Here is a 72,089-nt window from a genome sequence, read left to right on the forward strand (position 1 = left end):
AAGCAATATCATGCATCATCTTAGGAAAATCCTAAAAACATGATAATGCTTAGTTCAATAAACACAATGCATGCATATTCAACATCATCATCTCATGCATATAGATCATGGAGGGATCTAGGAGTTATTCATTTCATACATCTCTCCTAGTATTCCATTAATAAACATAAATAAAAAGAAAGGATTAAATCGATGCGTATGGATCGCACGCCGTTCGTCATCAAGTGTAAGCCAACAACCGCGCCAAGCGAGCGCACATCAACTCCGTTGTTGGTAATCAAGACGAATAAAGGGGAAGGTCCGACACCATTAAGGATCACAGTTCCAAAGCCTTTCCCTTGCAAATCAAATAAGGCTGTGCCGTGGATATACGACATCCACTCTTCTGCCGACAGCGATACCTCCAACATCGCTGGACTTGGGGGCATGACTAGGAGTGGCAGGATCTACACTCCCGAAGATCTTCATGATAAAGCCCCCAAGAATAAAGAAAAAGAAGAAAAGAAAACCGAGGAAAAAGAATCCGAGGAGGAGACAGACGAGCTGTTAAAGTTTATCCGACAGAGCGAGTATTCCATCATGGATCAACTTCATAAGACGCCAGCAAAGATTACTCTGTTGTCGTTGATCCTATGCTCCGAACCGCATCGGCAAGCTCTGTTGAAAGTCTTGAACGAGGCATACGTGTCGCACACTATCTCCCAAGACAAGTTTGAGGGGATTGTTAGTCATATCACGGCTAATGATCACCTCACCTTCATCGATGAAGAAATCCCCACCGAGGGATCAAACCACAACAAGCCCTTGCACATCTCTATAAAGTGCAAGGAGTATCACATCGCTAAAAGTCTTGGTAGATAATGGATCTTCCTTGAACGTGATGCCAAAAAGAACTCTCGAGCAAGTGGCAATCAAGGGAGTCCAAATGCGCCCGAGCAACATGATCGTTCGAGCTTTTGACGGATCTAAAAGAGAAGTAGTGGGAGAAATCAATCTTCCAATCCAAGTTGGACCCACTATCTTCAACGTCGAATTTCAAGTGATGGATATCACTCCCGCATACAGCTGTCTCCTCGGCCGACCTTGGATTCATGATGCGAAAGCTATTCCTTCTACGCTCCACCAGAAAGTCAAGTTCATAGTGGGTGACAAACTGGTGACCGAACAAGCTAAAGATGACATACTCATCAGCAAGCCATCCAACATACTTTATGTGGATGCAGCAGAGGAAGCTTTAGAAACCGCCTTCCAAGCATTGGAAATCGCCAATGTTGAAACGTTTCCCCGAGAAATGAAGAAGGTAGCTCATACGCTCACAAAGAACGGATACTTGCCAAGACAAGAATTAGGCAAGGACTCCCAAGGAATCCCGGAGCTGCCCATTATCAAAGACAATCCGGGGAAACAAGGGTTAAGATACAACCCTAACAAAGATCAAAGGACGAAGAGGAACCAAGAACCTTCTCGACGTTCTTTAAGCCAGATCTTTAGGAAGGCTGGTTCACAAACGTCAAGACCAGCTGTTGTCATCAAGTGTCCTTCTCCTTCCGATAGGGATGTATAGACTCAGTGACTATTAGAGATCACTCCTCGGGGACAGCCCGACCCCCGAGCCTCGATAGGGCACATGTTTCCATTATGATTATAATAAAATCATTCTTCATTAATTCTTTATTGCTTCTTTTCTCGCTTGCAATAAAATTCTAGACCACATTATTTTAACCCTGTTTGAATAAACATGAATGAGGTTAAAATCATCTTAATAATAATAAACCCACATCATTTTTATGTGGAAGTGTGTGTGTCAACTTGGAGCACCTTTTCTTGGCCTCAATAAGTGCCATCATGGATAAAGAAATCCTAAAGAGCAAAAGACCCGCTAGGAATCCCACAAAAGGGTGACCTAGGCAAAAGTTAGGGTTACAAAATAAGACCAAAAGACCCGCTAGGAATCCCACAAAAGGGTGACCTAGGCAAAAATTAGGGTTACAAAAATAATGAATAAAAATAAAAGCCCGCTAAGACACCACAAATGGGTGTTTTAGGCAAAAGTAGGAGCCATCAAAAAAGAAAAAAACAGAATAAATCCATGATGGTACCATCAATTGAATTCAACAAAGGGGCTCAAGAAAAGCTATCCAAGTTGTCAAAGCACAATCATTAATAACAAAGATGTGCTTAACCTCATAAGTGTTTAATCGAACAAGCCTAAACACATAAGCCTACCTTGGCCACCCATTCTTACAAAATCCATTTTTCAAAAATAAAATAATCCCCTCTAAAACACAAACTTTTGAAAATATATATCCTTTCCTTCTTTTCTCTCTTGTCCCAACGATTTTTGAATAATCTAGTGGAAACATGGAGATATAGTGGTCAATAGGAGGGTTGACACATCTTCTAAAGAAAGGGAAGAATCATTTGGTTGATGACACCAAAATCAAATATGCATCATTCCTCGGTAACAGAAATCGGCAGAGCACAGTCCGTCTGGAGGAATGGCAAAATCCAAACACAAAAACGCATCGGTTAATTCTTTTGAAAAAAAGAATCAAATAGAATTAGGTGCATCATACTGCATACATGCATACAGATGATAGGTGTACTGGAAGATCACTTATTCTCTGTTTATTGAAAAAACAAAAAAAAATATAATAAATAATATAAATTTCAGAAAAAACAATGCGCCTGTACCATGTTCAGTACACCCGTACTAAAATCAGGGTTATGAACAAAATTTTAACTCAACATAGGCGTACTGAAATGGATGCGGCCGTATTGGCCATAAAGAAATTTTCAAAGACCTCGTCATGAGGCAACTACATAAATTAGAAAAAATAGGAAAAATTGCTTGTGTATGACAGCAGCAAACAAAATGCAAAGATTCAGAAAATCAACAGCGTCATACAAAATAACTGAGCCTGGAGAGGCTTGCCGAAAGAATACTCTCAGAATAATTGAGCCTGGAGAGGCTTGCCGAAAGAATACTCTCAAAATAACTGAGCCTGGAGAGGCTTGCCGAAAGAATACTCTCTCAGAATAACTGAGCCTGGAGAGGCTTGCCTAAATAATACTCCCGCAGAATAATTGAGCCTGGAGAGGCTTGCCGAAATAATACTCCTTCAGAATAATTGAGCCTGGAGAGGCTCGCCGAAATAATACTCTTTCATCATAACTAAAGCCTGGAGAGGCTTGCAGAAATAATACTCTCAGAATAATTGAGCCTGGAGAGGCTCGCCGAAATAATACTCGTACAGAATAATTGAGCCTGGAGAGGCTCGCCGAAATAATACTCCTACAAAATAACTGAGCCTGGAGAGGCTTGCCGAAATAATACTCTCTCATAATAACTGAATTTAATTTCTTTAGCACTTTTAATTTCTGTACAGCAAAAGCCAAAAACATAAAAAAGGCAAAATACAGAAAAAGCCAAATCAGAAGAAAAGGCAAAATACAGAAAAAGCCGAAAATAAAAAAGGCAAGGATATAGAAAATCCAACAAACAATTTGTACCGAATAACTAAGCCTGGAGAGGCTTACCAAAATAATACTCCACATCCTCCACAGTATGCAGAATAACTGAGCCTGGAGAGGCTCGCAGAAATAATACTCCCCAGAGGGAACCTCAGCTCAAGCTCACGGGAAAATCCCCAGCGAGAGCTATCAAAGCAAGATCGACGCAATCCCCAATGGAAGTGCGATCATCCAAACAGTATATACAAGTCAAAGGACTTAACACTTCCTCAGTGGAAGATAGCTCTCCGACTCAAAGCGCTGAGCGAGGCTAAGCCTGTAGAGGCTTCCTAAATAATACTCTGGGATACAATAAGATCCCCAAATCCCCAATCGCCTACTCAAGAGGCATCCCTGCAAAAAGGAGAAGAAAATCAAAAATATCAATAAGTATTCCCCAAGTGGAATCCGGCTCTTAGCCAAACATCGAACGTCAAGCCGATACGCCTAACAGAAGAGGCTAATCAAAATCAACGACGAAATCCCCCAGCGGATAACAGCCTACACAGAGGCAACAAAATCCAAAAATCAAAAAGAGATACCCGAATAAGGATGAACCGGGATACTCCACCAACGTCAAAGGACGTCAGCCAAACATAAGGCATCGCTCAATTCAAGAAGAGCATCTGTGTCTACACCCCAAGGAAACAGAAATTCCTCAATGGGTACCAACAACGCAATGCAAGTTGGGGCACAGGAACCTATGAATGACTGCACATCCCCTAGACGGATCCCTGCGTTATCCAGCCCTCAGTGGCACCAAAATCAAAATCAAACCGTCAAAGCAGCATCGTGGACTGTGGAGACAAAAATCATCTCAAATCCCTGGAGAGGGCAAACTCACATTGCCAATGTCGTCAAGAACACGGAGGCAGACCCTGGAGAGGGCAAACTCACCCTGGAGAGGGCAAGACTCACGCACAAGTCTGGAGAGGCGACGACTAATACTCACCCCGGAGAGGGCAAACTCACCCTGGAGAGGGCAAACTCACCCTGGAGAGGGCAAGACTCACGCACAAGTCTGGAGAGGCGACGACTAATACTCACCCTGGAGAGGGCAAACTCACCCTGGAGAGGGCAAGACTCACGCACAAGTCTGGAGAGGCGACGACTAATACTCACCCCGGAGAGGGCAAACTCACCCTAGAGAGGGCAAACTCACCCTGGAGAGGGCAAGACTCACGCACAAGTCTGGAGAGGCGACGACTAATACTCACCCTGGAGAGGGCAAACTCACCCTGGAGAGGGCAAGACTCACGCACAAGTCTGGAGAGGCGACGACTAATACTCACCCCGGAGAGGGCAAACTCACCCCGGAGAGGGCAAACTCACCCTGGAGAGGGCAAACTCACCCTGGAGAGGGCAAGACTCACGCACAAGTCTGGAGAGGCGACGATTAATACTCACCCCGGAGAGGGCAAACTCACCCTGGAGAGGGCAAACTCACCCTGGAGAGGGCAAGACTCACGAGGCGACGATTAATACTCACCCTGGAGAGGGCAAGACTCACGCTACCAAAGTGACTAGAAGCGCGGAGGTATGCACCAACCTGGAGAGGCTACTCAACAATTTTCCCACCTGAAGACACTACAAGTCGGAAGGATGGCACATCACCCGGACAATTGGGTCAACTCCTTTACTTGTCAGCCGGTACACCAAAAGACCGTTTGACTAAGTAAAGGGGGGGCAGCTGTAGACCCCTAAAATTGTCCGGGTCGGAAATAAAGCTTGAAGACTCTCGAAGACTGAAGAAGGATCAGCCAGAAGGACTTCCAGAAGGCCCAAGGAGGGTTCTCTATAGGTCTAAGAGGTCTTAGGATAGCTAAAAATAGAAAATAGGAGGAATTGGGACCAATACGGGCTGCTTGGGGACCAGTACGGCCTGTATTGAAGTTTTGAACTTCAATACGGCCGTACTGGACTCAATACGGCCGTATTGAAGATTTGTGAACTTCAATACGGCCGTATTGAGTTCAATACGGCCGTATTGAAGAACAAATTCTCAATACGGGCCGTATTGACCCCAGCGCCCGTATTGCTCCTATTTCCTATAAATATGGCGTCATTTGACGTCAATACACACTTTTCAACCATTTCTTGACTCTCTTATTGAGGTTCTGGGGTTTTTGAGCAGTGCTCTGCCTTAGGAACCTCTCTGGGAGTCGATCCGACGAAGTTCTGGAATTCCGAGCACTTAGCTTGGAGATTCGAACCTAGTCGAAGGGAAATCCTCCGGATTTCCATAGTTAAAAGTTTTTAGGAAGGAGCGAGCGAGCTTGTAGAGCGAGGGAACGCCAAAAGCTTCCCAGTTTTACTCAATATATAAAAGCGCGCTTCAAGAGGTTTCTTCTTAAATCCTTCCTTTTACTGCTTTCTGTGTGTTTAATTTAAGCACCATGTAGATATTTAAAATAATAATCGTTCATAAATAAAAAGGGGTAATTTAGTAATTTTACGCTATTATTTTAGAAATAATCTGTCATAGGGAACCCGAAAGGGGCGCTGTGGGGTGCTAACACCTTCCCCACGCGTAACCGACTCCCTTACCCAACTCTGGTTGTAATGGCCGAAGTTGATTTATAAAATCAATTGCCTTATCCCTTTTTCCAATGTTTTGAGTAAAACATTGGTGGCGACTCCACGAACCCTCCTTTTGCGAAAACCACTAATCCATGGAGGGTCCCGCTTGGGATTAATATGGATTGGTGAGACATTTAATAAATAAATTGGATAAGATCGACAAGGTCTCAGTTTGAGAACAAGTCGTTCTAATAATCCAATACATTTTCAAAACTAAAATAAAAAGCGAGCTCGACCGTCTTCGCGAATGCCGAGGCCCGTTTGGGCCGGTGGCGACATTTAGTAGGAGGTTCCGAGTGAACTTGATTGTGTTGCTCATGGTAGATATTGACATAATCTTAGGGATAGATTGGTTATCTGCCCATCACATCCTTATAGATTATGCTCGAAGTGAGTTGGTATTTCCTTAGTTGGAGTTGAGTGCTTGATTTTATTTGTCATTTTGAGTGTTGAGACGGAGAGGTTCATCATTGGGATTAAGATTGTTAGTGAGTTTCCTGAGGTTTCCTAGATGATGTGTTGGGATTGCCACCTATGCATGATGTTGAGTTTAGCATTAATCTGGTACTAGGTGCAGGACCAGTGTCAGTGGCTCCTTATAGGATGGCTCCAGCTGAGTTGGTAGAGCTGAAGAGACAGATCGAGAATTTGTTGGAGAAACAAATGGTGAGGCCAAATGTTTCTCCTTGGGGTGCCCTGGTACTATTAGTAAAGAAGGATGGTGGGGCCCATTGGTGTGTTGATTATCGGCAGTTGACGATAAGGAATAAGTATCCACTTTCGAGGATTGATGATTTGATGGATTAGTTGAGGGGAGCTTCAGTGTTTTCAAAGATTGATTTGAGATCCAGATACCATCAGATCAGGGTAAAAGAGAGTGGCATATCGAAGACTACTTTCAAGACTAGGTATGGTCACTATGAGAACGTAGTGATGCGTTTCGGTGTCACTAATGCTCCAATAGTGTTCATGGATTACATGAACAGGATTTTCAGGTCATTCTTGGACAGGTTTGTGGTGGTCTTCATTGATGATATATTGGTGTATTCTAGATTTTTGGAGGATCACCGTGAGCATCTGAGGTTGGTTTTAGAGGTGCTGAGGGAGAGGTAGTTGTGTGTCAAGCTGTCCAAGTGTGAGTTTTGGTTGTCTAAGGTGAGGTTTTTGGGGCATGTGATATAGGGGATTACAGTGGATCCAACCAAGGTGTAGGCTGTGATTCAGTGGGAGCGTCCGAGGACTAATACAAAGATTAGGAGTTTTGTTGGTTAGCGGGTTACTATCAGAGATTCATAGAGGGTTTATCTCGAATAGTAATTCCTTTGACTTAACTGACTCGGAAGGATCAACCTTTTGTTTGGATGGACGCTTGTGAGTAGAGTTTTCAGGAATTGAAGGGGTGATTCACTACTTCTCCGGTTTCGGTGTTACCTGACACTGGTAAGTATTTTGAAGTGTTCTGTGATGCTTCTCACCAGGGGTTAGGCGGTGTGTTAATGCAGGGAGGGAGAGTAGTGACATATGTTTCAAGGCAACTTAAGACTCATGAGAGGAATTATCCTACTCATGATTTGGAGCTTGTAGCTATGGTGTTTGCCTTGAAGTCGTGGAGACACTATCTGTATGGTGCGAGATTTATTGTATTCAGTGATCACAAGAGTTTAAAGTACATGTTTGATCAGTTCACACATTCTTTTTACAACGAGCCAGTTAATATAATATTTCAATCGGTCAAAACACTCCAAATATTACCCAAAACACGAATCCATCATCAATTTTACATATAATGCCTCAAAATTTATCCAAAGATCATATCCCTAATTTCACTTCATAAAGTTTTCCATAGGAACCTACAGAGCACTCTAATTCATATCAAAACTTGTCTATTTTTGAAATTAATCACATATTCACATTCAGCAACCATCAAGGAACATAATAGAAAATCGAAACATGAAAGGTATGACTATCTTAGAAAATTTCCCCGATGAACCTCCTATAATAATCATCTAACCCAAGAAAACTCTTAATCCTCACTAACTGACTTAAGTATCTCCCACTTAATCATAGCTTCTACCTTAGATAAATCTACGTTATACCTCCACTAGAAATTACAGGATCTAGAAAACTCACTTCATACAACCAAAAATCATACTTAGATAACTTAACATAAAGATATATCCTCACCCTCGACTTATCTCATTTTAGGGTCAATCTTATTAAACACACAACATTCACTAATTGACCCATAAGGTTATCTATCCTCATATAATCATACTTGCACCTCAAATCATGTTAAAATACTCGTTTAAACTTTCATATATATCCTTCCCAAGCATATATATGAATCAATCACTATTTTACACAATATAGCATGTACATGAACCAATTTTACCACATAGCATCGTACAACCTTTCACAACCTTTCAGTACACATGATAACACCTTAGGACATCATAGAAAAATTAGTTTTTATCATTGCATTGCCTAATAAATCAAAAACAACATGATTATACATCTCCCTTCAACAATTGTCAAAGAAAATAACACACAGAGAGTTGTACTCATCCAACTAAGCTCAAACCTATCTCAAAAGAAAGCTAAGAGAATAAGCTACAAATCTTATGAAGACATGAGATTCTAAAAAGATCATCTTCTTAGCTAAAAATTTCAAAAACTGTAGCAGATATATTTAATGCTTAGAGCTAGACCTTTGTTCACTAGCTAAAACAACCATAATTAAAGTTCTAGACCCCCATTTTACATTATTCCAATTCCATTGGAAAGATAACATCCAAGGCTACAACTTTCATGAATGCCACAAAACTAATTCTATCACTAAAGCACTCATACTGGCACAACAAAACTGTAGTAAAAATATCCTCTACACCAAATAGCAATAGTGTACTAATGTTCAAGGCCATGAAAATGCCTTAACCTTTCCAACTCACTCCTTTCCACCTCAAACTCATATCCAAACTTTCCATTAAAATCCTAAACCAAAACAACTATCTATTCAACACAAAAGACTTAGAAACTGAAATAAAATTCACATGCTACCTAAACCACAAAAGGTTAACATGTAAGCACCAAAACTCAAGGAAATTACCAACATTTCAGTCTCTCATCAAAAATACCAAAACTCTAATTCTCAATATACAACCTCCTTGGATTCAATCGCTACAGCTATAGATTTCAGAAACTCCATCAACCATAAACTCTTAATACCTTTAAAAAATCAATGTCTCAACCAAATCCAAGGTCTCAATTGTTTCTAGTTGATTAGCACAATACTTTGTCCATTAATAGTTGCACATATGCTCGCAACATAAGTGATACCACCCAACCACTACTTCTTACATAAAAAAAATAAGTATCAAAACAAATAAGCAATCATGAGAATGAAGAAAGTAATCATAAATAGCATCAACTAAGCTATATCATGTCTACTAGCCATATTTTGAGAAGAGAAACACCCAATTAAGAACAACAGCAACAACACAAAGAAAACATCATCACAAATCACCAAAGTACATAAGCAAAACATTGTCATAGTACTTAACAGAATCATGATAAACATATAACACACATGTTTGATTTGAATCAACCTGGCTCTGATACCATTACATGTGATACCCTCTACCCGAAATACATAATTACACAATAAATAGAAATTAAAATCTTTTAGAAATAAAACCAGAATCTCAATTATCGTAAGTAGAGGATTCACATTCTTAATTCATAAACAATAAATCCAAAAACAAAATTACAAAAGAAGGAAACTGAGATTTTCAAAATAGTTCAATGGAAACAACTTCCTAAACTAGTCCTAACTAAGCCCCAATGTCACATATCCTATCAGAGCATGTCCACTGAAGCCTAAGCCTTGTCATCAACATCTTGAAGTTGATGATCATCTGCAACACAAGGACAACATACATAGAATAAATAGGGGAGTGAGAAACGTCTCACTCGGGTTCAGGTGTAGAAATACAGGTCAGATAGTAACACATACAAGAACCATAACAAGCTCAATCCATACACAAACATTATCACATACACATACACTCACCATGCAATGATGCCATGGACTCGACTCATAAATACATGTATGTGGTGCCATGCGGAATTTACACGGATATCATCACTAGCATGCTGATACAACAATACCTACGGCACAGATATCACCAGTGGCCTATGGAACACCTAGAATTTCACATGGATACACTAGTATGTGGCTTGAACGACACACTTGGAATAACTCATTACACTGGCATGCGGCCTAAGCGGCATTAGATATGCACATGATGCATGTCACACATTCACTGCTCATTGACTCAACATTTCACTTATCATAGATTCTCATATCTCATATCACGTTATCTCATACTATCATGTCATAGGTCACACATTCACTTTTCACATTTTCACATCATGTTTACATAGTCTCATACAAGGAACTTCTCATAGCCATATACATTAGAATAACACATAAGCTATACCAAGAAATTATCCAACATCATACACATTCAATTTGCAATTCATAACATACGAAGCATAAAGGTCATAGACCCAACTTCATGATTTCACACTTTTTTACAACCAGTCGGTTAATATAATATTTTAGTCGGTCAAAACACTCCAAATATTTCCCAAAACATGAATTCATCATCAATTTTACATATAATGCCTCAAAATTCATCCAAAGATCATATTTCTAATTTCACTTCATAGGGTTTCCCACAAGAACCCACAAAACACTCTAATTTATATCAAAACTTGTCTATTTTCAAAATTAATTACATATTTACATTCAACAACCATCAAAGAACACAATAGAAAACTCAAACACGAAAACAGAAAACATTCGAAAAGTGTCTGTTTCTAAAATCATGAATCAGGCAAGGGATTGGGACCAATCTCGCTACCAAACATATCCATTATTGAAATTGGGGTTAATTTTGTTACCCAACACATATTCCCGCATCCTGAGTAAGGTTTCTAACTCCCCCTTACCTGGATGAGCAGAAGATGAAGCACATGCAGTCTCTGGTTGACCTCCTTCTCCTGACTCTCCTTGGTCTTCAGAAGCGTAAGCGAGAATGAGGGTCAGAAGTGAATACTTAAAAATGATTTGTAACTTATGATAACTTCCTTAACCCTTTTTTCCCAATTAATAAAATAAATAATAATAATTAATCTTTTACCTACACGTCCTTCCTTCTCTTTCTCATAAAATAATTAATATAATACAATATATATATATATAATTAAACATATTCCTTTCTTTAATCAAATAACATGAACATAATAATAAAATACACTTTATAAAATAACTCCTATTTCACTAATTAAAATAATAATTATAAATCAAGCTTTATAATAAATAGAGCTCATATAGATAATTAAACATATTCCTTTCTTTAATCAAATAACATGAACATAATAATAAAATACACTTTATAAAATAACTCCTATTTCACTGATTAAAATAATAATTATAAATTAAACTTTATAATAAAATAGAGCTCATATAAATAATTAAATAATACCAAAATTCTTTAATAAATACATTTAAAATATTAAAATAATTATATAACATAATATTAATATAATTTTATGAAAATCGGAAAGTTACATTTTAAGTATAGGCTTCCTAGGAACATAATTATCTCTCATCGTTCGAAATGGAAATATATAAGAATGAAGTTATTAGCTATCCGCAATGTGTTTTAGTTGTGAGCTTGTTCCTAAATTTGTGCATCTTTCTTGCCATTGTATTTTGGAGGGGTAAACAACCGATGTTTATTCAATAAGCTCTTTTCTTGTGAGGATTTATATCAAGAAACTTATTAACAGAAACTAAAAAGAGCTCATGGGAGTCATAAGCTAAAGTGAGGTCTGTTAAGTTTTTCCAAACACCCCTCCGATTTTTGTTTATCTGGATACTTGCATAACTAACATCCTTGGTTTTCACTTTGTTTACCATAAACAGGTTGGTTATACTGTAACTATCATTTCATCTCTTAACTCTTTTTCTTTGCATTTTTCACCTCTGGACTCTCACTGGAGATTGTACAATATTATTTGAATATTTAAAGGTTAGTTAAATAAGTTACTCATTCATATTTCTTATACAATTGACTTTTTATTTTGCAGGGCTGGTAAAGATCATTGATGAATCAGTAAGTGTAAATGTTAAGAGTAAGAAGGAATGCTAAAAAAAAAAAAAAAAAAAAAGCAAGGCGTAGCAGTGGTAGGGACTGTCGATGGGGTTTGTCGGTTTCCACAAGGGCTTAATGATTATGGCTTTGTGTCAATGTAAGGTTTCGTATGAGTTGGGGGTAGCTCTTTTGTTTGGATTGTGATTTGTTTGGCATGATATGTGATTTTGGTTTTTTGGAAAAATAATAGACCTAGATTTGGAAAGGTTATACTATATAATGCACGTGTTATATATTGGTTATTTGATGTTGTCACTTGAGAGAGATTCCACAAGCTCAAACAAGTTTAAACCGCGAGCAGACTCTATTCATATGTGGATGGAAATGATTGAGATAATTAAAAATATAGAGACTTAAATTTAATTTTTATTACGACTATTTTTTATTTAAAAAAAATACTCTCAATAATGTTAACTTATGACCCTACCACGAGATCCTCCGGTCCACCAAATCGTACCTTGTGTTACCTTGACAGGACTGCATCACCATGCACCAACAATGGATCCCATTTCATTTGCACGGTGCAACTTGGTACAAATTAATGGAGCAAACACAGCCATTGGTTTTCCCTTAGCTTCTCATTGGTCCCTACTTTTCTATTAGTAATCCTACTAAATGAGACTTGTGCCAGAATAACTTGAAAAATAAAACTGTTTTTAAAAATAAATATTTTTAAATAACAATTTACTCAAATATATTATTTTAGACACGTTGAGAGAAACTGTTAGATTCTTTGGCATCATTACTACTGCTGTGTTTGGGAGAGATAAAAGGCAAAAAGTATGAGAAGAATTGAAGTGAAAATAAAGTTATTTAATAAAAAAGAAGAATGAGAGAATAGAATTTAATTTTTAAGACATTATTTAATTTAAAAATTAGTAAATAAAAGTATTATTATTATATAATTATAATTTATTATTATTATTTTATTTTAATAAAAACTATATATGTATAATCAATTATGTTGTTTAATATAATCCATTATGTATAATTGTATAATATGTTAAGATAATTTGATCATACATATTATATAATCGTGTGTTATTCAACAAATGTTACAGTTTGTTGCATTTTTTCAGAAAAATGTGAAGTTATTTTGATACAACTTTTTCATTCTTCCTCTACACTTCATTTTTTCCAAACTAACTTTTTTACTCATTCCTTCTCTTCCTCTCTCTTTCTTATACACCAAACAAACCTTAAGGATGTCATCATGGGGAGTGATGACTTATGTAAACATGTTCTGTCACGGGGCAGGTGCTTTGTGTTGTCATGATCGGTGATGGTTTCTGTTTCTCGTATTTTCAAATTCTGTTGATGGTAAAAGATGTGTGGACATGTACTGCTCATTATAATTATTGCAGATGTGTCCCACCAGACTTTTCCTTATTTGAAGGTTGGGTGTTGGGTGCTTATGGATCTTTCTTCTTTTAAGTGCACTAGCAAGCTTCAACTGGCTTTTTTTTTCCTATTATAATATTTTTTTTTATATTTTTATATGAACCTAACAATAAAAATTTCCCTAAGTTATTAAGGTTGAAATTATTTTAGAAAAAATAATTGTGTAGGAACTTTTGCCTTGATCTTCTATTTAATTTATTAACTTTACTTATTTATATAGCTTGTTTGTTATTTAGTAGTTGTTAATATAATGTGAGCTAATTATATATGTTTTTAGCCTTTTTGAAAAATAAATAAATTTTAATTTTTTTTCTTTGGTGAATTGTTTAGGCAAACGTACTTTAAGAAGAATCAATTAAAAATTATGAGGTAAAAAGTAGAAGCTATGTCTGCCTTAGTAAAGCAAAAAACAATAAAACTACATCAAATACTCTTATATTCACATTAAGAGATAATTCAAAATTCGCTAATTTATCTGTAATTTGGTTGATTTCTCGAAATTAAATCACCCATAGCTGTGTTGTGTTGAAAGAAACTATACTCTGAACTATCCTATAGCAAGGATGATGGAGAATAGCTTAATGTGAAGAATCATTGCATTGATGGAATTAGACTCCACAAAGAGTCACCGCAGCTAGCAAAGGAATCGGACTCCACAAGGATCTTTCTGAACCTTTTATTCATAGCAATGACAAGTGAATTTTGATTTTCGTTTCTCTAATATTTAAAAAAAAAAACAAATTAAATTTTGTAAACATTATTTTTTATTTTTGTAAAATATTTTTAGTCTTTGTAAAATTAATAAATTTTATTCTTTGTTATCATAAAATATTTATCTTTGATTTTCATCTATAAAATTTAAAGTCTTTATTTTTCTTCCTTAACAATAATTTTTAAATCTAAGGTAGATAAATACTATTTATTTTAAAGACATGTTTAAACTTTCAAAGGTGTCAAACACTAATATGATATTACTAATGATTGAGGGTAATGCTTAAAATGGTCGGTTAATCTTTTAATAAATAAATGAGTAATCAAAAATGATTACATAATAATAAGAATTTAAAAATTGAAAAATAAAATAAAATATAAGGACCAAAATCATAACTTATTAGTCATTTTTCAAGAACTAAAATCATATTTAAGCGTAAATATATTTTAGTCTTTGTAATAGGCTACTTTTGATTTTGATTCTTATAAAAAAAAAATTATTTTTCATCCTTCTAAAATTGAAATGATTGTTGTTAGTCCCTAGTATTATGTGTTCATTATTAACTAGTGTGTTTACCATATGCGTAATCCCTAGTGCCCCTAAAAATTATTTTTGATATTATGTTAAAATGAATACTTTTATTTATTTATAAATCCTTATGTGACACTCTTTTACTCCACATAATTTAATAAATAGTATAAAAAAATTTCAAATAAATAAAAATAAATTATAACAATTTTTTTCATGTGTAACACCTCATTTTTCATAAAATATAATATAAATATTTTATTAATAATTTTGATATTTTTATTTTATTAATAGGGATTATTAAATATTTATTTTAATTTTGAAATAATTTTACAATATATTATATTATATTTTATTAAAGAACAGAATAATATTTTATTAAAAAGAGAAGGAATCTTCAGGATAATTGTGGTTAGTATGTTTTAAATAGATGGTTAAAGGGAGGTTAGGTTTTTTTTCCTTTAAAAGAGAAGATTTCTAGTCAAACTCTTTTTATGTCTTTATTTTCACGTACGCACTTTAGCGTCAGAGAACAAGGGGAGGAAGGAAATCACTACAGATCGAGCCATGCACCCGTCATCTAGAGCTTATCCAAGTAAGAGGAAAGTGAGAAACCTCGCTCTGGTTGTGAGTTTATATATCAGGTAGTGTGATCGGCCCCAATTCTATGTTTGTTGTATGCTCATGTATGAAGGGTTTTTCCTAATTGCTTTTGTTTCACTTTTTGTTCTTCTTGTACGTAATTAATTGTATGAATTGCTTGAATGGATGATTGATTTAATGTTTTGAGATTGTAATTGTATGATTTGAGATCTCTATGGGTTTCTTGGGAAATCTCAAGGGAATACATTGATGATTGTACGAGGAGATTAACTGGGTATGTAGTTATATGTGTAAATTGTGTCTTTTAGAAGTATAATGTAACCTATAGAGAGTTCTTACCAATTGGATTCAGAGAAAAGAGTTTGGGTGTGAGTTGTGTCAAATTCTGGAAATTCTAATATGAACATACCTTGATATTTATTTGATTTCTCTGCATGTGATTAATGAAATTAAGTTCTGACTATTGGGTTATAAAGCAAATGTTCAAAGCTACAGTTTAGACTCACGAATCATGCAAAAATGTTAATGAATGACTGAGTTATGTGAGTTAAAAAATGAACCTCATATTCTGTGTGTGAAATATAACATGCATACATTGTAAGCTTTTCTAGTTGCCTTAAATGGAAAAAATAGGTTTTGTAATCTTCATAAAAGTTGTAGCGTCAGATGTTAGCTTTCAAATTCTATTGGAATCACCTAAGAAAGAGGTCTAGAACTTAAGTTATCATCAAATTAGTGAGCAAAGGTTAGGTTGTCAGATTTTGGTTGAAATGTTATGGTTTTGTACTTATTTAAAATAGTATATGGAATATTTAACTCTTGAGGTCAACATAGAATTTACAGATAATTTTGTTAGCTTTCTAATAAAATAAAGATCAACTTCATAGCATATATATAGCTTTAGCTAAGGTGTTTGGATCACACGACATTTTAGAAGATTAAGTTATGAAAATGTAGTATGGGAGTGTGTTATTGATATGTTGTGAGCTATATATGAGTTGTAGTGATGTGATTTCTTATGCCATTGATTGATAATATTTAATTGATATATTTGAATTGTTAATTACCATATTGAGAATGGTTGATGATTTTATGATATGGGATTAGTTTACAATGAATTAATGAGATAATGTGAAATGTTATGCATAGAGTCTATTTGATATACATCATGTGCATAAAAATGTTGTTGTAAGGGTACGATATGGAATACATCACCAGGGAAGGTCCCTTGTGTAAAAGCTTGGAAACCAACCTTGGGGATTGCTCGGTTTAGAAGTCTCAATCCTACCCTCGTGAGCATGGGGTGTATCTTGCACGGCTTAACTATCCCGATCAGGCCCTAGTAGTATGTCCTTCCAATGAGAGTGCGTAGAAAGTGTGACCTAGCATGTACTCCTAGACTACTCTAGTATGTTGCTAGCTGAAATGCACAAGTGTGATGTGATATTTTTAATAGCACCGCATGCATGATAATATGTAGTCCGTGTCCATTGCATATGCATTATAATCTTATTTGTTATTGCTTACTATGCTATGAATGAGTTAAATATGATGATGTGTAATTATGTATGCTATATCATATTGTATGTGTTGTTTATATTTGGCTACCCAGTTTGTATTCTTGCACTATGAGTTAGAGTAAAATGTTTGTCACTCATTTTTCTTTTGTGTTGTCTTGTGATTTTTTTCAGGTAATCATCAGCATGGTGTTGAAGATATGGATGATGAGGCTTAGTCCTCAACGTTGAGTTTTGCTCTAACACTGGAGAATTAATTAGGACTAGTTAGGATTTGATTCTTGTTGTTTACTTTGAGTAGTTTAATTTTTAATTTTTTTTAATTGTTATTTTAACTAGGTCTAGTTTATGTTAAAATGTGATTCTCTATACCTGTGTGAATTTTGAGTTTATTTATAAAATTGATGTTATTCAGTTTTATATTGTATTATGGAATACGGGATAGAGGATGTCACGTCATGAAAACTGTAAAAGGGTTCACATCCATAACCATTATTTAAGCCATAGAAAACTTATCAAACATTTTTTAATTAAAATAAAGCAACCTCTTAAATCTAATAAGTTTTAACAATAAAAAAAAGTTAAAAAGAAATCCAACTTAAAACAAAATATCATTTATCCTAAAACTCGACCCATTTTTCCAACAAAAAGGATTGGTTGGAATTGAATAACATTGTGAATGGATTGAATCATTACTAAAAATTGGAACAAGTGAAGTTAGAACCTTTACTCCACCCTACTACTGCGATGTATAGTCAATTGATATCATTTTCCTTCTTCGACTTCAACATCTTTCGGTGATGTACCAGAGTATGAACCTTGGTCCCTGAGTCCATCCTCTTTTGATGATGACATATCAAATTACTCTCCTCGGTCACTAGAGGTTTCTAAGGACTATTCAGAGCGCCCTTTGATTATTCTTCACCCGACCATTCAGTTGGCAAGAGTGGTCTGTACCTTCCCTCCAGGCAATGGTCTCTTGTCATTATCTTTGGGCAAGACTAGGGCTAGAGTGACAACATTACCTCAAGAAGAGAGTGAGGAGCACACAGAGATCGGGGAGGACATGGAGACTAAGGAGGTTCCAAAGATGTTAGAAGAGGAATTCAATTTGCAACAAGATATAATGTACATTTTAACATTTATTATCAAATAGTGTACTTATTTAAATTAAGTTATAATATTTATTAAAGGATAATGAAAAATCAATCTACTAAACTGTTATATATTAAATACAAATTTCTATCTTGTACTATAGTGTTTTTAAGAATTTTTCTTCGACAACAAGATTTGTAAGGATTCTTTTAACTTCTTATCTAATTCGATTTTTATTATCATAATTATTTATGAATTAAATATTTATATTTTAAATAAATTATCAATAAATAAAAATAATTTTTTACTAAAATATAAATTATTTATCATAAATCTAAAATATAATTTATATATTTAAAAATATCTACTTATACAAATTTTAAATATAATTTTTATATTCAAACTTAGTATTTATATATATATATATATATATATATATAATTTATAATTTATTATAAATTTTAATTATATAATAAACATATTTGTATATTGTACATACTAAAATACTAGTACTTCTAATACTACATAATTATTTTAGTATTATCTATTTAAATAATTAATGTTTAAAACTTAATACTTACTATCAAATAATGTATTTTATCAAATAAAATATTATTAGTTATGTTAACTTTTGTTTATTCACAATTTATAGTTCTCCTTATATTATAGAGGTTAAATTATATTTTTATATAAACGTATGTTATTTTTACTAAAAGGGAGAAATATATTTTATATTATTTATCTATTTTATGTGAGCTCTATTTTAATATAAAAATGATTTTTAAGTAATATTTGGATTATTTACTATAACACTAATTTTATGAAAAAATATGTTTTATCAAGAGTTGACACTATCTTTGAAGTACGTTGGAACCCTCCCCCTCTTGGTTGGATCAAGTGCAATACTGATTGAGCTTTCTCTGCTTATTCCTCTACAGCGGCATGTGGCATAATCTTTAGAGACAACATGGCAAATTTGGTTGGATGCTTAGCTGAATTAGTGGAGGTCAGATCAGCCTTGGAAGCAGAACTTTTGGCTATTATTCGTGTAGTTCAGCTTGCTCGCGATCATGGATGGATGTCCCTTTGGCTTGAGTCAGATTCTTTGCTTGTCATCTCGGCGTTTTACAACCCTTTATTAGTTCCCTGGTGATTGTATATGCAGTGGATGAACATGTTGGTTTTTGTTAGGAGTATGAGATTTTGTTTCTCTCATTTTTATAGGGAGGGAAATGGTTGTGCTGATAGCTTAGCAAGGTTTGGTCTTATACACCCTAGATTTTTTTGGTGGACCTCTTGTATTGTTTCTTCTTATTCTAGGGATAGGGGTGGTCTTTCTCATTATAGGTTCTCTAAGGCGAGATATGACTAACATTTGTACTTGTATTTCATATTCTTTTTTGATTTAGTGTCATTTTGATATGTTGTAGATGATTGATGTGGATTGAGGTGCTAACCTAGTTAGGATCTCTTTTCTACATAGTGATGCCTTAGCATATCTATCTTTTTCAAAAAAAAAAAAAAGAACTATGTTTATGATATTTATTAAAAAGGAGGAAAGGTATTTTAATTATATTATTTTATGAGAAAGGAAGGAATGATGTAGTAGTCTTTTACTAATTTTTTTATTATTATTTTATTAATTTGAGAAAAGGGTGGTTATTAGAAGTTACCAGAGTCATTTCACCTATTCACTCCTCTGACTCATTTTCTTTCTTACGCCTTTTTCTGAAGAACAAGGAGAACCAAGAGAATAGGAACAATCAAATTCCGCTTGTGCCTCATCTTCTGCTCATCAAGGTAAGGGGGAGTGAGAAACCTCACTCAAAGGGTGTGAGAATAACTGTTGGGTAGCAGGATTGACCCTTAATCCCTTGCTTGATAGGAACATGCACTTTATGAAAGTTTTCTGTTTTTCTTTCTGATTGTTTTATTGCATTCTTTGTGTGATTCTAAGTGTGAACATGCGTTCAATTTCAAGAATATATAGGTTTTGATATGGATTAGAGTACTCTATGGATTCTTATGGGAAACCCTATGAAAAACAGACAAATTTTAAATGTTTTCTGATTTTCCTTCTCAGTTTTCTGTTGTATTCCTTGATGGTTACTAAGCATGAATGTATGTTTAATTTTGAGTTTGGATATGTTTTGATATGGATTAGAGTGTTCTATGGGTTCCTACGGGAATCCTATGAGAAACAGGCAAATTTCAAATGTTTTCTGTTTTGGCTTCTAAGTTTTCTGTTGTGTTTCTTGATGTTTATTGAGTGTGAATATGTGCTTGATTTCAAAAATAGATAAGTTTTGATATGAATTAGAGTGCTTTCTGGGTTTCTGTGGGAAGCCCTATGAAGTGAAATTAGGGATATGATCTTTGGATGAATTTTGAGGCATTATATGTAAAATTGATGATGGATTCGTGTTTTGGATAATATTTGGAGTGTTTTTATCGATTGAAATATATTAATAGGATAGTTGTAAAAAAATGCATGAACTCATAAAGTTGGGTTTATGACCTTTATGCTTCCTATGTTATGAATTGCAAATTGAATTCGTATGATGTTGGATAATTTCTTGGTATGGTTTATGCGTTATTCTGATGTATATGCCTATGAGAAGTTTCTTGTATGAGACTATGAATATGATGAGATAATGTGAAAAGTAAATATGAGACACGAGACTTGATGTTATGTGACAATGAGACATGATATATGAGAAATTATGAAAAGTGAAATGATAAGTCAATGAAGTGTGAATCTGTGACATGCATCATGTGCATCTATGTGACGGGTACGATGTGGAGTACACCGTTAGGGAAGGCCCTCCTTGTGTAACAACTTGTGGGAGTCCTAGGGGATAGTGCGATTTAAATGTCTCGATTATGCCCGTTTGTGAGCACGAGACGTAACTTGCGCAGCTTCACTATCCTGACCAAACCCTGACAATACATCCTTCTAGTTGAAAGTGTATGAGTATCTCCCCACATGTACTCGTAGACTACCTTAGGTGTGTTGTTTCAGCAACACACTAGTGATATGTGATATGTGATTCGCGCCACATGCATGCATCTCTGAGTCGAGTCCATAACATCATTGCATGATGAATGATTTCGTATATGGTACTATTGTATGTGTAACTTGAATTTGTACTTGATTAATGTGTTGTTATGTCTGTGTTTGTTATGATTTATGTGTGTTGCCTAACCGTTATTTCTACACCTTAACCTGAGTGAGATGTTTCTCACTCCTATGTTTGCTCTATGTATGTCTTTTATTGTTTTGTAGGAGACCATCAACATGAGGATATTGTTGACAAAGTTTAGGCTTCAATTGGGCGTGGTCTGATAGGACATGTGACATCAGGGTATAGTTAGGACTAACCTAGGATGTTCTTTCCATTAAACTATTTTGAAAATCTTAGTTTCTTTTCTTTTGTAATTTCTACATTGGAGTTATGGTTTATGAGTTGTGCATGCGAATTTTCTACCTTATGATATTTGAGACACTTGTTTTATCCAAGAAAGATGTTATCAACTATGAAAGATTTTATTTACTCAGAAAATTATAGTTTACATTTATTGTGTATTAATGTTGAGGTAAAGGGTGTCACAATGATTGGACCCTGTGTAGGTACATCCTTAATGAGTCTACAAAGATGACTTGAGAAACCTTTTAGAACAAGTTTAGAAACCTTAGTTGACCTATGAGTAACCCTTAATGAATCCTAATTTAGATATATTGAGAATGACTAATAGATTGATAAATGAGATTAGTAAAAGCCAAAAGCTAAGTCCATTTTGTTAGTTCAAGTAGAGTATTTGAGTCAAAGTAAGGAAAGTCGTTTTGAGTTGAGGTATAAATGAAGTTCTAAGATTCCAAGATGAATTGAGTACACCTAGTGTTCCTGGTTTAAACAATATGAGCTTAAAGGAAGGCTACAAGAGTATTATAAGAATTCACCCCAAAGTTATAAAGACATACCAAGATCTTAGAAGGATGGTCGAAGTGGAAAAATTTGTAGTTAAGTTATTTATGCATGTAATATATGTTAGAAGCCTAAGGAAGAATACCAAAATCTCTAAATTGCAACCTTTAGGCATACTAAGCAAGAATGTGATTACATGGGTTGCTATATAACATAGTTTCTGCTACAAACTTTAGACTTACAATTAGATTATTTTTCTTTGGGGAGAACTTCACAAAACTTTAATAACCATGTTAGATTAAGTTTAGCTTATTACCTTTGTACAAATAGCCAATATGATAGAATTATGTAATCCTTAAAAAATCCCCTTGAAGATTTTGCATAAGATTTAGAGGTAGTTAGGCTCATACTTTATAGACTCTAAGTACAAGGAGGTGTGATATACCTTTATGATTTGTTAGAACCTATAGGAAACCTCATCTTAGGACATGAAGTGAGTTAATAAACCATTTGTAACAATATGATGAAGATCATGTATTGCTAGAATTAACTACTTGAATTGAAGTTGGTTTGACATTAAGATCATGCATGCTTACTCTATATTTATTTTGCTCTTACAAAATCTTAATATGAATGAGGAAGTTTCTAATTTATAGCCTTACCTCTTTTCTTTCGAACCATTATAGTATCTTCAGTATTCCATGACTCAAAAATTTTACTCATGACACAATCCATATTCCTGAGTTTGTAATAGCTAGATAAGATAAAACCATACCTTTAAGACATTACCTTAAGAGTTAAAGACTAGGAGCAAGACCTACTATTGTGGCAAGTTCTACTCGAGAGCTTAAGAACATTATGAAGCATTATCAAAATAATTATATAACTACAAAATTTGAGCACGAAATTTTTTTAGAGAGAAAGTTGTAACATCTCATTTTTTTAAAATAAATAATATATAAATTAATTAGAATATTGAAAGGGAAATATTTTGTTCCTAAAATAAAAGAAGATAAATTATAAGACTTTGGACCAACTTGGAGACTAACTCAAAAAGGAAAATAGTGAAGGAATAGGTCATTAAGCGTATTTTTGAAAACCTCGAATGCTCACAAAAAGAGAGTTAGAGGAGAACATTGGGAGAAGCACAGACTAGCAACAATAGTCACCAAAGAAACATCTTTCCACAAGAATTGTTACTCCAGTTAAGGGGGAGTGAGGTTATGAAATCCTTTTGACATATATGAGGGATAAGGTAGAAGAACAAACCTTAAGCCCCATAAGTTGTATGTTGAACTCATATTATTGTGTACATATGAAATTGTGAATATATTATTACTCTATTTACGATTTTTTTATGACATTCTAATTGATCTATTTGTATAATAAGTTTGTACATTTTTTAAGATTATGATTATTCATATATTAATTGGGGATTTTGAATCGGATTGGATGGATCTTCATGATTTAATGTTCTAACAATTTTTATTGAGTATGAATTTTGTACATTTCTTATGAACATGTGATGCTATAATGAGTTCTAAGTATGATTAATTGTGTATATGTGTACTTGTGAATTATATGAAAATTCTTATTTATAGAGTAATAATCATTTTGTATGTTTTAAAAGATAATTAAAAGGTTGAGATGAGATACTAAGAATTAAAAGAATTAATTGATAAATAATGTTCTGAAAATTGTATATGCATTACTAATGTTGTTTGAAGAATTATCTTGAGTATTAATGAATATTGTAATGATAGATGTGTGTGTGTGTGTGTATATATATATATATATATATATATATATATATATATATATATATATATAATAATGGGTAATGATGTGTAAGATTATGAAATCTGTTATATTGATATCTATATCTATGATGATGTACGAAGAGTTATGTTGAAATAGCATTGAATGAATATGATGGATTATGTGATGAAGTTTATTAAATTGATATGTTGAATGGTTGAAATGTGATGATGTGTGTTGTGATAGATTTGATGAGGATGAAATATTATGATGTGATGAATCATATTATGATGAGTGCTTTGATGAGACGAGATGAATAAGTCCAATGTCTTAGACTACTCGAGAAGATGAGTTATGTATATTGTATGGTTATGATGTGTGTGTTGAGTCCATACATTTATGTTTTTGTTTCGCAAGATAGTTAGAGTTTATGGAGGTGGGATATCATAGGTCATCTACTTGTGCCCCAAGGATGTTATGGTTGGGATACATCTAACGAGAATGAGAGGCTATCATGGCCAACTATAACACTTGGACAACATCTTGATACTCATCCCCTAGTTGGGGTGGTTCAACAAGCTCACTATTGATAGGTGATCCCTACATTATTCGATGAGGTGGTCTCGTTCCATTACTTCTGTACTATTTTGTATTCTTGATGATGGGGAGGAAATTGGTACCACATGCATGAAAAATGTTAAGGTGAGAAACTTAAACATATCTCTAACTATGGAAAAGTGATTTTCAACCATTAAATTTAATCAATTTTAGATTAATGATTAAGATTTCTTTCTTTCTTTTTATTTTTCTTATCCCTACCTTCCTTAGTCAAGTAGTATACTTCCAGCTAGACCTAACCACCACGAACCACCATGCGCGTTATTAAAGGTGATTATCAGTGGTGGCATTTCATTTTCTTTTCTTTTTATCCCCTTTGACCATTGTGGGCCGCCACTAAAAGCTATTCTAGCAACACTTTCCTTTCTTTCTCATTTCTCTTTACTTCTCCCAATCTATAAATTTCAATGCCCAAAACAACAACCTCACCCTACCATCCAAAAATCAAATCCTAACCCACAAAAATATCATACCAAAACTCATAAATATAAGAAAAGAAAGGAAAGAAAACTCCTTCAATTTGAAAATTTAATTTTATATATGTTAAATTACACTTTGGACTCTTTTATTCTTGTTAATCTGCAATTTCGGTCTGTCTATTTTAAAATAGAGACATTTAATTTCTCTAATTTTAAAAATGCAAAATCTTGGTCCCCATCAAATTCACATCCAATTGTTATGTTTTAATATTCACACATACTTAATTGATGTGACATTTAATAACATGATATTTAGAAATAAAAAAAAAACTAAAAAACCATACATATAAAATTTATTAATTAATAAAACAAATACCAATCATTCATTCAAATATATACAAACAAGGACATTTTATAAATTATTTTTTGAAAATTATTCTTTCATATCATGTCACTAAATATCAAGCTATATAAGTGGTGACATGTTATCAAAAAATATTAAAACGTAATAATTAATGAGCATTAAATTGATGATAAAATCTAAATTTTGTATTTTTAATAATAAGGGACTAAATGTCTCTATTTTAAAATAGAGGGACAAAAATTACAATTTAACCTTTAATTTATTTAAAAAAAAATCATATTTTCAATGAATCGTGGATCGATTCATTTATCTACGAACTTAATGGGCTAGATAGAAGCCAAAACAACATTATTTATTTTATGGATCAGACTTATCCGACCCGTTAAAAATGTGAATTTCCCGGGTCAAACCAGTTCATATACCCACCCTACATCCATATTAGTAGTCACTTTACACACCTTTATTGAGTGTACTCTTTTAGTAGGAGAAACTTCATCCTTCCCTTCAACATTTAGTGGGTCAACAATATTCTAAGCAGAAAAAGGTAAAATAAAAAAAAACAATGTTATAGTATATTCTAAACAAAAATAATTAATTAAATATAATATTTGTAGATATGTAACTTTCACCAACTTACGAGAACACTAGATAAAGGTGCTCAAGGCCTATTCCACTCTCTAAACCTCCTATGTGGTATCAAAAACTAAAGCCACGTCATGTTTGATATCAATGTGAGTGTCCTCAATAAAGGGATTTGCAACAACACAAGATTTTTTTGTTTAACAAATCCTTTTCTTTGTATAACCTTAAGTTAGATGATGATTATTTGTTAAATAATGATATTATAATGTTGAATGTTGTTTATATAAGTTGAGTACAAGTGATTAATGCTAAGTTATTAAGAAGTGTAGTGAAAGTTATGTGTTGATTAAGTTGAAAAGTAGTAAGTTGTGAGTTGTTGTTTAAGTTGAGATGTGTATGCTTTTTGTGATTCTTCAAGTTTTAAAGTTTAAAGTTGAAACAAAATTAGAGGAGGAATAAGTTGTTTTAAGATGAAAAGATCCTATTGTGCATATCTAAGTTGTAGTACTTTAAGTGCTCAATGTTGTTGAAAGAGAGAGAGTTGTCTTTTGAAGGGGAGTTAATTTTTGAAAGTTGTGTCTTCTAAAACTGGTATGTGGTCAAACCACATCATACTTAACATAAGTGACCGAAGAATAAAGCACGAACTTGGGGCTAAAATCCTTAACCAAGTACTGGAAGAGTGCGTAGTATTTAGAAGATAAATAGCGAAATAATTTTATTTGGAGCTTGGTTAATGAATACCAATGTCGTAGTAAGCTCACAACCAAGTTGTTCTATTCTTGACAATAGTACTTGACCTTTCTGGTTTAAATGATAAAATCTAAAAGCTCAAAAGTTGCTTACCTGGCTATTTTGCTAAATGTTGTACTGACTTGACTTGAAGATAATGGGTGGACATTGCAGGCTCAGTGGGACTAATCCACTTAAAATGCTCACTAAATTGAGGACATCTTCAAAGTTGAAAATACATGATGATACATGAAGTTGTTAAATTTATTGAATTGTTGCATGTAAAGTTGATTTTAAGTTGTTAAGTTGAAAATTTGTCTATTATTTCTTGTGATATATTATTATATCAGTTGTTCTTCTCGAAAACAACTAGGTTGATAAAACCATCTAGTAAGATCCTTCCTCTTTCTTGTGGTTTGATATCAGATAATGTAATCTCAATTCCTTACCCTAAATGGGGAAGATATCTACAAAAAAGAATTATAACAATTAAGTTAGTCTAATATCTTCCTAATATCTTTTTCCATCATGTTATACATACCCCTGTTTTCGATAAAAACATCAGTCATATAAGAGTATTAAATAAAGTTAATTATTCAAAACATTGATTTTTTAATATGTCCTTAAGACATTACTTTTCATTATTATATACTTATTATTTGATCATGAATACTAGTTACTTACAAAAGTTCAAAACTCTACCCATGCATTAAAAAGACAAGAATGTGAGCATTTTTTTTTATAGAAATCCTGATCATTCAAAAAATAATTTTATACTTTTTCTACCATTCTTTTTTTCCTCAACATGGTAGTCAGTATCACCCTTATTAAGCTGTTTTATTCTTATTTTAAAATAATTTTATTAAAAACTATAATTATTTGATAAGAGTAATCTATATCTATAATCCATAACAATAATAAAAAGAAATTTGACCTTATGATATACATAACTTTTGTTCAATTTTACCCATCTAACTACTCGTTTATAAATCATAATCTTTTTTATCCTTTTTATGAATATCATCCCATTATTGTTTATATTTTCAATCAACCATTCATTATTATATAATTAGTATTTTAATATATATAATACACGAACATGTTTATTATTATAGCACAAAATTTTTATTGATAATTTATTTTAAAATATTAATATTTAATTCATAAAATTTTGATAAATAAAAATTAAATTAGATAAAAAATTAAAAAATTCTTACAAAACTTTTCATAAAAAAAACTCTTAAAAATGTTTTTGTTCAAGACAGTGCATAATGATTCGTATTCAATAAGGGTTGATTTTTATTATTTTTAAAAGTTTTATGGAAGCACGGAATATCTTTTGTACATTAATTTTTCATACCAAAAAATAATTAATATAATTACTTTTAATTAATTCTATCATAAATTTTAATTTTATTTCAAATGTATCATTTATATAAAGTGAGTGTCATAATTAATGTCAGTTATGTTAGTTATAAATAAATTCATAAAAAAAGTTAAAATAAAAAATGAAAAAAGTTAAAATAAAAGATGAAAAGTATAAAAGAACTTTAACTTAATAACTTTAAAAGTTACTGTAATTATCACTGCTTATAATTAAGGTTAAGAAATAAAACCAATTTATTACTTGTAATTATAATTAAAACTAAAGGTTGTGATAAGCAAAATATCTCTAAATTAATTTTTTTTTATCATTTTGTGCTATCACATTCATAATAATTATTATATAAAAATTAAAGGACATGTTTCAAAATATTTTAATTCTACATTTAAAACACTTATTGAATAAATAAATTATTATATTAGAATCATTCATAATAAAATCAATCAACATTTCACGCGGATTTGCAATAAAATATTTGACATCTAACAAGTGTCTCAAGATGTACTTTCTAATATTTTACATCACATTCCCACACAATTCATAAATAACAAATAAAAGTGGTTACTTAAGTTTAGAACAATTAACTTATATAAGACTTTAATTTATTGATCACTTATATATGTGGGACACAAAGTGCAATATAATATACATACACTTAAAATATCTGAGACTAGACAATAGTATCTGCAGTGTCCAATGTGGGACTTAACAGCCAATAAAAATCCCTTTTAAACTTGATATCGCAACTCTTCTGGTGTTTGATATTGGACTTGGCCATGCAACATAGTATAATCATATTGTGGGATGATAAACTCTGACATAAATATTTGAGAAATAAGACTGAACTTTATTTTTGAGAAAATTAATTTATTCAATATGACTAGTAAGCAATTGAGAAACAATAATATTTGTACACTATGAAATGAAAATATCCTGAAATTAAGCAACATAGTCAACAAATAAAATGATTGTAATTTTATCCATGTAAAGCTTAATAATGACTCACAACTAAATAATTTCACAAAGAACTTGATGGACTCTTCTCCATGGTATGATCAATGGTTCCTAAGAAGGGAGTGAAAGATGAAGAAAATGATTGAATGTTTCTCCAAGAGTGATGAGATAAAGGATGGGCGTGAAGGGTAAGGAAGTGGACGAATAGGTAAAAGTAAGGGTGGTTGGTGTTTGGATGCTCTAGGTTGGCTCTCTCCACCAAGATTTGGTGAAGGTCACTCAAAAGAACCCTAAATTCACTCTAAGGATGAGAAGAGAGGGATTTGGTCGTGTAGACCTAAAAGACTAAGGAAGACTTTTGAGGCAAAATGCTCACTCAAATGCATATATTCTAAAGTGTCTACATGGTAGGATTTTAAGGTATATATAGAAGGAAGAAAAGTATCTAGGGCTGCATTTGGAGGTGCATGGTCGAGAAATGCAAGTCAAATGCACACAAATGCACCTTAAATGTGGTGTGGATTCCTTTCCTCCTAAAAGACTAAAATATCCTTTGACCTAAAAATAGAAAAAAGTGGATTCTGACCTCAGAAGTTGTAAACCAAAAATAAATCATAAGCTAATTTGCCCTATAATATAAATGCTAAATGAAAATACAAAATAAAATCCTATCATCTAGGATACCCCAAAATACAAGGGGGAAATGGGAATAAAAGCAATAAATCTTATATTACTCAAAATAGGCCTAAAAGAGGGTCAATACTCTACACACATGATGAGCATAGTCCTAGACATGATGTCTCTTCCATCCTCCTAGTCATGAACCTAGTAATGAGTCTCACATAAAGTTCAAAGAGTGATCCTCCATCAGAACTATCTTCTCTACCTTTTCCTATCCTGGAAAGGTTAGGAAATTGTGTCATGTTTATACACGAGATTTAACTAATTTACTGAAGTGTAGATGTTCTGTCATAACAAAATGTAAGTTTATATTTGCTAGAAATATGCAGCTTTTTTAAGGAAAAATATGCAGAGTTGTGTATTCAAACCTTTACAATGTAAAAAATAATTTTAAAGTCCTATTTAAACAAATTTTGAAGGAATTTAATTTAACTTTAAAGTTATTTTTTTTTAGTCAAACTATTTAAATATTTTAAAAGTAAATACATAAACTTTTGATAAAAATAATACATCAAAATCATTTTAAATTGTATTAATTTAAAATGTAATCTAAATAATTCTTTTATAACTTTGATCGTTAATTGAAAAAATTATTAATGTTATTAAGTAATTCAAGTACTCACTTTATTTTAAAAAATTAATCTTAATTACATTATCTAATAAATTAATTTTAAATTATTGATAGTATTTAACTGTAGAACCAAAATTTACCAAGAAACTAATATTCTAATATAATATTACAAAAAATAAAAAATCAGTCTGACAATGAAGATATTTTTAATGGTTAATTGTAGTCAAAACAATTATATTATTAATTACTAATATTTAAGCAACCAAACTCAATTAAAATTTTTTATTTATAAAAAAGTTAAATTAAATATCATATATGATTTAAATATTTTTAAAAATTGATGATAATAATAATAATAATAAATAAAAAAAAAAAAAAACTTATGCTCAATTTACAGGGCCGTGCGTTGATGTAAGTTCCCCCACTTGAGCAGACCTTAAAACATCACCCCTCCACCTTAAAAAAGCACCCCTCCAAAGTGCGAAATCATTGTTCTAGACCATGGATCTTCTCGATCATCATTGAATCCATCCAGATAAGAAAGTTGTTCAATGCTACTCACATTTATTTCAGAGTTCATGTTCCTCACCGCTTCACCTATGTTTCGCAATGTGGGACATTTTACACACACATTGCATGATACTTCAATAACTTCACATGAACTTCACCATTCACAACTCTTTTCATACACACCCTTACAAGAGCTTTCAGATATTCTGTTTAAGAACATAGAATACAAAATATTGTGAAAATACTTTGACAACAAATATGTCAGGAAATTAACTAAATAGGAAGTCAATTTTTTCTTCCTTGGAAACATGTCCATTCCTTCAAACAAATTGACAAAACAAAATAGTTGAACTAAGCATGCTCATTACTCACTCACACATAAAATGTTTAAGGAGGAACTACCCCCTCCCATGCTTTTGATTTTTTTTTTTTCAATAACTAGTTAATTGACTCATGCATTCTTATTCAATTGCTGCACTCGGTCATTCAAAGTATTTATCAGTCTATTCTGTTCATCCTCATATATCAGGCTAGCTGACAGTTTTTTTAGCGCTAAAAATGTAGCATAAAAGTTTCATATGCTTGTTTATGAAACGAAACACACGTTTATGAAATTATTAAGCAAAAGGCCAACATACTTCAAAAATATACAAAAAGTGGGTTTTGAATTTGATAGCTGAAATGACCTGTTTAGACATATTGTTGTACAAAATGTATCAAGTAATTTCTTACTGGTTAGTGGGCTGATATAAAACATCGTATTTATTAAAATTTTAAATTTAGATTCCACCTGAAATGTCAGATTAATTGCATGATATTGTTGGTTCAGTTCATGAGCATGCTCTATGATCCTCCAGAGTCTATTATGTGGAGGAATTTTAAGAGGAATGAGCATTTCCTTCGAGGTGAAGATGGGTGAAATGAAAGCTTTATCTATCAGTTTTTAACCTTAAAAAAAAACTACTAATTGTAAGTTTGCCTCTTTATATTTCTAACCTTCAAAAGTGTAATTTTGACTCTTGTAACATTGTTAATCTTAATTATTTTCCCTTCACAAATAAGAAGAACAAATAATTATATGTCTGTATCTTGTAACATATTTTAAAATAGTTAACAAAAGTTCAACAAGAGAGTATTGGGCCTTGGGTACATGGCTGAGATAGGGAGAAAATATACTATTAACATTGCGAGAATACATTATGAAACTACAATGACACCAACAATTTCAAAATAAAAAATTCAACATAGGTACGTCTAAAACTCAAACTTAAAACTATTAGTTAAGTTGAAACAATCTCATATTAGTTGCAACTATGCCTAAGACTCAAACTTAAAATTATTAATTAAGTTTGAACAATCTCTTATTAGTTGATCTATATACTTGTCGATCTCTACTTGGACAAATGTTAGAACAACACCCTTTCCAAGTCCTACTACAAATTATGATGTAAGCTCTAACAAGAATGAGTATTTTCGTTTAGAGACAGAAGGTACAATCTTTGGGTACAAAAATTGTATATATGCTAGTTTTAAAAATCATCAGAGCAGACCAGCGAATCAAAGCAGTATGGACAGGGTCTGAATATCATCATATGATCAAACCAGATTAAAGTTTAACAATTAACAGGGTCTAAATATCATATAAAAAATTCAAAATAAAATCAATCAACATTCTAATCGAGTCTGGAGAAAAATATTCAAGAACATTACCAGTGTTAAAACGATGTTTCTATAGTCCCTTTCTCCAACCAAAATCTAGGAATGCCGATGAAGCTATTTGCAGGCTCTGGTTTCTGAACTCTCCTTAACTGCATTGATCTTCTTTCTTTGCTCATTTCATTCCATTGGCCCGTACTTGCATACATATTTGCAAGAAGAACATAATCACTGCTATGGTCTGGCTCTAATTCCAACAGATGTTTTCTCACCTTCTCACCAAGTTCAACGGATCCATGAAGTCGACATGCAGCTAACAAAGTCCTCCATACAATTGCATTGCACTCCACCGGCATGCTCTTTATCAAATTGTATGCTTCCTCAACTAAACCAGCTCGACCCAAAAGGTCCACCATGCACCCATAGTGCTTTATTGTGGGTTGAATGTTATACTTTCTCCCCATAATATCAATATACCGTCTACTTTCCTCAACCAATCCTCCATGGCTACAAGCACTTAGCACCCCCAAGAATGTAACACCATCCGGTCTCTCCACATTCTGCTGCAACATTTTCGTGAAAAGGGCCAACGCCTCTTCTCCATTACCGTGGGAGGCAAGCCCAAGAATCATGACATTCCATGAAATCACGTTCTTCTTCCCTTTCATGTTAGTAAATATGTGGTAGGCTTCCTCCACAGCTCCACACTTCGCATACATGTCAATTAGCGAATTGGAGACCAATGTGCTCTCACTCCCACCAAGCTCAGTGTTACGTATGATAGAATGAATTCGCCTCCCGAAATCCAGTGCTCCTATGGCTCCACAAGCTGAGAGGGTCACTACGAAAGTGGCGTCGTCGGGCAGCACGCCACTCTGCAGCATTCTGGCAAACAGGTGGAGAGCTTGTTTATAGTTTCGGCAATGCACGTGAGAGTCGATGATAGAGTTCCAAGCCACTAAATCTGGATCTGGAATTTCCTCAAACAGTTGGTGTGCAGTTTCTACGTCCTTCACCATACCATACATGTGAATCAGAGAGTTTCTCACATAAGCATGCGTTTCAAGCCCATGTTTAAGGATTGTGCAATGCAGTTGCTTTCCCAATGCAACTGACCCCAATCCAGCAATGATTTTGAGGAAGAAAGAGAACGTGAAACTGTCTTTTTCATGCATTCTTCTGTACAAGTCAATGGCCTTTCGTGGTTGGCTAGTTTGTCCGAAGCCCCTGATCATGGTGTTACACATAAACGCGTCGGGTTTATCGATCATGTTAAAAACCCTCACTGCGTAATTCATGTCTCCGTGCCCCGACACCGCACAAAACTCGATGATCTTTCCGACCACAAGCGGGTTCTTATCGAAGCCGCTTTGGACAATGCGACCGTGCATCTCCTTTAACTGTTTCATGCCGGAACAACGCTTGAAAAGAATCAAAACACTTTGTTGAGCCTTCCACAATGCCCCATCTTTGGGACTCATAACAAACTCCTTTTTCTTTTCACCACCTATTCCTTTAAACAGATTCACAAAATGACAATAATTGACTATTTTCTAATGTACAGTGGCAACCATAATCAAAATCTGTCCAACCATGAAGAGTGTGTACCGATGCCCCGTGCACGTAGAACAGTGGCAGTGAAATTTATTAAAATAAGTTCTTTTTAACTTATTTCAATAAGCTTCAATGTCAAACTTATGAATAAGCTCTCAGTTGACAAACTTCTATTGAACAAGTGTTTAGTGTTTACCGAAACATGTCATAGGTAAATAATTAGTATGATTGTATATCGCACTTTCCCACTGAAGTAGCAATAATGACTGTTTTTATCACCAGTAATCCCTGCATGAACAGTTCCCTTCCTTAAAGCAATGAAACCTTCAGACAAGTCCTCATACTGTGAAAATCCAGAAATCATCGTGTTCCAAAGAACCAAATCCGATGCCGGAATCTCCTCAAAAACCTTCCTACACTTGGAATACAAATCAATCAACCCACTCCCAACATGTGAATTCCCATGGAATCCACTCTTAATCATCACCCCATGAAACTGCATACACCCAACCAAATCCTTAACACAAGTAAAAGCAGGCAAAACACTCGCCATAGTGAACATATCAACCATCAACCCCATCCTACCCTTCTCCCAGAACAACCCCACCGCCTCCAATCCCTACCCCCACCCTCCCTCTAACTTCCTCAAAGAGCCTCAATGCAGGCCCGCACTCACCCCTATGAGCATACGCAGCTATAAGGGTGTTGTAAGAGACTATGTCTTTGTGCCAGATTTCAGTTTGACCCCAAAGAGTCTCATTGTGAAACAAATATTTATATATCTTATAGACTCTACTGATCTAAGTTTGTTCAATGAAAGAAATAATAATTTTAGGTTAGCAGGATTTTGTAACTCAGGCTATGCAGAGGACATAATTGAAAGAAAGAATACAAGTGGAGGATGTTACTTTTTGGAAAGTTGTCTTATCTCTTGGATAAGTAAGAAGACTATTTCAGTCTTGAATCAAATATACTTGTATTATATGACAACACAAGTGTCATAAATATGTCAAAAACTCTCATACAACATTACAAAGCTAAACACATTGAAATAAGATATCACTTTATTCGTGATTATATCTGAAAAAAGGAATTTTCAATATAACTTTATTGATACAGATCATTGTCGGAATCCAAAAAATTTCAATTTTTCCCACAGCTGATTTTGACTTCCGTTTGAAAATCTCATCGATTTAGGAATGCCTAGAGACTACACTAATTCGCCAATAGTTTTTGAAAAAGGTTCTTAGGAGTTGTCAATGATATTTTACTCAAAAACATATAAAAAAAAAAGAGTTTTTGAAAATTAATAATGGCCTTCATAACCAAAATTAGGTTCGGGGGTCAGTTACATGTGAGGAAGATATTAAACACCCCACAACGCTCTAATTCGATATCCTACAATGAATTTAGCATAATAATAAAAATAATTAAATATTTACCATTTTATTAATTATTCACATATTAAATATTTTCATGAGGAATGACATTTCCATGGCAATAATATAATTAAGAACAATCAAATAAATAACGAGAGAAAAAGGGAATTTGGTAAAAATACCTCCGTAGCAGGCTTTTATAAAATAAACTTCAAGATCTTAATACAAAAGTGTATTTTGGTAGCCTTTCACTCTACAAAAGTCTCATAAACACTCAAAAAAGTATGGAGAAAAAAAAAAGAGTTTTTGCTTGAACTAGGTTAGCTAAGCAGCATGTGTGGGAATGTGTGCATCAGGCACACATTTATAGGCTCCTTGAGATGTGGAATGATCGTTCTAATTTTGGAACAGACCATTCCCAACTAGGGTTTTAAGCCATTAGAACAACCTATTTTGGATTGGGAACAAGTTGTTCCCAACTAGGGTTTTGGGTCATTTTAGTGGGTCGGAACAACTCATTTTAAATTGGGAACATGCCATTCCCAATAGGGTTTTAGGCTACTTTAGTAGTTTGAAACAGTCTATTCCGATTTGGGAACAACCCATTTCTCGCCTAAAACCCTACCTTCGAGTCTCTAGGCCTCCTACTGCTATTTTGGTCCATTTTGATGCTCTATTAGGCTCCTTTCACTCATATTCAGCAGGAATCTGGGTTGACAGATTTCTAGGTAAAAGTTCATAAAATCTAGAAAGAAAAAAAAACAAAATGAAGTTTAAAACTTTTACAAAATTTTGGTAGTCTAACCTTGTTTTAGAACATTTTTCAAAAGTAATTTAAGCAAAAATTACAAGTAATGTATATATATAATCTTAAAATTATTATATTTTTATCGAAAAAGATTATAATCATACAGTTGTGATATTTAAGAGACAAAAATTGACCAATTAATTAAAACCTTAGAAACTAAAATCAAACAATTGAAATATTTAAAGAATAAAAAACACAATTAAGTTTATTATTATAAATAATTTATCAACTTTTGTATTATAAATCTAGATATTCATCATAAATGAAAGTACTTTTATTAGTTGTTTACAATGTAAAGTTTGTTTTTAGATTTTATACTTAAATAGAAGCATTTTTAAGAATTATTATCATTGGTTGAATTACATATTTTATCCTAATATCATATATTAGTATTAATATTTACTAGTTTCATAGATGATTAATCTCTACTAAGGAACCTGGTCAGTCATCTCTAATGAGATCTCCCCTCCTAATAATATCCCCATGAAATTGGATTTGAACTTGAGAACTTGTTTAAGAAGGCTAACATCTATTTATGTTATTTTTAAATATAATTTATATATATAAATATAGTATTTATTTTGTATATAATATATTATAAATTTTATATATTAAATATTTAGTATGTAAATTACATATGCTAAAATATTAATATTTATCAAAATCATACAAATCAATCCTATATTTTGAACAAAGGGTAGATATGATATAACATCACTATGAAAAGAGGGATCCTAACTAATTTAGTACTCCACTCCTCAAGAATCATATGCTTCACATTAATAGTTCTAATATTAACAGAAAAAGTAAAAGTAAATAACGAGGGACCAAACGAAAACTCACAGACAAAACAAGCACTACAAAAAATTAGGTAATCTTTTATGTTTTTATTTTGCGATTTTTAAAAACCGCCGTTATACTTTTGGGGTTATTTTTAACTCCACAAATAATTAAATTTTTCAGCAGTTAGAAACCGCCACAATGTTTACCAGTCAATTTAATTGAAACATTTTTATAAATTTTTTTTAAAGAAATCCAATATAATAATAAAAAACAGGGCACGTGAGTGAGTCTCTGCTTCAACTCACAGATCAAATGCGTTCCTTCAGCAGCACTGCCAACTGCCTCCTCTATGGATCATAACGCTAACTGAAGATTGCTCCAACGGAAGAAGTAAGTTCAATGTGCTCGTGCAAATCGAAATCGTTGCCGACACCTTCCATGCTCACCGGAGAACTCTCCACGCTCCTCAATGTTTTCCCTCTCCAAGAACTCCACATAAGCGACCAGATCAAGCACGAGATCGTTCCCAATCAAGCGCATCTCTCTTTGATTTTCGACAAACTAGAGATTCGCAATGCGTCCAGCTGTAGAGCGGAGATTGAGAGCCTGGAGGAAGAGATTATCAATCGGAGCGAGGAACAATCCAAAATGGACCTCATCACGTTGATCGGCATCGTTCGTTTCGCCAAGTGCATCCTCTTCGACGCGTCAACGCCGTCGCCGAGAGCCGCCGTTCTGCAGCGGAACCAGTCGTCGGAGTTAACGATTCCGACAGATTATTGGAAGGCGGCGACGCTATTGAGGATTTTGCGGCGGGGCTGGATGCCGGAGAGAGTGAGGGATTCTCAACTACCACCATGGTAATTTCTACTTCGGTGGCACAGTAACACTTTCATTTCACTGTCATGCGATTAGTGACTGTGCTTTCTGTGTTACTGTGACACTAACATATTCAATGTTGCTGGCAAGAGAGCGTCATAATTATAAAATGTTCAAAGCTGAAATTGCATTGAATCACACTTGCCTTGAGGTATGATCAAACATTTTTTGAGGATGAAAACAGAAATAGAATGATGGAGACTAAGGAACTTTTCGAGTGGGTCCTGGAGCAACCGTGTTTTGAGGTTTATTTTTTTTAGTCTTTATTAACTTTAACTTCTACTACAATTATGTGAAAAATTCTTATGTCAGCTTTTTCTTTCTCTGGTTCCTTTATAAGATACCTTCTTCTGAAAGCTTTATATTTTTCACGGTTAAGATTTCTTCTCATCTCAGAAAATTATAATGTCTTTCTCTTTTCCATACACAAAAAAAATCCTTCATGTTATTCTTAGGCAGGTTTGACATATTTGAGAAGTAGATCCTGAAATCAAGAACCATCTTAATATTGTACATTTTATCCTTGCTAAAGAGGTTATCATAATTGCAGTCTAATGTATTTTCATTGTGCAGGTTCCACTTAATGTATGTGAGTGGTTCAAAGATTACCAACCGGTTTCAACAGGGAAACAAGAGATTGAGCATGCATATGAGTAAGCAACTTCTTTATATTGTTGAGGCATATAATAGAATAAAGGACCCTGCTGAAGGCAAAATAGTTGATCCTGGCCAATAGAGGCCTTCCAAATTCATACATATTCTTGCTTTGTTCTGTATAAATGTTTCTATTTGCAAAACACGCCAGAAGAATCTTTGTTGTGTTCCCATCAAAAAACATATGTTGATGATGTTTATAACATAGTAAGCAAGTTTGATTTGAGAAATTTGTATAGGAACATTGAAAACAACTTTTTATTTTTTTCATTAATTCTTATACAGACTTTTGAAAAGAGGAAAGAAAATTGAAAATAAGGTGACATTTTTAAATAAATGTAAAATTAACTTGTAAAAACTGAATGTCTTTTCAATCCAAATGATCCCTCCAGTACTATAAAGTTGAAATTCCAATAGTACTTGATTGATTTCTCATAGCCAACACAATTAATTGACTTGTGAGGAAGCTACTCTTAGTGATTTTAGAATTCAATTTAATAAAATTGAGTCCTAATCAAAAAATGAAATATCCCAGTGAAAATTCCTTATTTCAGTTCCACCTCTAGCTCCAATCCCATCATTGAAAACGGTTTTATCATTTTTCACCGAGGCTAAAAAAGACCTATAAAATAAAACATGAGTTATTATTCCTTTCAAATGTTAATAATAGATTATATTATTAATTATGCGACATCATTTTTTGCTGATTTTTACTTAAATTTCTAATGCAATTTTTTTCTTTCTGAAAAATGTTATGAAATTGAAGAATATAATGATTTTAGAGTTGTCCTAACACTAGTGTAGTTGTTGTCTGACATATGTCCTTACATCTTAGAAGCAGGATTGTTCTAATATATCAGTGATGCACTATTGTGTTTATCTAATCTATTAGAGTTATTATGGTTTCCTTTGCTAGGTTGTTCTTCCTTAAGTATATTCAGTTGTACAGAGTAGTTTATGCTGAATATGTTCCTCATGTGAATGTTATACATTTTGTTTTTCCTGCTTATTTACATGTATATTCATATATGTATGCGTGTGTGGGTGTGGGTAAGTCTTTGATCGATTTGTATTTTTCATCAGCTTCAAGATGGATAATGTATATATGCAAACTTGCCGCAGAAGGATTCTCAAGTCAACAATGAAAACGAAGCCAGTTTAATAAATAATTCTGATATTCAACCGAAGGAGAGGTTGTCAAGTCATACTACACAAGGTTGCAAGTCTGACTCCTTTAGGTTTGTTGAGTATTGGGTTCCTGTACAAATATCTAATGTGCAGCTCGAGCAGTATTATGATATTTTGCTTTCCAATGCTTCAATTCTTCGCTCATCATCAAAGGTTGATAGTGGGGAGGCTGTTCGAGATGTTCTTATTTCAATTCGAAAGGTTAGGTTGTACTTTTTGAATATGTTGCATGCATGATATGAGATCAAAGACAATATAAAGTTGGTTTAGTTTTATAATCTAGGTGTTTTATGCTGCAATATTTGGTGCACCATCTTAATTAATTTCATTTGTTTTCATTTGTTTGTTATATATACATAATAAAATGTTGGTGGTGACTGAAAAATATGCTGAATGTTTTATTTATTACCTTTCAAATGAAAATATACTTCAATACTTCTGTAAAAATGATAACACTTGGGCTCTCTACCTTATTGTAGGGATATGGGGATGGAGGTTTGTTGCACCCTTGGCATGCTTGAGAAACAGTTTCAAAAATACATTAAAGCATTCCATTTTAGCATCTTTACATACTCTTATTGTTTCCATTTTTAGTCTCTATAGTTTCAAAAATTTACCTTTTAATTCTTATAACAATAGTCAATAGACAACTAAGACTAAAAGGAAACAAAAAATGATATGCATAGAAATTATAAAGGAGCTTTTTTAACTATAAGGACTAAAATGTAAAGTTTATGAAACTATAGGTATCAAACAATAATTAAACCTTTTAAGTTTGATAACAAGTCTATCGGTGATGCTGCATTTTTTTTTTTTTTTTGACAGTTTCAATTAACATGCTTTGTGAAAGATAAAAAATGTTACTTTACAGAACTTTTTCCCCCCTTCTTTCTTTCTTAATGCTAAAAAACGTTTTGTCTTGTGTGCTTCCAATACCAAGTTTGCTTATTATTATGAAGTTGTGATATCTATTTCCCCCCAATTTTTAGGCCATGGAGCTGTCTGGAACACTGCAAAAGTGGAGTCAGGGTCAATTGTCGCTGTTTTTGGCCTTGGAACTGTTGGGCTTGCTGTAAGTTTCTGAAGATAAATTGTTTGTAGGTGTTTATATTTTTGCCTGTTTGTGGGCTGCTATTGTGATTTGTAATTTATACTTGACAGGTTGCTGAGGGTGCAAAAGCTGCTGGTGCATCCCGGATTATTGGCATAGATATTGATAGCAAGAAGTTTGATATAGGTACATCACCAATTTAGTTAACCTAACCTTGACAGTATGTCTTTAACATTGTGAAGTGATTTGTTGCCACGTTTCTCATTTTTTTAGTTGTTTAATTAATAGTTCTTCATGTATTGATTATCATCTGGGTTTTGAAAGTCTGATAAATTTTTAGTATGTTCTTTGTTGCAACTCTAATTCAGGAATATTTAGAGGATTTTGCAGCCCTTGATCTAGTTCTTGGTCTAGACACTGAAGGTTTGTTGTGACTATGAGCTTTAGCCTTTTGTGAGGGCTGATCCACTTCCTTCCACACATATCCACTCTCTGTAAGGATCTTGAAATCTTGCTGGACAGAGGGAGCATAACTAGCTAAACAGCTCTTGTTGAACATTATAGAAGTCATCTATTCGATCAAGACATGGGTCCGGCCAAAAGCTACTCGCACTCGGGGTCTTCGACTTAAGATCCTTTGGTACATGAGGCAGCAAATCCTCTTGTTCATCTTCAGATTCGGTAGCAGCATCTGCAATGGCTGCAAAATCCCACTTTTTATGACATTTTGTGCTTGTGCTATGTCACCATCAATATGCGAGACTAAAACTTGATCCTGATCAGACTGATGGTGCTGATTATTATCATTTGAGATGTCTTCCAAAGATGGCATGCCATCTAAAGAAGAATCGTTGTCACTTGCTAGTCCCCTAGAAGACTGAAGCTCACATTCTGCTGGTGCAACACTAGAAATTGCATCCTTCTAACAGCTACAAGCTTGGATCACCGCATGAGATTCTGGAACAGCTTCCGCAGCAGACACAGAATAGGTGTCATCAGCTAAGGCCGTTTTTGCAATGACAGTTGAATGAACCACTCGGTTTGCAGGATCTTTAACCGAGTCAACGATCACCAAATTGACTGGCTGATCATCAAGCAATGTAGAACTATAATCAGCATTAGCAGGCTCCTCAACTGCAACATCCGAAATAATATTTGGATCACTCCTAGCTACATTAAACACATACTTCTATCTTATATCTTCTATCTTATATGAGAATATTTTTAAAGATTTTTTTTTTCTATGAGTTAGGTATTTATTTAATTCTTTTATTTAATTAGATTTTTATTTATCATAATTATTTATGGATTAAATTTTAAAATTTTAAAATAAATAATCAATAAATAATTATAATACTGTGCTAGAAGATAAATTATTTATCATAAATATAAAATATAATTTATATATTTAAAAATATTTATTTATATAAATTTTAAAATATAATTTATATATTTAAAAATATTTATTTATATTAATTTTAAAATATAATTTATATATTTAAAATATTTATTTATTATAAATTTGAATTAAAATTAAAAAATTTTATAGAGAAAAATATTAATTAAAATATTATTTTTTATTAAGTAATTTATAATCATTATTATCAATAAAAAAAATTAGAATCAGTACGCTTTTCAATATTTTATCATTCCGTCCCAATTTTTTATTATTTCCTCCTAAATAATTTGATATTCTAAGCCATTGGATTTAGGGTGTTAAATCTCTCAATTCCCTTAATTCCTCCTACTATTTGGTGACTAAATCCTTTGTCACGTCTTGCGCTCCCCCTTTCCCTTACAATGATCTCTATCTCACACTATTTAGGTGATTATAGTAATTGGTTGTTCTTCATACTATTAAAGTCTCTTCATACTTTATAAATATCAAGTATTCTTTAAATACAAAGCCTGTGACACCCTTACTACCTCAACACATATATCGTAATAATGTAATTAAATTAAGGAAATAAATTTTTCAACACTGGTAAAAGGATTCACATAAAAACCTTCATAAATGTTTTTCAATATCCAAAATGATTGAAAATAAACATTGGAAAATAGAACATAAGAGTTTACAAATTCTTTTCAAAAATAATAAATACAACTCTAAATCCATATAAAAATTTCATGTCCTAGAAATCCTTTGTCCCGATGTCATAATATCAAAGCATACCCACAATTCAACTGTTGGCATTCTAGATGTCACTCATATTCAGATCTTCCTCACCTAAAATATCCACAAATTATACGGTGAGAAAAGAAAACATCTATATGTAAAGCACACAAGGAAAATCCACAATATAATCTTATCATAACTCATCAATTAATGAAGTCTTTACAAGCTTATCCATACATTCTAATTCTATCAATCATGCATCATATTCACATCACAATTTCACAATCACACCAGTTTATCACAAATCTTGCAATTAACACTATGCCAATGGTCACGCCACCTCAAGGTCGTGCCACTCTAGACATAAGCGATACGTATTAATTGTCTCACTCATCCCATACTATGCCAAGAGCACGCCATCCCTATAGCATCACTTACTCAGGGTCGTCTCATCCCTGATCATATGTGTGAGGAACCACAATCACATCACAATCACAATTATCACAAATATTACTATGTCAAGGTCACACTACCCTTCAGCCTAGGATCGTGCTCACCCCTGACAAAACACTGTGCCAAGGTCACGCTACCCTTTTAGCAGCCTAGGGTCATGCTCACCCCTGCATAACATTGTGCCAAGGTCACATTACCCTTTTACCAGCCTAGGGCCGTGCTCACCCCTGGTCATCAGTATGAGAATCCACAATCACATCTCATTCACATTCTACACATCTCATTTCATAACTCAAATTCCATATTACATACAGATAAGTCCACACAATACAATGATTCACATACTCATCAAGCAATTAACCATGAATACACATCTATAACAATAATATAACAATAATATTTATAAAATAATATAAAACCCAATTAATTCACCAAATTTAATACAATATCAAATCAAATAGTAAAACCTCCAATTTTTCTAAAACCTAACTGACGGGTACTTTTCTACAATTTCATCCTCTCTCCCATATCATCATTTTCACAAATTAAATATATATTTCTAATCCTCAATACATACAGAATCTAATGGGATTATCAATTCCTCAAACAGAAATAATTATAAAATTACCCATAATTCTAAGGGACTCTTTCTCTACCCAATTCCCTCATGTAACTATGCATACAAATTTCCCCCGTACCTCGATAAGTAGTAGCTAAAATTAAAACAGAGATATCCTCGGTCTCCTCCTTTGAGTGCCCCTCGGTCTTCAAAGAGTATAGAAGGAAAAGAATAGAATGTAGAAGAAAGAAGTCAGAACTGAAAAATGTGATTTTAGGAGTGCTAGAACGCTCTATTTATAGGCATCAGGAGTCGCTGGAACAACCCGTTTCAAATCCAGAACGGCCCGTTCTAGACTCTTACGTCATGTGTAAAATTCACATCCAGAACGGCCAGTTCTTAAACCAGAACGGGTCGTTCCCAACTAGGGTTACAAGCCTTTTTGGTAATTTAGAACGTCCTGTTCCAGTTGGGAATGCCCCGTTCTCAACTAAGAAATTAGACAATTTTTGTAGTTTGGAACGACCCGTTCCAGTTTGGGAACGGCCCGTTTTTGGCTACTAAATCACCCTTATGGGACTTTGAGCTTTTGTATAATCTGTTAAAATCCGGGTGTTACAAAGTCTCTTAAGGCTTTAAGCTAAAAACCTAAAATCTAAATTATGAGAAAACAAGGTTTCATCTTCTTTCTAAAAATAATAAAATAGGTAAAATTGAAAAGTTAAAGTCAAAAGTCAACAAAATGTTGAAATGATCTAGAAATTTGAAAATGGTAACACATTTTTTATTTTAAATTCCAATAACATTAAATTAAAATTCTAAATTGATTTTTTATTTTCTTAATTTTTTGATGATTTTGAAAAATACTACAATACTTAAAACATTTTAAAAGTATCCTAAAAGAATGAATTTGATGATTTTGGCCAAGGCTAAGAATACCTCTTTTATTGTTTATCTATAGTCTGAATCCTTAATCTTTTTGCCATTACTTGACAAAATTCCAGCTTAAGCGTAGTTAGTCGAAAAAATGACTAATTACTCCAACCATAAAAATCCTTTTAGATGAAGGAACTTGTTGATTTTAATCAAAATTTAACACATAAAAGGGATTAATTTACTTAAGATGATGGATTAACCTTGGACACCAAGCCTTATCACATATCTACACAGTTTAGTAACACCTGTAGTAATTACCAACATTAAATTGCAATACACTTTTGATTAGTACACAAAAAAAATTGATTAGTATATACATAAAAATAAAGGAACAAATAAGTGATAATTGTGATAAGATAAATGCACAATAATTTTTGTCCTGGACAACAATGCCAGTACTGGTAGCAATGGTGAGTTACTACCAAAAACAATCATGTTTCCTTTAACTTTGTAGTGTAAAAACAAATATAGTTCACTTTTTACAGAGACACAAATTCATTGAATCTAAAATTATCATGCAAATAGAGTAGATATTTGATTCACAATTCATGAAATTAACAATTAAAAGAATAAAATAGTAATCAATTGAAAAAGTCATCAATCCAAGAATCAATTCATAGAGTAAAATTATCACAGTTCATCAACTGTATTTGAATTCAAGCAATGTCAAAATTACAATACGAATTCAACCAGATCATTATCTAATATTTAGTCACAAAAATGAAAATTACAATCTAATTACCATGAACTCAAGTAATCTAGATATTCATCATAAATGAAAGCACTTTTATTAGTTATTTTCAATGTAATGTTTTTGAGATTTTATACTTAAATAGAAGCATTTTTAATTAAGAATTATTATCACAAGTTAAATTATATATTTTATCCTAATATCATATATTAGTATTAAGTATTTATTAGTTTCACAGATGACTAATCTCTACTAAGGAACTTGGTTGGTCACTTTTAATAAGATCTTCCCTCCTAATAATATTATCCCTATAAAATTAGATTTGAAGTTGAGAACTTGTTTAAGAAGACTAACATTTATTTATGTTATTTTTAAATATAATTTATATATGTAAATATAGTATTTATTTTGTATATAATTTATTATAAATTTTATAAAATAAATATTTATTAGTATTTAAATTAAACGTGCTAAAATATTAGTTATATAATACATATTTATCAAAATCATACAAATCAACCCTATATGTTATTTTTAGGGATTTATTTAACTTTTTTATTTAATTAAGTTTTTATTTATCATGATTATTTATGGATTAAATTTTAAAAATTTAAAATAAATAATCAATAAATAATTATAATATTGTGCTAGAAGATAAATTATTTATCATAAGTATAAAATATAATTTATATATTTAAAAATATTTATTTATATTAATTTTAAAGCTATAATTTATATATTTAAAAATATTTATTTATTATAAATTTGAATTAAAATTAACATTTGTTATATAGATAAAAATATTAATTAAAATATTATTTTTATTAAGTAATTTATAATCATTATTATCAATAAAAAAAAATTAGAATCAGTACGCTTTTTCAATATTTTATCATTTTGTCCCAATTATTCATTATTTCTTCCTAAATAATTTGATATTCTAAGCCATTGGATTTAGGGTGTTAAATCTCTCAATTCCCTTAATTCCTCCTACTATTTGTCACCTCTTGCGCTCCCCCTTTCCCTTATAGTGATCTCTATCTCACAATATTTAGGTGATTATAGTAATTGGTTGTTCTCATTGATTGTGTTATAGCATTGAATCCATTGATCTAGGTTGTGGTTTCAAACTCATGGTTCATCTTCTAGCAAATAAAAAGAAAATCAATAATGTGTGATATAAGTGTCTTTTGAGCGACTTTTATTTGGAATCATATTGCTTCTTTTCTTTTTTAATACTGGCTTATATATGTGTTCTACTTTATTTATTTTAGAATTACAATGTGTTTTATTTGTTCAACAGGGCCACAATATTGTGATATTGGTGCTCATAAGGTTTTTGGTTCTCATATCCGTGGAATATAGAATTAATGGATGAGTAATATCCAGTCAAGTAAGTTCAACAAATAAATTAAGCTTATATTTTCATACTCATTATTGATTACCTTTAATATTATCATTTTTTTATTTGTCAAATATACTTTGAAAATAATAGATAAAAAATAGATAAATAAATAACTATCTTAAAATATCTCTCAAAATATATTATTATCCTAATTAATTAAATAAAAATCTTATAGATAAATACATAAGATCATATCTCTTCAAATAAAATAATTTGGAAATGTTTATTTCCCTTATCTAAAAATATTCTTATCCATAAAACCTCTTAGCTAACCAAAATTATAACATAATCAAAATACGTTAAAACAAATCAAATATATTTATATCTCTAATTGTAACACCCTTGAGAAGATGAAGGTCATATTTGAACTTTTTCATTCGATAATTTGGGTATGAATTTCTTAAAAGGTGGTGGGATTGTAACATCCTTTTTTTTTTAAGATAATATTTTTCATATTATTATATTTTGGTCAGAAATATTTTTATTATTATAGGGAGAAAAGTATTTTATATTATATATACATATATATATATATATATATATATATATATATATTAGGAAAAAGAGAAGCAAGTCAAGAAGAGAAGTAAAATGGATTGGGTTGACCTGGCCAAGTAGATTATTTTAAGAAAGGAGTTAGGCGAAGTTAACCTTATTTGCTTCATTTTGCGCTCTGAAGGGTTAGGAGAGAAAGAGAAGAGAAGAAAGAAACTCTGAGGAGGAGTGCTCAGGGGCAATCCCAAACTACGTCAAAATTGTTCCTATTGACACAACAAGGTACGAGGGAAAAAGGGAGTGTTTCATATGCGTGGTTATAGGAGGGAATGGGTAGAGGGAGAAGTCCTTGAAATTCTTAGTATTTTCTAATTCATTTTTGTTTATGAGTTTGACAATTTAATTAATTTCTATGACAATGTATGGTTATAATTTAGGTACTATTTGATGAAAATTGATATTCTGTTTGATAATTCAATCCTCTTGAAATGTCTCTTGGGTTAGGCTTTATGAAGGATTGAGATTTTGTTTATTGGTATATTGTTTTGTGAAATTGATGATTCAACTAGGTTTTATATTAATTTGTAAATGTGGTTGCTATATTGTTTGGTAAAATTGATGATCTAGATGATAATTGAATTCATTGGAATGTGCTATATAAGTTAAGGTTCTTGTAAATTCATGAGCACCCTTAATTATATGAATTAATGAGTAATTGATATATTTTATTATGAATGTACCTTAGTGTTTTTGAAATATCTTTTTTTATGATTAACCAAAGCAATTTCTGTGTATTTGGTTAGAAAGTAGACACTTTAGGATATAATTTAGACTCTAGAATTGTGTAAAAATGTTAAGAATTGATTGAGTTATGCGAGTTATAAGTTCTGTCTCCATTCAAGTGCGCAAAATATTAAGCTTTGTGTTGTCAGCCATCCGAGGTGACCTTAACGACATTTTTAGGCTTCATGTTCTTTGAAGTTAGCGAAAAAATAGATAGACGGGGAGTTGAATATGTGTGTGAAGGAAGAAAATTTTAAAAATGTTTTTGCAAGTGTAATCCTCTTCGTCCAATGCACTTTCAAATATCAGACGGTTAGACAGAGTTTACTTAACATACAGTCAATACGTCTGAAGGGTTTATCGTCTGCTAGGGAAAATGTTTCATAAAGATAATAGTTGTAGTTCTTACATTGCCCTTTTTAAGATAATTTCATTTTAGAGACAAGTAGTTGATAAATCTTTTCAGTGCAATAGATCTATTAAATATATGTGCATCTTCGTCTGAGAAATGGTTTTAACAATATGTAAATATTGGATGAAGTCTTTTACAATGATCTAATCAATAAATAAGATTTGTTCCTGATTAAACGAGAAAAACAAGGCAATCATTTTGTACTGGTTCGCTCAACTGAGCTACGTTCAGTCTCCTTCAACTTGAAGGGTTCCACTAGATATGAAATGAAGAATATTGAGTATTATCATCAACTCCTGGACCTGAGTATTCTCGACCACTCCTAGCCTTGAGTATTCTTGACCACTCCTGGCCCTGAGTATTCTCGACCACTCCTGGCCCGTCAGCTCACTCTCCAACGCTAGTATTCTTAAACCACTTCTGGTTCTCCAAGTATTCTCGACCACTCTTGGCCCGTCGGCTTCACTCAGCAACGCTTGTATTCTTAAACCACTTCTAGTTCTCTAAGTATTCTCGACCACTCCTGGCCCGTTGACTTCACTCACCAACGCTAGTATATTCTTCTCAGCCACTTTTGGCTATTAGTGAGTATTATTTGACAAACCCCTCCAGGCTTTACAAGTATTCTTTTCCTAGCCTCTTCAGGCTTTACTATGTTGGCATGACAGTTTTGGTTTGAGTGCATACATAACTCTCAGAGAGGATTGGGAATTTCCTACATTCACTAGGTTCGCTACCTTAGTTTTACAGAGACTTATGTTTGAGTGTTTGGGTTACTCTCATGGAGAGGATACATAGGTTTACAACACTCACTAAGGTTTAGTCCATCACTGACATTTCGAACACCTTAGTCGAGATAAAAATACAATATTACATTGTACATATGACTATGTATGCTCATCTCTGGTCTCTGTCTCGTGGGCTTGATATCACTCTTTTTCTTTCAATCAAAAGCCAACCTTTTAAGGTTTGAGGTAATGATATATATATATATATATATATATATATATATATATATATATATATATATTCTTGTAGAATCTTCCCGTTGCTTGATTTTGAATATGTCTGTTTATGCGGAGCTTCCCGTTGCATATGTCCATTAAAGCTAATATAGTCGTTCATGACTAGTTTGATTCTTTCATTTAATGCATTTGGCCTTGCATTAAATGTTGCTTCCTGTTCATAGACAATGCGTGAAGTTTCCTTGCTCAGTAGTTGTGTCTGAATATAGCAGAGTCCTAGGAACCTTTTTGTCATTTTCTAATCCTATAGCTATGGAACTTTTGTCCTTGCCTGAAAAAGTGATGTACTTTTTCTGACATATACATGATTTAGCATTTGAGCATGCTCTTCTTCTTTCTTCTTATAATTTGAATTCCTTCGCGTGTTCTTCTGTGAGTGTAGATGATATTCAAATTTTCTTTTGAATCTTGATTTCTTAAGTGATTGTGTGTCATTCTTTGTTTGCGTCTGGTAGTCGACATTTAGTTCAATACTTTGACCTTTGTCTGATCAGTATTTTGACTTTTCTTTCATCTTGGTCAACCTTGTATATGGTCAGGCTTTTCATTTCTTCTTGGTCGTTGATCATCTTCCTTCTGACTCTTTATGTGCTACCTTAGATTGTATTTGGCATGGTCTTGTTAAGTGCTTATGTTGGCCTTCTATCTTGTATCGTCTGATGCTTATGCCTTTTCTTCATTTTATTTGTTCTTACGTCTTTCTGAAACACTAACTCACTTGTTAGAGATAACAACATATATTATATTTGTCTCACTTAAAACCTTTTTGGGAATTTCTTCGTCTGACTTAACATTATTCACACAGGTTATAGCCTTGGGTGTTATCTTTCCAATGGCATTTAAATCACTCAAAAAGAATGAGTATAACTCAAGTTATGATCAAAATAGTGAGTAGAGGTCAAGCTGTTACGATTTATGGGCCTGGTGTGGACATTGTATTTCAGTTTGCATTTTTGATGTTTTAGGACCCTTTTTTGGCATGTTTGTGATACTTTATGATTTTTTAGTGAAGGTTTATAATACCTATGATATAATTGAATAAGTTTGATGTGGGATTTTGAAATATGGTATTATATTGATGGATTTTGATCATGGTTGTGAAATGTATGATGTCCAATAATGGCTATTTATGCATAGATATAACTGGAGTGTATTTGGCTGAGTATATTTGAGCATGAATGGTTTGTATTTGGATGAGTGATATATAATGTGGTTGTATGTGAATAGTTAATAAATGTGCATTAGCATGAATGAAGATGAGGAATGGATTTGGTGGTATGGATTGGCCATCAATAGACACATATGCATTACCATAGCCTAATGGTGATTAACATGGAATGTATAATATGTATAACCGCCTTGGCTTGTGTGGTGATTAACAGGGCAGTGCATTACCTTGGCTTGTGTGGTGATTAACAAGGGATGCATGTTATACTTATATATCCACTGGCCTGTGGTGTTTAATAGTCGGGAAGTGGATGTTAGTGCTTGGGGAGATTGATAAGGTTCGCCCATTGTGCAGTGCTCCGAGTCAATGCTTCTTAGGAGATTGTAGTGCATAAGCATTAGTGTGAGTATTTTTATGGTGAATAATTATGTTGGGATGTAATGATAGACTTGGATGGGTTTGAAATTTAATAACATGACATGAGATTGGCTGATATGTTTAATTATATATTTTTTGACTAAATTATAATGGATGAGATTTCTTCTTGTAACTTACATGTGAACACTTGTTTTTCTAATCATACATTTTGTGGTTATTTTTGGTGAAGATGAACTTGATGTGGTGGCACTCAAGGTGCCGAGAGTTGAAGTATGGGTTGCTCTAATAGTTTGACATCGAGGCAATGGATTAGATTTGGAGTTGATTTCATTTGGACATTATGTTTCTTTGTTAGATATAATTGTAAAGTTTTTATTTTATAAATTTTGTTTCAAATTAGTTGGATGTTTAGGAGTGTTTTATATGTGAACCATTTTACTTAAGTTATAAATAGTTTTCTTCTTTATTATATTTGTATTATATACTGGGATAGAACGAGTGTCACACTAATAATTGATATAATAAATAATTTTACAAATATTTTTTTAATTAATAAAAACACTCTTAATTATTTAAAAATCATTTAATATAATTATAAAACCTATTTAATTAATAAAAATATCATTTTTTTTAATAATTTTAAAAAAATTAAGATGTTATAAAAAATGCATTTCATACCCCTATAAAATTATTAATATCATTATTTTTACTTGTTATCCTTTTGTAGGTCTTGACTAACTACTGTGGAGTTTTTTGAGCATGTACATGTTATTAAGAATTGCTCCATTAAAATTGTTCCCTTCATTTACAGGTCTTGGTCCAATAACTTTCAAAAATTATAATTTAAGATTAATTTTATAGATTTTATTTAATTATTTTAGAAGTTAACAAGGATGTGTTTTTTCTTTTCACTGGAAAAGAAGTTGTAAATATTGTAATCATTGGTTTAGACTCTACAAGATACACAACAATATATACATTATGTGTCAATTTGGATTATGTGATGTTTAAAGGATATAAGATGGTGATGCTTTGGGGAAATAATTAATGACTAAAACTTGAAGCGAGTAATATTTTAAGATTCTCAAATTGATTTGATCTATTGGTTTAGAAATGTATTAAGTTTTTTATTTTTCTTTTTTTATCTCATAGAGTAATTTGATTTGGAATTTAGTTTATGCAAATTAGATTATATTGACACATTATTATTTATGAATATATTATATCTTAAATTTATAATCATGTTTAATTTATTTTTGTTTCTGATTTAAGATTTATTATTTGGATGTAGCATTTAATACAACTTTTTACATTTTGATTTAAAAAATTATAATTGCACACAATTTTTTTAGTATATAGGCATAATTTTATATGATAATTATAAATTGTAAAATAATAATTAATATAAAATTAAAACTTCAAGAGTAATTATCGAGGGATTAGAGAAGGACATGGGTACATAGCGAGGGAAAGATATTTCATGCATTGCGACGGAATTGGGAGCAATTAGTAGGAGATAATTTATGTGGAAAGAGCGAGTGAATAGTGAGAGAAAATTTACAAGGGAATGACAAGTAATTAGCGAGGGATAGTTTGCGAAGGAATAGTGAGAGATTTGAGAGGAAAGTTTGCAAGGGAAAAATGATTAGTGAGGGAAGTTTTGTGAGGAAATGGCGAAGGACTTATAAGAATTAGTTTTGCAAGGAAATAATGGAGGATTAGAGAGAAGAAATTAGTTCATGTATATAGTGAGAGATTTGCAAGGGATTAGCGAGGCATACATTTTCAACAATTAGTGAGGGAATAATGAGAGAAAAATTCATCACTAAATTAGCGACTTGTATTTAGTGGGAAACATTTCCTTGCAAATCTCTCACAAATCTGTCACTAATTATATTCGCGAGGGAATGTTCCCTCGCTAAATTATAATTTTCTTGTAGTGAAATATGTAATGTAAGAACAAAAATTGATCATTCCTTACGAAGACACAAATTTATTGATTCAAAATTATCATGCAAATAGAGTGGAGATTTGATTCATAATTCATGAAATTAACAATTAAAAGAATGAAGTAGTAATCAATTGAAAATTTCATCAATCCAATCAATTCATGGAGTAAAATTATCATGGTATACATCAACTGTATTTGAATTCAAGTAATGTCATAATTACAAAATGAATTCGATTAGATCATTATCTAATATTTATTTACATAAATGAAAATTACAATCTAATTATGACGAACTCAAGTGTAATTAATAGTTCATTTAGAGAAGTAATCAATTATCTCACCTCAATTTGATTGGGTTAATCAGTCTGAATATAATTATTTTCCAATTTCATGAACAAATCATGATCATGAAAAGTGAAATCAAAATTGGAAAAGAGTAAAGGGAAAAGATGAGAGTAAGAACAAGAATTTAAAGAAACTTCTCTTGGAAGTTAATCTAAATTCTAAAACATTATGCTTAAGTTGCACACTCAAGTAACTTGTGACATATAGATTTCTAAATTCATGGGCCAAATTAGAATTAATTATCTTATTAACAAGCTAAATTATTCCTAAAATGGGTTCTTGATAAAAAATAAAAAAAAAGTCGATTTTAAGTGTAGGATTAAACACTTCGTGAGAAATTTTGCACCTGTTAGAATTTGAAATGACATATATTTATGGGAGGTAAAATTAATGTTATTTGTGTTACCTTTCTAGATCTACCTATTTTGTCCAATTTTTATGTTTGTAACTCTATATATTCTCTCTACATGAAAAAATCGTCAAAATGAGCAAAAATTTAAAAATTAACCAAAACTAAGAATTAAGCCCAATTAAGCCACTAATGTAAAATACAACCAAATTACTAATATTAGACACAAATAAATATCTAAAATATGCTCTACTGATCACCTCTTTGAATAATCTTAAGGAAATTTTTGTTATACAAAATCCTTTTTTTATCCCAAAGAATAATGTTTCTTGATAATTATATATTTTATGAAACACATTTCTTAAAACTATTTTGGTATGCATATGCTAAATTCTCTACTTACATATTTCTTATAAAACATCATTAGAATGATAAAGATTCTTCTTATCCTTGAAAAAGTTGTAAAAAAAATATAATTAAAAGGAATTGTTTTTAGGACTTATAACTACAGTGAAAAGTTGCAAAAGTTTAAAAAAAAAAAAACAAACCTTATCATAAATGTAATTGGTGATCTTATATTTACTTATATATATAAATATCATATAATCACTTAATTTTAAAAATAAAATATATTATAAAATATTTAAAATATGTAAGAAGACAACAATCAATCTCTTATATTATTGATTGATGTGTTACAATATCATCTCAATTTGTCTGTGCTATGTTATGTACTTACACACACACATACACACACACACACATAGGGATGACAAATAAACCCGTACCCGTGGGTAATACCCGAACCCGTCCCGACTTTGACGGGGAATACCCGATTTGACCGGGTACGGGTACGGGTAAAACCCGATAAATTAAACCGGCTACGGGTACGGGTACGGGTATGGTGTCATACCCGTACCCATACCCGTACCCGATTTAATTATATTAAAAAAATTTAACATTTTATTATATGTAATTATTTATTATAATGTGAAATATTTATAGTTGTATAATTATTAAGAAATCTCTTAGATTAAAATATGAGATAAAGAAATAATCTAATTATAATTATAATATAATAGAAAAATAATTTAAAAATATTATATATTTTTTTTTGCAAAAAAAAAATATAATTTTTTACGGGTACGGGTACGGGTACGGGTATACCCGAACCCGACGGGGACGGGGATGGGGATAAAAATCACATACCCGACGGGTATGGGTACGGGTACGGGGATGGGTTTGTGTCGCGGGGACGGGGACGGGTATCATAAAACCCGTACCCGCCCCGCCCCGTTGCCATCCCTACACACACATATATATAAAAGTAAGTGAGTTAAATAAATTTTTAATCTTACAATATTTATAAATTTAATTTTTAGTTTCTATTATTGTTTTTAAACTTTTAATTTTTTATTAATATTTTATCACATAAATTAGTTATTAGAATTAGATTTCCTTTCTTAAATGATGATGTGTGGTAATAAGTTATGGTTGATTGGACTATATTGAAATTCATGTGGTTGTCCAATAAATACTAAATTAGATAACACAAATTTATTACTAAACTCCAAATTTGAAGCTTTCTAATATGAGTTGTCTTTTCAAAACTAAATTAATTTAAACCAATTGCACATGTATTTATTATGTGGCAAATGCATAATCTCTACAGAAAAAACCCACAAATAGATTCTAGCATGACACATGTTTGACAATAGAGCACAAAAAGACCCTTCACCACCACATTATTCTTCCTTGTTTTGTTTCCTAACCATTGCTAACAAAAAACCTCCATTCATATCTCAAAATTTTCTCTTAAAACATAACATTGTAGGTATATGAACTAACCATGCTCAACACATCCAACGACACTATTAACATTTGTTTTTCCCCCCAAACACACCAACACCATATCATAAGAACCATCCTGACCTTATGTAATAACATCAACACATATGTCTAATAATCCTAAACAACTTCTAAGATTCCTAATCTTGTTAGAAAAAGGATAATGAAAACCATCCAATGCCTTATTTCTTTTCCAAGAGTGGAATTTTATAACTTGAATTATCTCTTTCACATCCTTCATTTTCCCAGCAAATATGAAATCATTTCAAGCCTTTCAAATACCCCAAAAACATAAAACCATATTGTAAGCCATATATGCTTTCTGCCCACACCACACCCAAATAACCCATCAAATTGGAAGAAATTCAATCAAATATCCTAATGCAAATTTGTCCATACATGCCACCATTTCAAAATTTCATACCATACCTCTCTTATTATGTGACAACCAAAAAAGATATTATTAGTGTCTCTCATTTCCACACCACGTCATTTGCACTATAAGTCATTTGTATCCACTATCTTTCTCAAGAAAAGATTCTTTGATGATGTTATTGATCTTATTCAACCTTCAAAACAAAGAATTGTACATTCAACGAGATTCCTCTCATCCACATCTTTTTAAAGAACTTGTTTCACTACTACGAAAAAGAGACACAACATTGCACTTTTAAAATTGATTATTGGACAACTGAATATAAAAGTTATGTGGTGGCATAATTGAAATTAATTGCAAAACTTTCTAAATTGATTGTTGTTGAACCAATATAGAAACTACTTTTAAAATCAGTTAAATAATACCCAATTATAAAAGTGTAACTAAGAGTGTCTTTCTAAATTGGTTATTTACAACCAATTTAGAATAGGACTTCAAAATCAGTTATCTATATAATCGATTTTGAAAGACCTATTCTAAATCGGTTGTTTAATAGCCAATTTTGAAAGGTTGTAAAAAATGGTCTGTCTCCTTCAGTCTCTCCTCTTTATGCTCTCCCTCTCTCTCATTCTTGTTCTCACACCAACTCTCGCCTTGCCCCTTCTGCTCTAACTATTGTGGTTATCGACATTGAGGTGCCACCTTCTTTGTTGTTAATGCTGACTCTGGAGTTCTACCACTGTCCTTCATGCCACTAACTTTCATTTATTCATTCATTGTCTTTCATACCACCATTTATGTAACACCATGTAAATATACAGGTAGGACATGTTCTATAAAATTAAAGTATAAATATGACATATTATCTATCATAAGTTTTTTTTATAGGTTTGACCTTTATAAGAGTCTAGTGTAACCTATATTAGCATATGTATAAACCTTTTTTACATTAATAATGTTAAATAGGCCAATAAATTTGATTTTAAATAAGCCAACAATTATATTTTTAAATACATAAGCAAATTTTTTTTTTGTTATTTTTTTTATAAAAAATAGTTTACTCTATTATTATTAAAATTTAAAGTTTAAAATAAAGATAAAACACTAGTAAAGAGCAAAAAAAGATACTATTATTAAAATTTAATACTTGATCTATTCTTATCCCTAATTGAATGGAAGGAGTATTTTATTTTTTGTAATTTCTATTTTGTCTTGTACGATAATTTAAATACCCAATCATTAATACTCTGATGGAATCATGCTTTGGAGAGCAAGAGGTGACACACTTAAAGATCCAAGAGGAGTGGGCTAGATTTGAAGGTTTGGGACAGTCAGGGCCCAATGGGCCTGATGGGCCTGGGAAGGCCCAAGTTGAACTTTTCATGGGCCATATTTTGTTATAGCTATTTTCATATGTTTTGTATACATCATATTAGTATAGGTATCATATATTTTGGTCTTGTATTTTGGACCACATAGAGTAGCATTTTAGGTTTTAGGCTAGTTGGGCCTAGTTTTGGGCTTCATGGGCTTTTGGGCTTTTGGTACCCAATATTGGGCTCATTTTCATTCTTGTAATTTTTCCTTTCCATTGTAATTGTTGGATCAATGTAATTAGGTCATTAGAATAGGAAAATACAAGGAATACTAAAGTATGCTAATTAGGTTAAATTAGGTTTAATTTGGAAGTCATTTAAGTTACATTTGAGTCACATGTTTAGCACCATGGGTGGCTGAACATGTGCCACTCAAATTAACCCTAAATGACTCTCAAATCACATCTAAATGCACCTTGGTACCTAAATTTTCGGACTTACACATGTGCACCAAAGTTTGAATTCAAATTTCAAATTTGAATTCAAACTTTTGGCGCCATTTTGTGAGGCTTTAGTTTAGGTGCCTATGGGTCACAATTCCGTGCATACTTAAGCTTTTCTTTCACCTTTTGTATTCACTTTGAACCTTATATGAAATTTGAGAGCCAAGAGCCGAATTTCCTCTTCAAAGTCTTCTTGAGAATTCACCTCAAAAACCTAGGGAGTTCATCTTCTTCCTTCTCTTTGAAGTGAGTCTTCCATTGATCTTTGAGCTTGGATGCTTCCATCCAAGGCTTGAGCCTTCATCCATCCGTGTTTCTTCAACAATCAAGTTCTATTTCATTTGGCGTTATCTCCTTGAAGTGGATCCGTGGCTAGGAGGAGCTAAGGAGAAGAACATTCATCACTTCTCCTTCTCACTTCCATCATTTTTGGTATCAAGAGCAAGGTCTTCAAGGAGATAAGTTCTTCTTCTTGTGTTCATCTTCTTCTTGTGATTTTGTGTTGTTCTTGCTGTTCTTATTGTCTTGTTAGAGTTTCAATTCGGATCTATATGCTTTGTCTCACAATTTGTTCCATAGATCCATTGTTGATTGTTTTTTATTTTCTTCCACAATCAATGTTTTAGGAATTTTTTGCTTGTGCTTATTTTGAGTTTATTTTGAGTCTCTCCATTCCTTGTATGTGTCCATGATTGGACCTCATGCATTGCATTTAGATTTTGGTTTTGAATCTATGTTTTGTCTTAGAAGTTTGTGTTTAATCCTTACATGTTGCAAATTCCTTGAATAGCATGTTTAACCTTGTTTTATTTTGAATTTTGTGTCTACATTGTGGTTTCGGTCATACTCCTTTTGTGCCTACCTATATGTGCTTTTTCTTTTACCTTATTGTGTTCATAACTTGCTATTAGTTCTAGTAAGTTTCTTTAGAGTTAGGTTTCCATTGTGTTCATAAGTTTTCAAATCACATTCCATTAAAATCTTCTAAAAAAATTTTTTTTTTGTGACTCAAAATTTCAAGTATAATCCTACTTCTAGTGCACTCTTCTTGTGGATTCCATTTTCGAAAAATTAGAGGCTGAAAACAGAGATAAAACAGAGCCTAAAACAAAAGAAAATACCTAACATTTGAAAAGAAAAATAGCTCAAAAGGAATCCAAAATAAAAACCTAAAACTAGTGCACTAGTTTCTCATTTCCACTTGAAATTTGACCTAATTTTTGGCTGATTTGTAGTCTCGGTTTCTATAGCTTGGAATCATAGAAAAATTTGAAACAAAAGGCAAATATACTCTCTGGACTCTTAATTTGATACTGAAAAAAAGAAAGAATTAAAAAAAAATAGAGAAAAGAAATTATAAGGAAAAAACCGAGAGGTGTCCAAAGCTGAAAAATCATTTGATTCCTTGTTTTGTTTTGACTACTACTTGTGCTATACATATCCAATTGTTTTCAAATTTTTTTTGTTTTGTTCATCTACTCTAGTACCTTTCTAGGAACTATTCTAACTGAGTGCTAGCTTCTTTTGGAGTCTTAATTTTCAGTTTTACTTGTTGAACCTCTTTGAGTCTTGTCTTACACATAATACTCTTGTTTTTGGTATAAGCTTTCCAAATTGTGCTTTGTTGCTTGTCTAGTTTTCTTTCAATAATTCCTGTGCTGGAAGTGGCATCAAATCCTTGTTCAAGGATCAAGCATTGCTCAACAAAGAGAAGGAAAAGTTTGGACACTAATTCTCCAAAAATTTGACCTAACTTAGTGACCTAGCTTTTCCTAAACTTCCTTCACTTGAGTGACCATTCCTTTCACTTTGTGAGGCAGCCACCATTAACCTCTTTTGTTGTGATTCTTTGCAGGTCCAGGAGCATCCAATTTGAAGGGCTAGTGGCGGACTAAGACACTTAAACAAGTGTTTGAAAAATTGGATACAAAACCGTCACTAGTTGGTCACAAAACCGCCAATTTTTGCTTTACTAGACTAGTTTAAATTTTTGTCAAATCTTTTGTATTTTAAACCAATTTGTAAAGCTTGGAGGGAGTATTAAGAAGCTGGTCAGGTATATCTAATCCTTGATAGCCTTCTCACGTGTAGTACTAGTGGAAGTGGCTTGGAAATTTCATATGTTTCAAGCTTCCACTTAGGAAAATTCGACTAGTTCCTTAACTTGTTTCCTTCAAGTTCTTTGTTTTTTAATTGTGTTTAGTTACTTGCTTTAATTCGACTAGACTTGTGTAATTTTAATTGCTCACGTTTAGTAGCTTTCAAACAAACCAATTGAGAAAAGCATACAAAATTTTTGTGAAAAGTTTTGGGGAATTGAAAGTACCACAAAGGAGTTTAGTGATTTCCACTTGAAAAGGCTTGGTTATTAAGTGGCTCTTTGTAGCTCACCTCCCTTGATAGTGCAATTTGTACACTTAGACTTCCAAGTGCTATTTTCATTCCTAGAAAATCTCAAAAACATTTTATAACTTTTTGCATAGCATATAACATCTCATTGCTTAATCATGAGTCTACATTCCCAAAATAGTAGTGACTTTGAATCTCCTAAAAGTTTTAAAAGAATTGTCAAGGAGGTTGAGGCACTAAAAATTTGGAAGCATGATGAAATACTTCAAAAACAAAAAGAAAAGCTTGAAAAGGAAGTACAAATCATGGCTTTAGAACAAGAGATTCAAAAGATTAAGCAACGAGAAGAAAAACTTTTGAAAAGATTAAATAAAAATAAAAGTCAAAAAGGTTCTTCAAGGAGCTCAACCAAGAGCTCCAATGATTCTCAAAGTCAAAATTATGATGGTAGTATACAAATGGATGATTACTATCAACCACCACCTAGGAGAGTCATTAAAGAACACAAAGTGAGGGAATCCAAGGTTGATCTCCCTTACTTTCATGGTAAAGAAGATGTGGACGCCTACTTAGATTGGGAGATGAAAGTGGAGCAAATCTTCACTTGTCATCAAGTAGGTGAGGAAAGAAAAGTTCCTTTAGCCACCCTAGCTTTTCAAGGACAAGCCATGTATTGGTGGACTTCCTTGGAAAGAGAGAGAAGACTTCATAATGATCCTCCCATCACTTATTGGAATGAGTTGAGGAGTGCTATGAGAAGAAGGCACATTCCTTCTTATTATAGTAGGGAGCTTATGGATAAGCTCCAAAGACTCCAACAAAAGAACATGAGTGTGGAGGAGTATAGACAGAAAATGGAGTTGTATCTCATGAGGGCTGGGATAAGGGAAGAGGAAAGGTTGACCATTGCTAGATTTTTAAGTGGTCTCAATTTTGATATTAGAGATAGAGTTGAGTTACTCCCTTATAGGGACCTTGATGATTTGGTCCAACTTTGTATAAGGGTGGAACAACAAAATTTGAGAAAAAGCTCTTTTAAAGGCAAAACTCAATCTAGCTCTTATATCAAGAAGGAAGACAAGAGAGAGGGTCAATATGATTCCTCTAAATTTAGCAAGGGTCTAGAAAAAGAAAATGAAAATGATAAAAATAAAAATGTTGTCACTTCTAGTAGTAAAACTAGTGACATCAAATGCTTTAAATGTCTTGGGAGAGGCCATATAGCTTCTCAATGTCCAACTAAAAAGGTCATGATTTTGAGAGGACAAGACATTTATAGTAGCCTTGATGAATCTAGTTCTACCACTTCAAGTGATAGTGAGACTAGTAAGGAAGATCCTCAAATTGAAAAGCTATATCCTGTTGATGGTGATCTTCTTATGGTCAAAAGGCTTCTTGGAAGTCAACCTTGTCCCACTTCACTATCACAAAGAGAGAACATCTTTCACACAAGATGTTTAGTTTCCAAAAGAACTTGTTCTCTCATTGTTGACAGTGGATCATGTTCTAATTGTTGTAGTACAAGGTTGGTTAACAAGTTAGCCCTCACCACCATTCCTCACCCTCACCCTTATAAACTTCATTGGCTCAATGAAGGTGAGGAATTGGAGGTGAATCAACAAGTGAAGGTCAAGTTTTCTATCGGGGATTATAAAGATAAAGTTTTATGTGATGTGATCCCTATGGAAGCTTGTCATATTTTGCTTGGTAGGCCATGGCAATTTGATAAACAAACTATACATGATGGCCTCACTAACAAAATATCCTTCATTCATAAAAATAAGGAAATTGTTTTTAATCCTTTAACACCACCCCAAGTGTTTGAGGATCAAAAGCAAATGAAAAAGAAAAGAAACAAAGAAAAAAAAGAAGGACAGAGTGTGGAAAAAGGGGACCCCACTAAGACATTTGTGACAAAAGAGAGTTATTTTATGACCAAACAAGACTTAAAAAGAACTCTCTTTATTCATAAAAGTTTTGATTCTTGTCCTAATGCTGCCACTTATCTTAGAGTTGAGAATGAAAAACAAAATAAATTTCAAACCAAGAATTCTCAACTTAGAGATATAGTGAAGAAGGAGTGGACTATTCCTAGTGTTACTCCTTATACTACTTCCTTGAAGGTGCACAAGGAAGGAAGTATTTCTTTGGATTTTATAAAGCACCCAATTTTCGGTTTACATTGTTTAGTAGATCTAACTTGTAATAATCTATATTCTATGTTTGATCTTATGGGAAGTTCTTATTTTTTTGAACTTAAAATGCTTCCTTCCCTACAAGACAAAAATAGATTATATGACTATGAGTATCTAATAAACAATCAAATCCAAAATTGTTTAGGACGTTTTTTAGTGGTATTTTCTTTATATTTTAGGAAAAGCCTAGGATACCATTTAGGGTACTTTAGGCACGATATTGTAGTGTTTAAAAATCAGTCTTTTCATTGTCTTAGTGTTCTTACATTTTTAGGTTTTACTTCTAGGTTATGCTTAGAAGAGGAACCTATTTCTAGAGAGTCTAATATTTTATCTTTCTTTGTTAGGTTAGATACTAGGATTCCTCTTAGGATCCATGATCTTTTCTCTTACAATATTACTTCTTATTCCTTGCATGTTTTATATGTAGGTGTTAATTTTTCTTCTTCCATTCATCCTCGAGATTTGAGGACAAATCCTTTTCAAGAGGGAGGGGATGATGGAATCATGCTTTGGAGAGCAAGAGGTGACACACTTAAAGATCCAAGAGGAGTGGGCTAGATTTGAAGGTTTGGGACAGTCAGGGCCCAATGGGCCTGATGGGCCTGGGAAGGCCCAAGTTGAACTTTTCATGGGCCATATTTTGTTATAGCTATTTTCATATGTTTTGTATACATCATGTTAGTATAGGTATCATATATTTTGGTCTTGTATTTTGGACCACATAGAGTAGCATTTTAGGTTTTAGGCTAGTTGGGCCTAGTTTTGGGCTTCATGGGCTTTTGGGCTTTTGGTACCCAATATTGGGCTCATTTTCATTCTTGTAATTTTTCCTTTCCATTGTAATTGTTGGATCAATGTAATTAGGTCATTAGAATAGGAAAATACAAGGAATACTAAAGTATGCTAATTAGGTTAAATTAGGTTTAATTTGGAAGTCATTTAAGTTACATTTGAGTCACATGTTTAGCACCATGGGTGGCTGAACATGTGCCACTCAAATTAACCCTAAATGACTCTCAAATCACATCTAAATGCACCTTGGTACCTAAATTTTCGGACTTACACATGTGCACCAAAGTTTGAATTCAAATTTCAAATTTGAATTCAAACTTTTGGCGCCATTTTGTGAGGCTTTAGTTTAGGTGCCTATGGGTCACAATTCCGTGCATACTTAAGCTTTTCTTTCACCTTTTGTATTCACTTTGAACCTTATATGAAATTTGAGAGCCAAGAGCCGAATTTCCTCTTCAAAGTCTTCTTGAGAATTCACCTCAAAAACCTAGGGAGTTCATCTTCTTCCTTCTCTTTGAAGTGAGTCTTCCATTGATCTTTGAGCTTGGATGCTTCCATCCAAGGCTTGAGCCTTCATCCATCCGTGTTTCTTCAACAATCAAGTTCTATTTCATTTGGTGTTATCTCCTTGAAGTGGATCCGTGGCTAGGAGGAGCTAAGGAGAAGAACATTCATCACTTCTCCTTCTCACTTCCATCATACTCCTCTGAAGAAATACTTTTTTTATTGGAGGATTTCCACTAACCTTTCAAGCTTACATGAAATTTTTTTTAAAAAAAAATACATATGCTAAAATATAAGTCCCTAAACTTCTCTTGCTTTTTGGCTTTTTTGCATGTTTCATAGAGGACCCAATTGCAAATAGATTAACTGCATCTTCACCTAGAAATATTTCTGAAAGTAAGCATGTTGCTTCACTTAATGATGAGTTTCAACTTTAATTAAGTTATATTTAATCTCATTATTATAGCACCCCCATATCTTGCATTATGACCCATCCCATATTTGGCTTAATCTCTTTATTTTTGACACCTGTATTTAATATAAAAAATAACATGACTTATCTCTTTGGTGCTTTTGTTTCTTTCTAATATTTCTTTTTATTTCAAGGGAATATTCAAATTTTAGGTTAAATAAAAAAAATAATAGATATAGTACCAAGTATTTATGTTGAAATATATTGGAGAATTGTTATAGTCAACGTTCAACAGTCATTATTCTAAATTACTAAATGCTTAATTTTGCTACTGGGCTCATGTGTCAACACTTTCTATTTTTTATCTTTTGTATTGATTATTAAAGTGGTTATCATTTATTCATTAAATATAGTTGTGCAAATAACAATATTTTCTTATTTTGATTTTGATTAAAGAACAAATTATTGAAGAAAAAGATGCATTGAGTCTCTTTTAAAGTAAACTATTTAATCCCAGCAATGATATTTTTTAAAGGTATTTTGTTTGGAATTACCATTATTATTGACAATTTTTTTATTTTCTTTTGTAGTCTCATAAACAAAAGGAAACTATGAGTGCAAATACTATGTAATGAAGGAAATGCATACTGTTACTGATTCACAAATAGTATTTGGATGAGTTGAAGTATGTTTTACAATTTAAAAGTTCTTATTTTAAGTTCTCATTATATTATATGTTTTATGAATTATTATTAATTATTTTCTAATTTTCCCTAACAAATATATATAAATCGATTATCTTTGTCGTTAGAAGACATAAGGACTAATAGGGAGCAATGGACTACAATTTTCCTTGAGCATTACATTGACTAGCTAGGACTCATGTTTTCAAGTTTAAACACATGTTTCATAGTTTGGCATGTATAATATTATATTCACATTGCATGTATTTAAACACGTTTGATTATATATATGGTTGTTCTTATTCACCTTTAACATTTTATTTGTATGTAATTTGTTCCATTGATAAGTAACATAAGAAATGTAGATATCTTGGTCCATTGAGGACTCATTAATTGATGATATATATATATATATATATATATATATATATATATATATATATATATATATATGAACTTGTAACACCCCATTTTTCAAAAAATGCTATTATTATTATATGGTATTTGGTCAATGTTTTGAATAATTATTTTGTACGTATTAAATAAGTATTTTTATTAATATTTTAAATAATTATTTATATGTTTTAAGGGATAATTTAGGAGTCAAGTGAGATACAACCTCCTATATTTTTACAATTAGATTAATTATATATTTTATTATAAAATCTAAAAGGATGATTTATAGGATAATTTGATATTGAAATATATTATTATATTTTAGGTTAGAAATATTTTATTATTATTATTATTATTAGGGAAAAAGTATTTTGTATTATATATGATTTATTTAATTATTTTAGGGAACACAAAAGCAAGTCAAGAAGAAAAGTAGGTTGGGTTTACTCGACCTAGTGGATTATTTTAAGAAAAAGGATCATACAAAGTTAACCCTATCTGTGTCATTTTGTGTTCTGAAGGATTTTGAGAGATAGAGAGGAGAAACAAAGAGCTTTAGGAGGAATGCTCAGGAGGTGTTTGGAAACGATTTCCAAATGGCATCAGAATTTTGGATTAACGCAACCAGGTATAGGGAAAAATGGGATTTTTGCATGTGAAGTCACATAAGGGAATGGGTAAAAGGAAAGTTCCCTAGGATTTTGGTAATTTATATTCGTTTCTGTTTGGATGCCTAATCATTATGATAATTTCTTTGTGGACTTGTGAGTGTATTTTTGATATTATATATTAAAAGTGATGTGATACTCTCTACCCCACATACCATAACACATAATAATAAAATTTGAATAACATATTTCATAATTAAAATATCAAACGTGTTCAGATAGAGAGTACCACATCCATAACTTAACAAAATCAGCGGAAATTACAAAGAAATAAAACTAAAGTTTCTAAAATAATTTAATAAAAACATCTTAATCTAATCTTATCTACGCCCGATGTCACATGTCCTATCAGAGCAAATCCCAATATAAAAGTCTAAGCTTAATATCTTCAACCTCATGCTAATAATAACCTATAAGGCAGTCAAGGAAAAACAACACAAGAAAAGGGAGTGAGAAACATCTCACTGTGGCTCACAGTGTAGGAATATACATCGGATAGCCAAACACAAACAATACAGGTATAGCATAGATATATTAACAACAATATTACATCTCACTCATCCTAGACATAAAAATATCAATTTATCATATAACATTGAAAATGCACATGTATGGACATGAACTACATATTATCATGCATGTGGCGCCAGTAAAACATCACATGGCATATTGCCGCTAGCAATACACGAAGACTAGTCTAGGAGTACATGTCGGGTCACACCCTCTGCCCACTCTCACTAGAATGACATACTACCAGAGTCTCGTCGGGATAGCTAAGTCGCACAAGATATATCCCATGCACACAATAGGCGAGACTGAGACTTTAAAATCGAGCTATCCCCAAGGACTAATCCCCAAAGCTTTTACACTAGGGGGCCTTCTTTGGCGGTGTATTCCATATCGTACCCTTAAAAACATTTATGCACATGATGCATGTCAATCAAGATTCTATGCATTCTCATATCACATTATTATCATCACATCTCATCATCACATTTCATCATCATATTCCATCATCATATTTCATCATCATATTCACATTACCACATTATCACATTATATTCACAATTCTCACATAACACTTTAATCCATATTAAAACTCATCTATTTGCAAAATTAAATACATATTTACACTTTGTAAACATTAAGGAACACAACAGAAAACTCAAAAGGTAAAACAAAAAACATTTAAAATTTGCCTATTTCTCATAGGGTTCCCACAAGAACCCACAGAGCACTCTAATTCATATCAAAACATATTTTTTTCAAAATTAATCGCATCCTCATGCATCACATCCAACAAGGAACATAACAAAGCAATCAGAAGGCAAAATTGAAAACATTCATATTTTGCCTGTTTTCTCATAGGGTTTCCTGTAGGACCCCACAGAAATCTCAAATCATACAATTACAATTTTAAAACTCAAATTAATCATTCATTCAAGAAATTTATACAATTAATTACATACAAGAGGAACAATAGATGAAACAGATACAATTAGGGAAAACTCCTCGTACATGAGCATACAACAAATACAACAAACACAAGATTAGGGGTCAATCCCACTACCCAACATATATTCCCACACCCAAAGCGAGGTTTCTCACTCCCCCTTACCTGGATGAGCAGAAGACGAATGGTCTTGGTGCGATCTAAGATCGTTTCTGAGTACTCTTCCTTAGAGCTCTTTGTTTCTCCTCTTTTTTTTCCTAACCTTTCAGAACGCAAATGAGGCAAATAGAGTTCACGCTACCTTACTCCTTTCTCAAAATTAATCCATTGGGCTGGGTCAACCCAACCCATTTTCCTTCTCTTCTAACCCACGTCTTTTTTTTTTCTCAAAATAATTAAATAAAATAAATACATGTATATTATAAAATATTTTTCCTATATAATAATAATATATTTCTGACCCAAAATATAATAATATAATTTCAATAAAAAAATATCATATAAAATCAATCTTCTCTTAAAACATATAAATATTTATTTAAAAATGCTAATAAAAATACTTATTTAATACGTACAAAATAATTGTCCAAAACAATAATTATTTAAAATGTACAAAATAATATTCTTATATAATTATTAAAATAATTATGACCAAATACCATATAATAATAATAATAATAATAACAATAATAATAACAATAATAATAACCTTTTTGAAAACTAGGATGTTACAAGTGATGTTCTGAGAGAGATTAAGTTGGTTGAAATGTTCATGTGAGTTAAGGATCATGAGGGATTGAAGTTTTGTTAATTAGTAGGTTGTTTTGTTAAATTGATGATTTAATCAGATTTTATATTTATTTATAAATATGGTTATTATATTGTTTAGTGAAATTGATAATCTAGATAACAATTGAATTCATTGGAAGGTTCTCTTTAAGTTAGGATTCTTGTAGATTAATGAGTACCCTTAATTATATGAATTAATGAGTAATTGAGAGATTTTACTTATGGATGTACCTTAGTATTTTTGTAATATCTTTTTGTGTTATTAACCAAATCAATTTCCGTTTGTTGGGTTAGAAAGTAGGCACTTGGGGCTATAATTTAGATTCTAGAATCGTATAAAAATGTTAAGAATTGATTGAGTTATATGAGTTATAAGTTTAATTTTCATTCAAGTGTGCGAAATATTAAGTTTTGTGTTGTCAGCCATGCGAGGTGACCTTAACGACATTTTTAGGCTTTATGTTATTCACAAACGTTGTAGCTTTAGTTGTTATATTTATAATGACTTTGAAATCACTCAAAAAGGATGTGTATAACTCAAGTTATGGTCAAAATAGTTAGTAGAGATCAAGCTGTCAAGATTTACGTTGCCTGACGCGGGTATTCTATTTTGGTTTGCGTTTTTTATGTTTTGGGACTCCCTTTTTGGCATGTTTGTGATACTTTATGATTTCTTAGTGATTATTTATAATACTTATGATATGATTGAATGAGTTTGATGTGAGATTGTGAAATATGATATTATATTGATGGATTTTGATGATGGTTGTGAATTGTATGATATCCAGTAATGACTATTGTATGAATAAATATAAATGGTGTGTACTAGATGGAATGTAAAATAGTTGTGAATTAAAACATTGATGTATATGAGAAGGTTGTGCAAGGGAATTTTAGATCATTAATTTTAATTTAATTGGAGTTTGTATTTATTTCTTTTGAAATGATTTATGAACTTATCGATTTTCTAAACCTTGTTTTAATCCATTTGGATGTTAGAAGTACTTTTTTTTATATGTGAACCATTTTACCCGATTTTGGTAATTCATTCTACTTATTATTTTATTATGTATGTTGATGTAGAATGAGTGTCACAAAACTATTTGATATTGTTGGATTTATAGGTTTTGTTTTGGTATGCTCCTAAAATAGATATGTTATTTAAAAAATGCCATTTTTAAAATTAGTTGTTTCATAACTGATTTTAAAAGTCAAGACTTATAAAATTAGTTATCAAATAATCAATTTTAAAAATTCACTTTTAAAATTGATTATTTGATAGTTGATTTTGAAAACCCCAAGCCTTAAACTTGTCCACTTTTAAAATCGATCGACAACCAATTTTAAAAGTCAAGACTTACCAAATTGGATTTTTTAAAGTCCTAAAGAAATTAATTTTACAAGTAAAATATTACCAATTTTAAAAGTCCTTCTCTCACTAGTGTTTGTATTTCCCCTCTTATTAGTCATAATTGTCTTATATGTCAATTTGACACAAAATTATCCCTATTTTTCATGTCTTCCAAACTCAACAGTCATCCTCACCTCCTTACATTTCTCAACACCTCTTTTAACTCTAACAACGACTCCTTTGCCCATTTAAACAATGACCTCCTCTACTCCCAAGTATTCTCCCCCTCAAACCACTTACATGAATCTCCCACCTTCATCCTCTTATCTCAAGTTACATTATATACTCTTTGAATTCTATCTTTTAGAACTCCACCCTTCATCCATTGATCATGTTAAACAAATTTTTATTACCCAAATCCACCCTCTTATACATCAACCTTGAAAATCACTTCTCTTGAAAATTTGAATTGTCTTCCATTCTACTGATATCGTTCCACCAATTTGAGTGACTCCTACTACTACTCACCCATCTTTATTTTCCATTAGCTTATTTTCCTCTAAGCACCCTATACCACAACTCTTTTCTCTCAATTTTCATCCTCCAATGCCATTTTTCTAACAATGCCAAATTAAAAGCTTTAATATTTCTTTCCCAAACCTCTTTCGTCCTTCTCTATAAACATGCACCTTTTCCCATGCCACCTAATGAACTTTATGTTTTTCTACATTCCCAACCCACAAAAGAATTTTAAACAGAGATTCAAGTTTAGAAATAATATCTTTCAAAGCTTGGAAAAAAGAAAGGAAGTAGATAAAAAGATATGACAAGACTAATTTGATTAAAAACACCCTTCCACATGTTGAAATGTGTTTGCCTTCCCAAAATATTAATCTATTTCTCACCAATTCCACTATTGATTTCCACATGTCTTTCTTTCTTAGATTAGCCCCAATTGGTAACCCCAATTATTTGAGAGGTAGGACTCCAACCTTACAATTAAAAATAATTATCGCATCCATTAACCATTCATTAACAACATTCACCCCTACCAATTGACTTTTATGATCATTAACTTTTAAACCAAAAATCAATTATGTATGTATCTAAACATGTAAAAACTTATTTTATCCTAAAAATATTTATATATGTATAAATTACAATGTTTTTATAGACAAGTATGAATTATAATTTTTTATACACAAGGTATGAATAATATTACATCTAAAATCTAATGTAATGTATATATTTATACTTGATTAATACGACTTTTAAGCCTTTCCTCAGATCTCTTCTATTTAATTAATATGTAATCTTCATATTCTTCCTTGCAATTTCATTCTTGATATTGAAAAAAAATTAAAAGATAAACCAAATTTATCAAGTTAATAAACCAATAATTTGACTCATAATTTTACTAGCTGAACTAAATGTCAATAAAGACCCACTAGAAAAATTTTGTCTTTGATGTCAAGGGGTCTCCTTGAGTAGCAATACTCATCAAAATAAGATTTTAATGGTCACATCATGAGGAACATAAACTCATATTAGATCCTGAACCATTTTTATCAAAATTAATAGCTTTAAAACAAGGTTTTAAAGGACCTTGTAAAATAAAAAAAAAAATACAAAATCCTAAAATATTAGCAATTTTTTTTTAAAAAATTTGAAATATTTTAATATAATCAAAAGGAAATTGTTGTCATCTAACAAATTAAATTAAGAATATATCTTGTACAAGAGATATCTTTTAGGAAAAAAAATGATATGTGTCATGTATATATAAAAAAAAAAAAGAACAAGTTGTAAAAGTAACACTATTATGTTACAAGTTTTTAATTTTTGGCATATAACATTAAAATTTACACACCTGGATTGTTGTGCATATACGATATGGTCTTCTTCAAATTTCCAAGCCAAAGTTTCTTAGCAAATGTTATATACACTGATTTCAACAATGGTGTATTAAGATTATCTCTCAAAAATGTTTTCATACTTGGAATATTGTTCACCCTCACTGTTTGTAAGTTAGGCCAATTAAAACATCCTCCTTCCCGACTAAAGTTGACAAGATTTGGAAGATCCTTGAGCACAAGACATTTCATTTTAGGGAAAATGGTAGACACCTTTTCACCTTTATCACTAGATATTACCTCTTCTACTTTCTCACAATTACACAATCTGAGTATTTTGAGTTTATCAAGATTTTTGGCTTGAGAAAGTGAGAATAAGCTTTTGAGGCAATGACAATGAATAATGAAAAGTGAAACCAAATTAAGGAAAAATGGAACTTGAGGTTCCTTGTTCCAGAAACATGTCAATTTACTTAGGTTACTCATTGCTAACACCCTTAGTTGAGGAAGCATTTCTTGGTTATCATGATTTGGTTTGTCACCTTCAAGGATAAATACCTCGGCCAATAATTCACATTTTTCCAAAGTCAATTTTTTTAGCTTGTTAAATCTTATTATCATGGCGGGGGAGAAAACTCTCAATAACTTTTTGTTGTTTCTCAAAGTAAGATTTTCCAACTCACAAAATGATTCAGAAGGACAATTGTAGTGCCAAAGCTCTTCAACTGGTTGATTCATTACATAAAGTACCTTCAATTTGTCCAATGACAACTGCAAAGAACAAATAATAATTTTCAATGATTTGGAACAAAGATGAATAAAAAAAAATTTGTATACATACACCCTCCCGATAATGAATATTATTTCTAAAATGTTAAAGTGAAGAAACTTACTGAATTTGGAAAGAAATA

General features: G+C 32.1%; 2 protein-coding genes, 1 long non-coding RNA gene and 1 pseudogene across 17 annotated transcripts in view; 2 read left to right on the plus strand and 2 right to left on the minus strand.

Annotated features, from left to right (window-relative positions):
* Positions 1-11,579: 11,579 nt before the first annotated feature.
* LOC145955290 (uncharacterized) lies at positions 11,580-12,556 on the plus strand. The gene is made up of 2 exons (XR_014431916.1): positions 11,580-12,085; positions 12,250-12,556. It is a non-coding gene; the product is annotated as an uncharacterized LOC145955290 (long non-coding RNA).
* Positions 12,557-27,990: 15,434 nt separating this feature from the next.
* On the minus strand, positions 27,991-34,801 carry LOC109796512 (pentatricopeptide repeat-containing protein At4g21065 pseudogene; annotated as a pseudogene). 2 transcript variants are annotated; one of them, XR_014431500.1, is made up of 2 exons: positions 32,380-34,801; positions 27,991-28,767 (listed from the first exon to the last, which is right to left on the minus strand). The product of XR_014431500.1 is annotated as a pentatricopeptide repeat-containing protein At4g21065 pseudogene, transcript variant X2 (transcript). The 2 variants fall into 2 exon arrangements; XR_014431499.1 differs by lacking the exon at positions 27,991-28,767 and adding an exon at positions 30,244-30,875 and having other exon boundaries at positions 32,380-34,800.
* Positions 34,802-37,098: 2,297 nt separating this feature from the next.
* Positions 37,099-47,714, plus strand: LOC109795803 (U-box domain-containing protein 16). 13 transcript variants are annotated; one of them, XR_014431503.1, is made up of 6 exons: positions 37,099-37,879; positions 38,302-38,381; positions 39,505-39,771; positions 40,560-40,642; positions 40,732-46,769; positions 47,461-47,714. XR_014431503.1 is itself a non-coding variant. In XM_083068312.1 (6 exons), exons 1-3 carry the CDS (start codon positions 37,249-37,251, stop codon positions 39,525-39,527), a joined length of 564 nt encoding a protein of 187 aa, XP_082924438.1. In that variant the 5' UTR covers positions 37,111-37,248; the 3' UTR covers positions 39,528-39,620; positions 39,724-39,771; positions 40,560-40,642; positions 40,732-41,868. The 13 variants fall into 13 exon arrangements, 10 of the variants coding, with proteins under 10 accessions (XP_082924438.1, XP_082924439.1, XP_082924437.1 ...); XR_014431502.1 differs by having other exon boundaries at positions 37,100-37,973; positions 47,461-47,713; XR_014431501.1 differs by having other exon boundaries at positions 37,101-37,973; positions 39,466-39,771; positions 47,461-47,707.
* Positions 47,715-70,214: 22,500 nt separating this feature from the next.
* LOC109796510 (putative disease resistance protein At4g19050) overlaps positions 70,215-72,089 on the minus strand; it is a 50,983-nt gene continuing 49,108 nt past the window's right edge. The window contains exons 3-4 of the mRNA XM_083068316.1: positions 72,072-72,089; positions 70,215-71,949 (exon numbers count right to left, since the gene is read on the minus strand). The exon at positions 72,072-72,089 is cut by the window's right edge and continues 1,287 nt beyond it. Coding sequence (XP_082924442.1) covers positions 71,188-71,949; positions 72,072-72,089 — 780 coding nt within the window. The 3' untranslated portion in view covers positions 70,215-71,187. The remainder of the gene's footprint in view (positions 71,950-72,071) is intronic.

The sequence above is a fragment of the Cajanus cajan genome, chromosome 2, assembly GCF_000230855.2.
Source record: "Cajanus cajan strain Asha chromosome 2, NIPB_CcT2T_4, whole genome shotgun sequence".
NCBI lineage: Eukaryota > Viridiplantae > Streptophyta > Magnoliopsida > Fabales > Fabaceae > Cajanus > Cajanus cajan.

What these genes read in the sequence shown, in the direction of transcription:
- LOC109795803 (XM_083068303.1), top strand. Translation starts at nt 37,249, where the DNA reads ATGTGCTCGTGCAAATCGAAATCGTTGCCGACACCTTCCATGCTCACC. An exon ending in GATTCTCAACTACCACCATG is followed by an intron (nt 37,710 to 38,301) that starts GTAATTTCTACT and finishes TTCATTGTGCAG; the next exon opens with GTTCCACTTAATGTATGTGA. An exon ending in GAGATTGAGCATGCATATGA is followed by an intron (nt 38,382 to 39,465) that starts GTAAGCAACTTC and finishes ATTTTTCATCAG; the next exon opens with CTTCAAGATGGATAATGTAT.